Here is a 63,778-nt window from a genome sequence, read left to right as displayed (position 1 = left end):
AAGTTGCTTGTGTTTACCTTGAATTCTATTCTATTCTATTCTAGATTAATGAGGATTATTTCATATGCAAACACTCTAGTGCTTGCATATGAAATAATCCTTAGAGGTGCTTAGAGGTTCTTAGAGTTCTTAGAGGTGCTTTTATTCCTATTTTCCAGGAACTCTCTGAGCCAGGCAGCCAAAATTTTAATTTAAAATCCTACTGTCGCAGTTAATAATTCCCTAAAGAAAAATTTGCTTTTCCCGAAATTGTATATTTCAAAGTGCCCCTAAAATAGCTGTGACGACATCTCTCTTTCGTCAATCAGTGAATGGGGATCTATGAATATGCTAATCTGGCGCTGTTCACATCTTCACTGAGCTGCAGAACGGCACCAGCAGATGACCCCGTCTCCATTATGATATACAATGGTCAAGACTGATACTGGGGTAATTCAGCTTTTCTTGTTTGAATCTGAGAGCAATTCATAAGAAGATGAAACTAAATTATACAAGTTTGCATTCAAGTGAAAGTAACAGAATGGTAATGTATTCAATCTCTTTTACTTTCTTTCATTTTTAACAATATGTAGATATGAACTCCTTGCCAGTCAGTCAACCCAGAACTGCAGCCCCTCTCGTTTCATTTAATTTATCTCCTTTCCTAGAGGGAATAGGACTTAGCTGCTAAATTCCATCCAACAAGTGACGGTTGGTCCGGCATTCCTCAACATAGAATATACGAGCTGCCTGACCTCATTTTAAAGAGAACATAGGCAGGGCTTTGCAGATTCAAAGCTGAAATTTTCAGGTATAGTGTCGATGGCTGATTTTTACACATAATATGTCTTGTAACTGGGCGTGTTTATCACTCCCTTATAAAACAATTGATACATATCTAGATACTTGGGGTAATATGTTATCACTTCAATCTTTTATTTTATTACAAGACTAGCACACAATTATCATTGAAATACCAGAATTTCACCTACCAATGCATCCTTTAATGTTAAATTCGGATTCCAAATCACATCAGTTCATCTTTGCACTCCTACCACATAAAAAAATTTAATGGACATGTGGATAATGTTAAAAACTTGAGTTCTATGGGAGTTTTTTAACATATCTATTGAGCATACTGAATTACTGACCTTTAATGTATTTGTGATATATTTCAAATGTTGTCTAAGACAGAATAAAATCTCCAAAATAGAAAATAAAGGAAAGAGACATTGCAGTGAAAATTCATGAACGCGTATAAGTAAGCTACACTCGGGAAAGCCTCTAAGCGCAAAATATGAGCATGTCAAAACAATATGTTCAAAAAGCCATCTGTCTGACCTGATATCACCCTCGTGTAGCACGGCTTGCCCTTGCTGCCCCGGCAGAAGCTATGTGATTATTAAATGGTTTCCCGTTTCATCATGAAGAAGCATTACATCACAGAATGAATATGTACAGATGTGGTATAAAGTGGCCAACCAGATGCTCATAATCAGCCGGAAGTAATCATGTGGTAGGCACACTTACTGGCCATGTGGCTGTTACGCAGTCCATCAAACCACATCAGCAAAGTCGAGTCATGAATGCAAATTTTAAATACATATAAGTAGAAGCTCAAAGGTGCTTTAGCTAATACACAAAGCTACACTCGCGGTGTATTTTCACTATATTTCTATTCTGGGAAACATCTATATATTTGTTTGCTCCATTTAACCATAAAGATACATAAAAAATGATGTCTCTGATAAGACATGTTTGGCACTTGATGTCGTTGAAACTGATGGATCTCCTGATTATTGTCTGGAGCCTGCAGGTCAGAGATTTTCAAATCCAGTAAAAAGCTGCATTGAAATCTATTTGAATCTATTACAGTTAGGGTTTGTGAGTTTTTACGGTCACTGGGTTTTAATTTATGGGTTTTGGTATTCAAGTTTATTCTTTCCCTTTTTTCCTGGTTTTTCATGTTATGTACACCTAAGTTAGGTAACTTAAGTGTTACCTAACTTAAGTTAGGTAACACTTAACTTAGCACTTAATGATATTTATTATCATAAATGATGATCATCACTGCTTTGGTTTTTGTTCTTTCCTCCAGTCTAGTTATTCTTGTTGCCTTGGTTCAGTCTCTGTTCTGTGTTTTGCTTCAGTTCTGTTTGAGTTTTGGTATTTTGTTTGGGTTTTGTTATTTGTATATCTCTTCCAGTATGCTGTCCTCTGTTTTAGATTGTATTCTTGTTTCTGTCATGAGAGCTTGTATTCTGTCTGGTTCTTGTTTTGTTTCTTGCTTTTGTTTCACAAGTTGTTTCCTTAGTTTAGTGTCATCATGTGTTGGTATTCATGTTAATGTCTTACTTGAGATTGTATGTTCTGTTTAGTCTCTAGTTACCTATAGTCCTCGGTTTAGTTTTGATAACTCTATTCTTGTCATTACCCCTAGATGTCCTCAGTTGTCTTGGTCTCATTCCTTGGGCTGTATTCACACCTGTTTCACCTTAATAACTTACCTGTTACTTTACATAACAAACTTGCCAGTATTTAGCTCTCCGGCTTCCATCATCTGCCATTCTGTCTTTGTCTCTTCCCTCTGGTTTTATTGTCCTGGTGCCTCGTTGTGTTTGCTTTTTGTTAAGTTTAGGACTTCAACTTAGTTTGTTTATTTTGGAACTGTTTTTATTTTGCTTCGCTCAACTCCTGGAACTTTAGCAAAACAGGTATATTTGCATGGCCAGGCTAGGTGGTAAAAGAACTGCAATAAATTCCCTCCCATGCTGATGGATCGAATCAGTTGATGTGCAAATGAAGCCAGAGGTGGTTTGTGATGAGTTCACCATTCAGATATCAGTGTAACGTAGTTACACTAATTCTTAGTTTGTATTTATTTTTATCTCATGTCACTTCACTAACTCTCCTGTCATTTCAGATCCTGCCATGCAATTTACTCATTTCCCTCACCTAGGTTTCCTGCCCATCTCCTCCTCACCTGCAGTCTATTTGCTCATTAGTTCCTCAGTGTATATATACTAATTACTTTCACTTGTTACCTGCCAGATTGTCTTGTGTTATTCTTTGCCAAGCTCTCCAGCATTTTCCAGTCCTGCCTACCTGTTCTGACTTAGTTTTGCCTTTCCTGGATTCCTGATACCTGCCTGTCCCTTGTCGGATTTGTTTGCCTTACTCGGATCGTTTGGTTGTGACCCGGACTGTTTTTGGACTGAATAAACCGATCTTCCCTTACTAATTGCCTGCCTCATTGTCGTGCTTTTGGGTTCTCCTTTGCTAACAAACTTCTGTAGCCGACAAACAGAAATTCTTAAAAGAAAAAACTATTGCACATTTATTAGTAGGGATTTTGCTCTGGAGCTTTTGTAGGTTCAGAGGTTTCAGCTCTGACCTCAGCTCTGTGTACCACTATCTAATTTACACCATACATTATGCATCCAAACATGCCATGATGAATTATGGACCTGACACATGGTAATCATTGATCAGCTTTGTGCTCGTGGTTGGTGGGAAGACCAATTGTTGAGGATGAATGATGGCGCATACGAGAGAGCATTGTTGTTCATGTATCATATGTATCATGTCCATGTCCATGGATTTACTTAATGTCAAAGTGAGCTCTTTAATCTCTCCTGGTTTGAGTGTCTTGTGTCCATTCTGTTCCCAGAGGTTGTTCCAGAAAGTTTCTCTCAACATCCAGACATTCAAGGAGGAGATGTATTTCATGATCAGCGTTCCACCATCTAATTTTTACCCTGTAGCATCGCATTGGTTTATAATTCTTCTTTTTACATATATCAAGTCAAGTTATTCCATTATATTGCAGATACTTTCTCAACCTATCTATGAACTACATCAAATAAATGTTTTTGTCATATCAATAAAGCCCCAACGATGCTGGTTTTTCACTTTGTCAGCTCTTTGGTCTTGAGAGTTTAATGGTGATTGTTAGTTGTCAGTTGACATTATCCCAGTGACACAGACAGATGTCTGTCTAGTTTTTCTCTGAGCTGACTCTACTGCAGGATGACCTTTCTGTGGATTCTGCACATTTCAAAACTAAACCCCTCCAGTCATTAACATTGAGACATTCGTCTTTCTCTGCTTTAACTCTTTCTCGGTTTCAGATCTTTATTTTGCACAAAAAATTCTACTTGCAGTAATGCAGCAATCATACAAATTAGATTAAATTCTAACTATAATTAAAAACAAGGCAACACAATAGCAGTGAGGTAGTAAGATAAGAGGAAGTCAAAAATTCTAACTAAATGAACATGTACAAACCTGATTTCCACTCTTATTCCTGGACATGGATACAGCCACTCCCTTATTTGTCCTTAGTATATTTGGTTTGCACCAGAACTAAATAAATATAACAGTCAGGAAGACATTCATCAGTGAAATGGAGAAAAAGAGGTCTGTTTTATTTGAAGGTCTAAAAGGTTGCTCAATGAGAAAAAAGTAACAAAAGAGATCAACTGTGTAAACATGTAATGACATTCAAAGGGCCCATATGTGACAGAGTAATTACAATGCAAGTTTTTAATTGTGCTGCATTTTGGGGGTGCATGTTTTAAAACAACTCGGGTGAATAGCTGAACACATAACATCTAATGAGGCTGTGTCTAAAAAGGGGGATTTGTAGTATCCCAGCCGTACATGGTCAAACTGCAGAAAAGAGAAATGTAATTATTTTCTAATAAAATTGCCAGTCAAATACCAGTTTAGTGTATGAGCTCTCAGACTATTTAAGGCACACTCTCTGGTAGTGTAATAAAGTGCTACATGGGTTATTGAGTACTACAGATCTCACCGCAGACCCTGAGGAGAAGAGGGGTGGAATGGAATTGAGAGGGTCACTGCATGCCCTAAAATGTTTAGTTTGAGTTGAGGTGGAAGTTAATGGATGAAAAAGAAGATGTTATGCTTTGTCTGTGTTATTTTGACCAAAGCAGGTCAGATATTGTCATTAAGATTGTAGGAAATTGTGTCAGCTTGTGCATAACATGTGCATAAATTCAGTTTATTTCGTCAATCAATGTATTTCTTGTCAGAATCTGACTGTTGCACCACACACAGTGCAACCCAAACACCAACAGTCTGGTGAAGGAGTCAGGACGTCGTGCTTGAAGTGGGTACTGTTGCTTCCTGCTGCTGCCTCATGCAGAAATGAAGACGAAGCTGCAGAGAGCAGTAAGCTTCTTGACTTTCAAACTTGTGGCATCTTCTGTAGCAGGTCTTCAGAAACCACACTCTTACTGTCAAACAATTCCATTAGATGTATAATGCGACTGTGTAAAATCTTTTGATGACAGTCTTTACAGAAATTATGTTCTTTACTGTTTGTTTAAGTCAAATCTCTCAGAATCCTCTAACCCAATGATTTGAACTAAAGCAAGTAAACCTTTTATAGATTGTATAATTAATCTTACAATGTGTTTTTTTATCTTGATACATTTTTTTTGCACATTGGGTAAAGATAATCCTTTTAATAATCCACAGATCATAATATAGAAGATAATGCTGTAAGAGAAACATCCTTGCACCCTTACTCCATCTGTGTCACAAGTCAAGCTATAATTGAATTTTGATAAAGGGAAGATTTTTTTGCTGACCCACAGAAAGTCATTCATGCGTTATTCTCCTGGCTACTGATTTACTGCAACTTTCTCTCTGCCGCTCTCATACTTGCCCTTTCAACAATATGCTGCATCTAGACTTTGTGAGGTTCAGGATGCAGAATGAAAGTAAATCACCTCTATAGTTTTCTTAGACTGGTCAATATTTGCTGTTGTATTATCTATCCTGTATTAGTTGTGCTTTAGCAAATGCTGTGAAGGACTGTGAGCAACTAATTTCTCATCCTGTCACCTCCTGGTATGCTCCACTCCCCTCTCTTTCTTCTCTCTGTCTCTTTCTATCACGTTCTGAATTTCAAGTTTATCACCACCATCCCCTGTCCTTGAGACTGTCTCCCATGTAAATTAAACAAGCTGAATGACATGTGCAAGTAAGCTACTTCAACCACTTCATATAATTCAAATGGTATCAGTCCTGTGGTTGACCGACACTATTTGCTAATCAACTTTTCTGTGTCATAGCTACTGAAGAGTGCATTAAGAACAAGACAGTACAGTGAGATATTAATCAACTGATCTTATTTCACTTTATATTGACGCTGTTGTGTTATGAAATGCTGCCTTTGCTAATTAGAGACGGAAGGAAACCCCTTCCAGAAATCAGTCAGATATATAATTACATGATAAAGAAAGTACATGCTTCAGTTCATGGTTTTACAGATATCACTACATTAAAAAGATAAATAAACATCAGTTACAAACCAGATCTTAAAATTAGGTAAATGCAACCTCTGATGAGCAACAGCACATGACATTTTACACTACGTCATTGTTTATTTGACAAAAACTATAAGAAAATGCAGAAGCAGTGTGGGAAAAACTAAGTGCATCCATAAGGATTAAGGGGATAGGTAGCAGTCAGATGTTCCTAATTGAATGCACTGGATCAAAAGTATCATAAGTAAGTCTGAGCACCTCTATCTATATAAACAGTTTTGGCAGCTTGCTTCACTTGAGCATTCAGGAGTCTGTTAACACAATGCCAAGGAGGAGAAACATCAGCAAGGATCTTAGAGAAGCAATTATTGCTGTCTATCAGTCTGGGAAGGGTTACAAGACCAAACTATTTGAAGTCCATCATTCTACCGTGAGAAGGGTTATTCACATGTGGAAGACATTTAAAAAAGTAAGAAAGTCTTCCCAGGAGTGGTCATCCCAGTAAGTTCATCCCAAGGTCAGACAATGCTCAGAAATTACAAAAGAGCCTAGACTATCTCAGACTTTACAGGATTCAGTTAGCATGGTAAATGTTAAAGTTCATGACAGTACAGTTGGAAAAAGCACGAACAAGAGTGGCTTTTTGAAAGGGCTACCAGAAGAAAGGCATTTCTCTCTAAAAAGAACATGGAAGCACAGTTTGGGTTTGCAAAGTTCCATCTAAAAAAACTGAAAGATTTCTGGAACAGTGCCTTATGAGCAGATAAGACTAGAGTAGAGATGTTTGGCCACAATGCACAGCACCACCTTTGGTGAAAACTAAACACAGCATATCAGATTGAGATACCTCTGAGGCTGGAGAGGGAGAGAAAGAGCAAAGTGGCCACTACTACAGTTATGAGGCTGGATAAAACTCATCCATATTGATGCGATATTTACCATCTCCGCCTGCCAGAATGACCTGAAAGTTAATGTTTAATGCATCTTTAAAAAGGCTTGAGGTCCTCAAGTGCTCTGAACAGTACAAGGAGTATGAGAAGAGTTTGATATTCAATGCTTCAATTCAGTGCCAGGAAATACATATTTTACATACATAACACTGGTACTTTTGAGCATTCTCAAACAGCAAAAAGGAAGAATGTGAGGGAAACACAAAACCAAAAAACAGCATGTACTGCATAAAACATTGATGGAAAACCATGTGTGAAGTGTGAAAATTGTTGTTTGAGTGTTGTTTATGAGCATCAAGTAAGCAGCGGGTTAGTTGTGTCTTGCTGTGTGCCTTTTTCATGATTAAAGTAATGATTACCTTTGTGGCCTGCAGTACAATGAGTGCATTTGTTGTTGGAATGGTAAAAGCCACATGAGATGTAAGTGTTTGCCTATTGCAGAGGAAGAACTGACAAATACTGTGTGTAATCTAGAGGATTTTTACAATGGCTATACACAGTAGAACCAGATTAATTTGCCTCCAACTGATTTTGCTCCAAATTGCTTCTTATCATTACACCACAAAAAAATTAAAAAAAATAATTCAATAGCCAGACGTTTGTCAAAAACAAAAGCTAATTTGAAAGCGACATACATCATTACATATACTATTTGTGTGTTTTGGACTCTGGTGCTTTAGTCAACCTTTTAAAATGTACATAATGCATGTTAACTTGATGGTACATTAGGATGAGTTAATGCTCCCTTCATCAGATCTCATCATCTGATCTCATCAAATGTAATGTAATATAAATGATTTAGGTAGGAGTAGGAAAACGAAAAAGAGGCTGTGTGTCATAACATTTGGGACTTCTTTAGCACAAAATCCAATTATGTTGTGCTGTCTTCTTCAGTCAAAGGGAAAATCTTGGTATTAAATTGTATAAAGGTTACTATGGCAAACACCAACACTGTGGCTGGGAATATGGCAAGAGAGAATTGACAAATACATCCAGATCATTTAAGATTTTTTGATCAAATCCAATTAATTTCATGGAGTGAATAGTCTCTGTGATAACTACTTTCAGACTAATCATTTTTCCTTGTCTGTGTCCTGTTAGATTCAGTGCCATATGTGTAAAACTTGGATGCAAATCAGGACCCAGCATAAAAATATACTTAACCCATAACTTACTGCACACATACGGGAATGCAACAAAGTTTTTGCTATTGCAATTGCACACCTTTGTTCTTTGTCAAAACACTAACAAACAACTGACTGACATACAGCTAACATGTATACATAACTATTCCCTCAGATGAGAATCTGTAACATTCACACAAGCCTGACTTGACATTAACCACAAACATTGTTTTTGATTTTCAGTTGCTATAGCAGTGAATTTTGGTCAGTACAGACTATTCATTTCTATTATTTTCACAGGCAAAAAGAGACGGTTAAATAGACTTTTTTTTCTTTCTTTTGAAAAAACAGAACATCTTTGATATCACAACAGAAAATGGCCTTTCAGTGATAACATCTTGTCTTTGAACTTTGAACTGGTACTAAAATATCAGTTTGGTTTGTGGATAAAATGAGGTACAGTTTAGGCTACCTGAAGGTTGCCCTCAAAATTTTTGGTCCTACACATAAGTGAGCCCTTTGGCCCCAGGAAACCGTGTCAGCAGTTTTCAAAGGCAGGCTTCTATGTATTAGGGTAATGTAAGGAGAGCAGATCAAACATTTCCATTGGAGCAAATATATCTGGACGCTACATAAAGGCCTATTTATATATCATACAGAATACACGTAATTGTATTTGGTAAAAATCCGAGGTTGTGCACTTGAAAAGTGGTCCCTACTTCAACCCATGCTGCATCTGTCCTGATTATGAGCAGCTGAAGGCTGTAACACAGCTGGATAGAACCATTCACTGTAAGATCCACAGCAAGTCTGAGCTATGGCCACCACCTACACAGTCAACATAACTCTCTGTTTACTGCTCCACCAACTGTTGCCACCATGCTGACATTTAAAATGTATGACTAACCAATCAGTGACATTTCTCAAGGCCAAATCAATAAAAGCAAGAAAACTGTGAAGGTTTTGGCTGGCTGTGGTCTATGATTGACAACTTGGCAGATGCCCGTGAAATACAATCAGCGAACAATCTCTCAGGCGGGTCAGCTGAACAGGGTAATAGTGATCTGCATGAGATGTCGGACTGAGTGGTGAATTATTAGGCTGCTGCCAAATACCTGATAAGGCTAGATATAATTCAGTAGATGCTGTTAAGTGCAGCCCTGTCAAAAGATTTTGTAGGTAATTATATTATCGAGTGTTTGTGAGTGTTATTGATGAAAGCTGTCAGTCACTGTGCTGTAGCTGCCAAGATTTCCACAAGCTCCAGGCTTTCAGCAGTTCAGTGAGGTCTTTTTCTTTTATGAATGTTTCTCCCACAAACATTTGATGACAGAAGAAGAAAGAACGAGCCAAAATAGTTTTATGTTTCATGAGCTAATAGCCTAAAGGGAAAGCTAGAATAGACATGCACTCCCATCAGCGCGCCGTTTGAAGCAAGGAAAGCTTGGCACTTAGAAAATGCAGACTAATGGAAAGTTGCTGTGATATTTGTTTGACTTGTTTACACCCAAAAGAGTTTGCAAACATGAATTGTGTCCTTACTATTGCAGGCAAACAGACGACTGACTATATCACACCATCCAAAAAGTAGGCAAATAAACTGAAACAAAGTAAAAGTAAGACCTGCTGAGATAAAGTTATGTTTAACTCATGCCATCTCAGATAGGATTGCATTGATTCCTAAATACATTTCTTTCACTCAGTCAGATTTAAAATGGTTATGCATTTATTGTACAAAATAAAGTTTGTTTTGAGGTGCAGCTCTGCATGTAAAAAAAAATGCTATCCTTTTGTGGCTCCAGAGTGCTAAAGACTATGAGTCTGCAAATTTGGAAAAAGTGAGCTTTCTAGACTCTCAAATTAGTAGTTTTGGATAATGTTAAAGCAAGATTTTGACAACAAATAAGATGCTTGTAAAAAAAAAAAAAAAAATTCCCTGTCAATAATGTTATGCAATGTTGGTCTAAATTACTGGTAGATCGTTTTAAATATGTAAAAGGTGGATTTCGTTTTGATATTTGCAGTTGAATTTTTTTATATTTTAGACGTGGGTTTTTTTTCTACAAAAAACGCTGTTAAAATGTATGTTAAATAAATCTCAACTGGAAAAACCCTCTCACTTTACAAAAAAATGAATTTGTTTTTTTAACCTTTTCAACAGTGGTGTGCTCTAAATCTTCCTGATAGTTCTTTCGAGGCTTCTTGCACCTGTGCCCTGGTAGGGTCCTTTATTATTCCACTGTTATGCATTCAAACTGTTTTTAGTTTGCTGAAAGCTACAAATATTTGCTACGGCAGATTTCAACTTTTTCCTAATGGGGCATTTTCAGTGTATTTTAATTCAGGACTCATTGCCAACAAGTTGAAAACAGTCTTTTTTTTCTTTTCAGCTATCATCTTGTGCAGTTCGGCATGTGGGTCATGTTGTTTTACCTCAAACCTAATGGGTAATGTAGGTCACTCTAAAAAATGGGAGCCTTATTTGTAAGTAGGCTGGGGTTGTGGACGACTCAAACAAGTGTCTGTCAGCTGAAAGTTCTTGTTAGACTCCAACAGGAGACTGTTCCTCTCCACAGGTTTTTTCACCTTGGACATCTCCTTGGTATGTTTGCAGTTTTTCCCTCTTTAATACCAGCCAAGTTGCTATAGCAAACAAGAAATGTAGACAATGTGCAAATGCCTTTGAAGTGGCAACGCATTTTCCTTGACACTGGTGAGGGGGCAATCCTTTCAACAGAGACTCAAGGTGTGCATCACAAAATTGATATTAATTCATCAGTTCCCATTATCGTAATTCGATGTGTTACTGCGTACAGCAAACTATTGACTCAACTGACTGTGCTTGATAATTCTTCACAATTTCACACAAATCACCCAAGACTCAGAACACCAAAACAGCCCAATCATACAACATGCTATGGAATAGAATTTGCCTGCAAACATAAAGAAAATATGAACATATAACAATCCGTCTAATAGTATAGTTAGCAAGAGAATTAATGATTTTCTACAAAATCCCCATCTCCTAAAAACAGCCTCTGCTTTTACTTGACATAGACTGGACAAGACAGAGGGGGAAGTAACCCATCCGGAGGCAACATCCTCGCCTTTGTGTTTACAGCTTGCCAAGAATAATCACTGTGAGAGGTGCACCTCTGCATTGTGTTGATACCAAACTGTACATGCAGGTCAACCTTAAAGCGCCCCCCTCCTCACAAATTAAAACAAGTTCTGACCGTTCAGAAAAAATACCCGACTTTCTTAAAGGAACAACTGGTGGGGTATAAAAATCGATGACTGTTACAGCTCTGGAAATTCATATATCCCAAGGCAATGACAAGGAAATTACAGGGGATGTTGATAGCTTCACCGCAAAACAGCATTGCTCTGTGTACTGGTGCATGTTGCCAAAACTGGGGCATAAATTCACTGCAGGAATGATGTCTCGTTACAGAACTCATTTAAATGATAAGTCATATTATGAGACCTGTGTTGGTCCTGATCACCACAGTCCCCAGGAGATTTTGTAATAATTTGCTTGCATGAAATGACATTTATAGCTAATAGACTTTAATACAATATTTGTATTCATAAGAATTTTTTTATATTTACTTTTTTTCTGATTCTTGGGCTAATTAATCAACTTGATTTGTTAATCAATTAAACAAATTTCACTGATTAATCCATCTTCTCCACTGTCTGTAATGTACTCACTTTTGAGTGTAAATGTATTTTCTTTCTGTTTTTGTGATTTCACTATCTTTTGGCACCTAATTTTCAAATGAAAGGGGCAATGTATCCAATAGGTAGGCCTTCACCTTCCAAAGTAAAAGCTCAAGTGGCTTGTACTACAAGCCCATTTCCAAAAGAGTTGGGATGCCGAGTTAAATGGAAATGAAAACACAATCCAATGATTTGTAAATTTCATTAACCTTTTTTATTATTATTATTCATAATATAGCATAGAAAACACATCAAATGTTCAAAGCGAGACATTTTACTATTTTTATTGAAAAATATTTGCCAATCTTGAATTTGATGGCAGCAACACATCTCAGATTTTGTGACAGCACCATGTTTGCAACTGTGTGGCATCCCTTCTTATAACCATGAATCATATCTTGTGTTTCATGTTGCGCCAAATAGTTTCAATTACCTTGGACTCTTCTATGATGCCATGAGATGGCCATTACATGGTTTCACAATATAAGATGCAGCAGTAAATGCAGTTCAGCATTGTCTGGCTTAAGTATGCAAGGTCTTCTCTGAAGAAGACATCATCTGGATGGGAGCATATGCTGCTCTAAAACCTGTAGATATCTTTCAGCATTGATGGTGCCATTCCAGTTCCAGGCACTACTGCAACTATAAGAGATTCAGACTTTTGAACCGAGCATTCATGACATGCTGGATTGTCCCTGCCCTCTTTAGTCTGGGGGATGTGGTGTCAATAATTATTTATAAAAAAAAAAAAAGGAATTTCACATTTAATTTTTTGTTAACTTTGCTTCAGTATATTTTAAAGAGAAGATGGTGGCGTTTCTGGATTGTTATGACTTCTTTGCATGGAAGAGCTTTAAGCTGCATTTGTGGAGATGTCAAGGTGAACCATGTTCAGACAATGATTTCTGGAAGTGGATGCCCATCCAGTATTGATTTTCACTCATATCCCTTTGACACAGAAATGTCACCAAATTCCCTGAATCTTTTTATTATATTATATACTGTAGATGATGTAACATTCAAAGTCTTTTTAATTTCATTGTTGTGCAACAATATTCTGAAATTGCTCCAGAATGTGTAGATGTAGTTTTTTGCAGAGTACTGCACGTCATCCGTCTTTCCCGGTGAGAGACTCTCTAAATGGCTTTCTCATGTTATTGACCTTTTGCCATACCATCTACTTTCTGCAACGTGTTCCTGCAGCTGTTTCTTTTTAGTAACACTTACATTTCCAGCCTTTTTGCCCCAACTTTTTCATGACGTGTTGCTGCCATCAAATTCAAGATAATGCCAATGTTTTTCATGGTATAATCAAATGTCTGACATTCACCATCTGATATGTTATTTATTATCTACAGTCAATACAGAGTTGGTCAAATGAGAAATGCAAATCGTTGCATTCAGTTTTTAATTACATTTTACATAGCATCTAAACTTTTATAATCTATTTATTCAATTTTTAATGAGGGTTGTAAAATGTTTGTTTTTCTTAATTCAGCCTGTCATATAAGAAATGTTTGGATCAGATGCCTTAGAACAGTATGCATAACAGCACAATTTGCTCAAAATGATTATCTAGTAGAAAAATTATTTTTTTCTTATTGTTATAAGTATTGAGTGCGTGCCGAAGAAAACTAATCCTTATTATTCTTATTTTCCTGCATGGGTTGAAACAGTCTGACCATCTGTTCATCCCTCCACATTTTAGTGCATATTTAAAGCTGCAACTGCCAATAATCCTGTCAGTATTTCCTCGAAGGTTAAGTAAATCAACTTTGCCAGCTTCGCTTATAATTAAAATGACAATTTGAGTTTACTGTTTTTTAAATTTCACCTCTCTCTCTCTCTCTCTCTCTCTCTGTCTATTCATCTATCTATATATCTCACACAAACACACACACATACTAGTTTGTTACAGAGGCATATACGATGATCTATCTACAAGTGATTGAATCTGATAGGAGGATAAAAATGAAATATTAAAGGAGGGATGTGGACTGTACATGTGTTTGTGTGCATGCGTGTCTGGGTGGTAAAATTGAGCCAGGAGAACCAGAGGAGTGGGTTGAGGCCATAATAGCAGGGAGAGTCAGTGAAATGTAGACATTTCAAGGACACTATACTGAGGTTATATTTACTGATTGCAGCTCCATCTAGGGGACATGTGCAGTGATATGGACTGGGCTTGAAGTAAATTCTACTCTTTGTGTAAATGTGAGTTGATGTTTGGTATGCTTTTTACAGGCTTTAAATCTGTTTATGGCAACCCAGATTTTGATTGTTTTCACAAAGAGTCTGTAAGACTGAACACATGGGACTTTGGCAAATCAAAATATATATAATGCTGTTTACCTATAAAACTTTGGTTTTGAGGTGTTTTTTATTAAGTTATGCCCTGGCAGCTTAGGATAACCAACCCATTTCTCTTTGCATCCATCATGACATTGCTTTTCCCGAATTCTCTCTGTGAATGTTTGCAGCAACTAAAAACCAAGAATTACTTGCATAGCACGTCTCTTTCACCTAATGTGACTCACCAGTGAACAGCTGGTGCAAGCAGAGAGCTGAAGTCACAATAACATGTTGGGGGGGGGGGGGTTGTTCTCATGAGCTGGCAGGAAGAAAATCATATAAACCTGCTGCCACAACAGTGGATAGCACAACTATGACTGCTGTGCACCAATGAGCCACTTTGCCTCCCCTCAGGTAGTGTGGTTGCACTTCTCCACACAAGAGCATCCTCCGAAAAGGAACAAATGCAGGACATAAATGAGACCATATGCTGGTAATAAATAGATGCTTTTGTTTCATGGATGTCCTTTTTTCATTGTACAGATTACTGACGAAAAAGCCCATGTGCCACTAGAAAAGTTTCAATGTATTAAGAATTATGAGAGTGATGGATCACCATTTAATGCTCCATAATTTGGTGGTGAGTGCTGTCCAGCATGTTGGTCTAATATCTCCAATAGGTGTTCCACTAGGTTATGATTTAAGAACTCTGAGGGCCATGGCTTTAGATTCACATTATCTTTATACTCATCAAACCATTCAGTGATCCCCTACTGCCTTCTGGAGGGGGCCATGGACATCAAGAAAACACGTACCTTGATTTTTATTTTTTTTTCTCACAAAACAAATTTGTATCGATTTCCAGTACTATAAGTGGAGGCAAACCATGTCAACAAAACACTCCCCAAAACATTCCAGAGCCACCGGATCCTCGGTTAAAGGCTTAAGCTTTTCCTTTAATTTGTCATCCAGCTGATGCATCCCTTACTTTGGGTGTGATAATGCATCTAAATAGATATATATATCTACATATTAATTTATGTGTTGTAATTACTTGACTCAGACTGCTCGAGTAGTGTATCAGCAAGCTGAATGCCAGAGTACAATTTTGAGGGACCAAGAGGGACCATGTCTTCGTATTTACTGAAGCATTATGAAAGGGAGAAAACTCTTACCACAGCAGTTTTTTGCAGCACCCTTTTCAACCATGTAAAACCTTAGAAAAAGTTCTGAAGAGAAACACTCTTCAGCAGTAGGGCTGTCATAGCAAGCAACATGGTATCCTTTTGTAAAATGTAGCCAAAAAAATACATATTCTCAGTACAAAGAAGTAAGACAATTAACTTAAGAGTATTAAGTTACATGGGGTGTTAAATACAGCTAAAACTGTGTGCTGTGTCACTATACCTGACACTGTGTCATTCTGTGCTGAACAGTTTGAGAATGTGAGAGGCAAAGTGACCTTGAGACAACAATCATTCCTGTGAAAAGAGGGTTTTATATCAAAGATGTAGGCTATATATGTGTCTGTGTCAACAGCATTTTAGCATTTTCATTTTAAGTTAGACATTTGTTGCTAATGCAAAGCGTGTCTGCATGACGACATGCATGTGTCTGTGTGATGCAGGCTGTTAATATTTTTAGTGAGCTCAAACTTGCTGTGGCTCTCCCTCAGTCTCTCTGGGCATGTGCAGAGAAGCACTGCAGTGCTGCACTCTGAAGGCAGAGAAAGACAAGAGAGAGAGGAGTTTTGACAGTGGGGCGCTCATTTCCTGCAACATTCTCATTGTAATCCCATGTGTGCCAAAGCATTTAAGGGATAAAGGACTACATTTGTGCATAGTCCACTGCTGCAGCATTGCAAAGTGAAAAATCCATTAATCATGGAAAGGTTCGTGTCAATGTCAGCAACTCACAAGACACTGAATCACTTTTCATGGAACATGTTTGATTACACAGCGTGCCAATGTGTGGTTTTAAGATTATTTTTGGCCAATGAACTGGGTCTATTTGGTGTCATGCAACCCCTGAATCGCCACATCTGATGAAATCATTTCCACCTTTTGCCAGTCCATCTCTTGCAGAGATCTCAGTGGTAGCACCTTAATCAAGAGAAACAAGTCAAGTCTAGTCATTGACAGTATTAGTCTTTCTAACGGCCCTGGTTTCTTCCCACTGGAAAACTCTGCCTACTGCATCTCTTCCCCTTTAATTGTTTTTCTGTCTTATTTAATTTGGGATCCATTCGCTCTAAAATCGTGTAGATTCTTTCCCTTGCAAAGACATTAAAGGACTTTTCCTTTTTAAGCCAGGGAATAATGGTCTTAACAGTCCATTAAGGTCAAGAAAAAGCTGGCTCAGATCAACAACACCATCTGAATTAGTCGTAAATTGACAACAGGAAATAAATAGTAGGGGCACTGATAGTTAGTCCACCTGTTAGTCAGTTCAGAGTTTGGCAGCCCGATTGACACGCAGTCAAATAGAGTTTGGAATCATTAAATAAATCATAACAGCAATGGTAAACAGGTTTTTTTTTTTTATCAACAACGGGAAACCACAAGATAAAACACCTGCTCAAAAGCAAGAGTAAACAACAGTAACAATGATAACTTATAAGTAGTGCAGAGTAAAGGCCTCCTTTGTTGTTCTGTGATGGGTTTTTTTGTTTTTTTAAACTCATGACATGGCCAATGAGTCACAGATAATTAATTCATTCTCTGAGGTAGAAGATGTAAGTTAGTTTGTTAGCCCTGTGGCTTTGATGCAGTATCAGGCTGCAACATTAATTGGCTACTTGTGCCGTTGCAGGCAGGATCTTTCTCTCCCTCTCGGGCTGCTGAGGCATCAAAACAGGTGGAACGTAAATGGCACAGCATGTGCACCTCAGAGTCGTGACGCACCCTGGTATTTCTAAAAGCTGTCATCCATTTTGTGGGCAATGATGACGATAGTGGCTAAAGGGGGAGGTGGGGGTGCGATCTCTTGGCTAAAAGGGCCATCAAGTGGTCAGAAATTGAACTGCACCCTCAAACCAGTACAGGAGCAGGTCGTAGAAGTCCTGTCGTAATGAAGGCAGCAGACCGGTGAAACACTGCTTTCCCTTGAACTGAAATGGTCACACTTGAGTAGGCTTTTTTGAGGCAGGCTCAAGGTATCATTTTCTGCTAAATGATACAAGAAAAAGTTCAATTCCCAGCCTTCAATAAGAAGGGGAAAAAAATCATTATTGTAATTTGAAATATTCTATTACCTTTCTCCTGAATAGACAGTCTGGTTAATGTAGTGTCAGTAATGTCCTGAATTTAATCTAATCATACGTCACCAGAGAGAAAAGCGGCCACGGCAGATGATGTAAGTGATACCACAGTCTTCTTGTTTCATGTGATATCCTTTACAGACTCCAGTGCTATCCAACACTCTGTAATGACACACTGGTTCCCTGAGAAACCAAAGAACTCTGGAGTTCTGCTGGTGAACAGTGCTGGTGTTTTAATCAGAACTGCAGGCCACAATGAGGTCAAGGTAATTCCGAAATAAGGTCAGTAGTATTTTCGTGTAGGGTTTCTCAGCCACACTCTGAGACCACTTGACCCAAAGAATAGAGTAGAAAGGTGAGTTAGCAGAGCATGAAAGCTACAACTTGGCTCCTGCCTATCATTGTGTTCCTCGATGCCTTATAATGACCTGTCCAAATGAGTGAGGCTATTCTACCAGGCAGCCCTTAGATACATTTATTACTGAGCAGTGCTTTAATTCACAAGCTGGCCAAATAATCAGTTACATTTGGACATTTTATAATGAAATGCATGGTGTGCTTCTAGGATTCAGGCTATAAATAGATTGTGTTTGTCCTGCAGTGCTGTTGTTGATTTTAATTTTTTTATTTTTTGTCCTAGATACTCAGTTAATTCACAAACTCTGCCATTCTCTTTCAACATGCTGCTTGGCTTTGTTTGTGATGGCTTAGCTGATGAAAATCCCTGGTGGCATGACACGGTAAATTAAGGCAATAATTTGCTTCATACTTCCAAACATTTCAAAAACTGCCTCCATTTAAATGGCTGCCTCCCGGTTTCTGCAATTACTGCATCTGATAATGTTGATTGACGTTTTAGTTTGAGATTTAGTTGATCTAATCAAATGATATCATGTTGTTTCACTAAATAGTCCACCGGTGTACTAAAATGCTCTTTTAGGTTTGTTTAGTTGACATAAACCTGATCAGACATCACAAGCTGAATACAAATGTAAAGAATATTATTCTGTAATGTTTATGGTTTAAACAAATCACAACATACATCATTTTTATTACTTAACCTCGAAAGGTTTTTGGAAATCAAATCAAATCAGTGCATGAATAATGAATATATACACAACTTCAAATGTTCTTTCTAAAAACATTCACTGAAAATATCACATTTCTTTTAAAGAGCCTGAAAATGCGGCTTTAAATCTTCTCTTGCACTATCTCTTTTTAATCAAGTGTGAGCAGGATTTGATTGATTGCATTCAATGGACTGCCGCAGAGCCCCACTCTTCAAAACAATGACAAGAACATGTGCAAAAGACACAAACAGGTTACAAGAACATCAGAAAAAGTTACATAAAGTTTGACAAAAAATGTTCACTGATTCTGGAGGCTGTTTGCGCTATGTCATAAAATGGGAGAATTTTGGCTTGTTGTTGTAAATCATAACATCCTTTGAAGTTGTCAGTGTAGCCCACATTTACCAGTTCCCCTCTTAAAACAAATGAAGTCTAATGCAATAGTTCTGTGGATGGTTAAAAAAAAAATGATGGGCCCTTGGAAAAAAATGTCACCCATGCCTTATTCAAGACCATTTTGCTCTTTTTTTTTAATCCTATTTCTATCATCTCGCATCTAATTCTGTCATCAATTTGCATACATTTTGTCTCTTATCAAGGGTGTTCTGTGTGTCATTGTGGTCATATCCATCTTATTAAGCTTGTTTTGTGTGTCTTTATGGTAATGTTGTAACTCAGTGTTCATTCTGTGTCCAATACTTTTCACTTTGTACCAAATAGTCATTGTTTTGTGTCACAACTCGGTCACTTTATGTCTCATGTGGGCTATTGTAGGTCTCTTCATTTCACATCCATTTTACATTTTACGGCCCATGGTTGCTTTGTGTTTCTCTGTGGTTTCTTTGCATCTCTTTCTTGTTGCTTTTTGCAAATCATCTTACATCATTTACATGTCTTTTGCAATTTTTTTTATATCCTTTTTGGATAAAACTTAGGGCCTCCCGGCTCCCTGGCCCCCTGGGCTTGTGCTCAATAAGTCTATTCAGTAAACTGTCCATGAATGGCTGTGCAACAAGTCCCGTCTTAAAGGGGGATATACTGTTGATTCACGTTATTGGCCGTTTTTGAGTGCTGCTGATTTGAACAGAGATAGGGACGTGTTTTAGTTACTGAGCTTCATAAATATAAATTATTAAAATTCTAGCTACACCTATTAAATTGCAGTTTATTAGCTCCACAAATAGCAGGTTCTTGTTTTTCTCCTCCATTAATCTGCATTCGTTTTAGAGTCTTTTAGGTAATGTACTTACTATAAGCACACATATCCTAGGTGTAATTTTATTGAAAGTCGCGCGGCGGCAGCAAAGCTTATAACGCCAATAGCGCGCTACCACGACGAGCGCGTTTGTGCACGCGTGCATGTGGTAGTATTTCCTATTAATTTTTAACATCTCAACGAGAATCGATCGTAAAGCTGGAGGTTTGTTTGGGTGTTTGCAAAATTTTCACCTCATAAATCCATTTAATGATAGGTTGGGGTGGTGGGAGGGTTAAAGGCAGCTTGTAAGTGAATGTTAAGCAAGTTTCATGGTGACAGCACAAGAATGAAGCAACATACGTTGTTTGTCGGTTGTTAGTCACCAGAAGTTGGTGAATGGGAGGGTCTGTCTGTGCGCTGCACCACTTTACGCACTGAGGCTGGAGCAGAGAGGAGGTATTCGCTTCAAGTGTGGACTGTCGACAGGAGCCAGGTGACTGGACCGACGTCATGCTGCTGAAACCCAACAGGAGTCCGCTTCTGCTCACCGTCACCTGCATGTGCTTCTCAGGAGGTTTGCTGTGGTCCTACCAGGAGGAGGATGCCAGTGAAGGGTAACATTTTAACACGTGAGAACACTGCTAACAATTGAATTGAGCGTTGATCAAATACTGAACATGCTTCAAAAAAATCTGCCTTTCTGCAGTGAGAAGTGCTCTGAGAGTAACATTTCCACCACAAAGTACCCCTGCGTGAAGTCGACCGGAGAAGTTACGACGTGTTACAGGTACAGCAGAGGGGTTTATGTGCGTAGATGATGTGCGTAGATGATAGATCATATTTCTGCTTTAAGAGGCACATACATTGATTTAAAAACAAACAAACAAACAAAAAAAACTCAGTGGACGACTATATTCCTTTTTTCTTCTGTTATTATTTTAATGAATGTACATTGTTTACATAAAATGGGAAATCTCATCCTTCCTCATTGCAAATACTGAAAAATATTCACACCATTTAAAGTTATTTTGAAGTAAGCTATGTATAGAAAATAAATTATTTCTTTAAATAGATAAGACCCAACGGCGATCATCTCAATCTAGACTGTGATCAAGATTCACCTTTGATGCGCTGATAATGGCTTTAATAAGTTCCCTGATTTACAAATAAGAAACATTTGACAGAAATTATAGACTTTGTAAACATGGACAAAGTTAAACAAATGAATCAAGTCTACATGGCTGGAAATAAACCTTCTAGAAAGTGGAATCTTTTAACTAAAACAAGAGCTACTGCAACATGTCCATTCCTTGCAGTGCTCTTTGATTGTATGCCCTTGAGAATAATTTGTCTAATTTTGTTTTGGGCAGCTGATAAACTGTTCTAGAATGCACTGCTTCATTTACAGGAATGTTGTGTTTCATACTGACATCATTTGTGCTGTAGCTTTGGAAAGTTAAATCATACAACTTATTTAGGGAACTTATTTCAAACAAGTTGTCAGAGATTTCAATTTATACCGAATCTTTTTCTTTATGTTCTATTGAGGGGAAAATAGATATTATTGAGATCTCAATAAATGACAGATTGTTGGAAATCTCCTCTGAGAATTCTTCCAAGTGTAGACTTTGATAAGTTTTGTTTTTGCATTGCCTAACAAACTTCTGGCCATGGTTCAGTGACATCCTTTTTGATCTTCAAATCTCAAACACTCTCTTAACATAATGATGTTGGTTTATGATTTTTGGCCGCAGCCGCAGTCTTTTTTCTTTTTTCTTTTTTTTCCCCCACAATGTTTACTTAAAGAAGAAAAATTGCTTCAGCTAAGAGCCAAGATAATGTGCCCTGGGTGCATTTCAGTTCACCTGCACAGTGTAAGCTGCTGGTGACAACCCATCAGTCCTGACTGATCAGCAGAGGCACCAAACACCGTAAAAGATGCCTTGACTTTGATAGTATGACTGTGAATTTTGCACCCTGCATTTTTCTCTAAAAGCATACACCACTGCTATTTTGCCTTGGCATGGCTAAAAAGTTCTTCAAAGGGAACCAAGCGCGATTTAAGTTGGCAAGATTCAGCTGCCAGAGTAAAATATAGGCTTATGGCATTCATTAGTTGCTCTGGGAAATATCAGTGCACATCTTGGAACATGTTGTTGTTACAGTAGTAAACAGATTTTTTTTTTTTTTTTTTTTGTCGCAGGAACAATTTTTAAAAAAGAAAAAGGAAAAAAAAGTTGCTTAATAGGCAGTAGTTTACTATGAACATGGTGTGAGAAGTTCCTCCAAAGAATGAAAACAGGACAATGGGTCGGTATTGGCTTTTAGTGAAGCTATCAATGAGCAGTTTATTTAATGAGATTATCTCCCAGAATATTTGTGTCTGGTGCTTTGGTAAATTTTCCCATGCAGTTTTTACCAGACAGTACAACGGCCACACTGCGTGTGTTGTGTTGTGCATCTATATGCACGGCTCAATACTCATTCTGGAAGTATTTATCATGCTGTGAAGGGAAGCAGAGGAGGTACAAGAGACCTGGAGAGCATTTGTCATATGCCCATATATCTCTCAGTGCCAACACACGCACTGTCTTGTCTCACTTTCTGTCTGTGTTGTTTTTTACGCAGAGACTGTCATGTGTTGTTTCTTCTGTTTTAAAGGCCTGTTGTACCGAGATTCTGCATTTTTAGGCTTCAGGCTTTTCCCCTATATTTGCAGTTTTGCAGGCTATACAGTTAAATGTGCTTGGCTCTTAAGAGGATGTGAAAAACTATGCACTTTTTTTTGTTGTCGTTCCAAAACTTTTACTTAAGTCACAAACGCCTGGGATTGCAACATAAGGCTTTGCTTAAACCAGAGACGGGTTTGATTAAAATGATAAGCTGTGCCACTTTGGCAATCGCTTCAGTGCTGAGGACCGCCGTGTTTTTGCAATGAATCGTCTAGAGATCAGGTTGCCAGGATTACAGCCTATCTGTGTAAAGATTTTTATTTTTATTTTGGTCTGCTGGTAATTGCTGGCCATGGTAGCTATATCATTTTTCCTTATAGAATAATTTCTCCCAAACCATGCTCCTGCTCCATTAACCTGTCACCTATGTTCAGACTTTTCTCTTCTGTGGATTACTGAGCGAGCTGGATGAATGAGTAAAACTCAGATTTTAGGGCCATCTGCAATTAGCTTAGCATTTATCCACTTAACTTGATAACCGTTTTTTGTTTTTTTTTTGTAGAAAAGACCCCTTGAGGAAAATATATCTCATAGTAGCTGTTGGAAAACAGCAAATCTTTTGTATTTCATGCTCTATTTTGGGCTGAATCACAGGTCTCTGAAATTTCCAAGATGAGAGCCAGATCCAATGTGTTAACCATCATAGGATCGAGACACATTAATAATCTTTGTTTATAACTTCTCTTGGGTGAAACAGCGATTACATTTGGCTTGATTTATTGTGTATACTATGTTGCCCTTACCTACCCTGTAAAGGAAATGCTTTTCTGGAGAAGAACCAGAACACAGGCAACGCTGAGTCTTGCCGCACTGCAGCTGTAACAGTTACAGATAATTGATGTGTGGCATGTGTAATTGTTTCTTTGTTATTTTTCCACACAATTCTGGAGGTACTGAGCTGTTTTGTTTTGCCCTCCACCCTCTCTTCTTCTTTGCACTCTTCCACTCAGAGGAAAGAGTGGTTTACACAGTAAACACTTAGGATAACATTTCATCGGCCCCCAGTGAGACATGATAGTCATGACACATGTTCTCTGCTGATTGAACCAGTGTTGTTTGTACCAATTAATTTTAATAAAATGCCATGGAATGTTTTCAGCACTGTTTCCTACAAGTCTCCTTTTTTTACTTTTTCTATTGACACGATGTACTTTAGAAATATTTCATATTTACTGCAGAAATAGTAGTAGATTTATGTTTTGGCTCCCTCGTCCATTCAAACAGTCAACTTGTTGCACAGTGTTAAAGTGAGTCACTCCAGTCTGATTTTTCAACTTGTCTATGAGGACTAATGGCTCCCTTGCTTCTTGTGTTTTCAAATCTGTTTTTCACATTAGATTTAAATTTATTCTGCACCTCGAAGTAATCCTGTCAGACTTCTGTTTGTTGCCCCAATTCAAATATCTTTCAGCACAAAGAAATACACATGGGAGTTCTTTGTTGCCATTTTGTCATCCCTCCAGTGATCACAACTCCATGAAAGATATACTGTGACCCTTTTTAGGGAGTTTAGCAGACTCCACTTCGATCGTGTTTTTGCTCTTTTGGGCTACTACATTTCTGATGCTACCATAAATGTTCTGGACTGAGAACTAGAACGGGTCAAATTTATGGACATCGTGTGTGGTACCTTACAGGAGAATTTCTTGTTGGCAAAAAAATTGCAGTTCATGCCATGCCTTGCCCTGTCAGTCCAGTCTGACCAGAAAACATGCAATAAGTGTCCTTAAAGTGCAGTAGTGTCAAAATCCAGTGTTAAAAATGGGGATATGGTAATGTACGCTATGGCCGCATCAACATCATACGGTTCTCATACGTTTTTTGTGTTAGACTGCTACATGTTGCGCTATGGACCAATGTAGCTCTTTTATATGGTGAGATCAGGCTGGCCGTACACAAAGATTCCACTGTTGTGAGCTATTTATTCAAAAGGTTGAGTCCTTTAAGTGGATTGCACTTTTTTTTTGTCATTGTTTTTAATGTTGTTTCATGCCGAGGTTCTATTTGAACTGACAACCAAAATGGGCTACTACTCTCAGGCTAATGTTCCCAAAATACAACTTTTTTTATTACTTACAAACTCAGTCATTAAATACCAGGAGAGCAAGTTTGTAGGCTTGATCAGTGTACTTGTTAAGTCTTAAGTCCACCCCCTCCTCTAAGTAATGGAGCACTACAGCACACTGATGCATGTGCGTGTGCTGCTGTTCGATTGGTTCCACTCAGGATTTCCAAAAATTACAGGCAGGATTTGAGAATAAGCATTCACATTTGCTCAAAACACCATTTGTGTTCAGGAATGACAGCATTATAAGCTGTTGCGGTGTAGTATTCGAAAGGCAAGAATGCATCATGATAAAGTAAATAAGTTGTCTGGGGAAAGAGCATGAAATAAGTCCAAGCTGTTTCTCAACAGCCCTTCAAGTGAAACCGAGTTTACTGGAATTAATCTAATAGATGCAGAATGAGATAACTGCTGATAACCACGCCAATCAAAAATGCCTTCAATCATTTACAACACCTGTTGCAGTTTCCCAGCACTGTGATGGTAAAAAGAGTCGCTGGTATTATTTGCATAACCATACCAACAACTTTGATGTTAAAATGCAGTAAACTTTAACCTTCGCTGAGTGTGCAGTTCATGTGTTCAGGGAGAGGCACAACTCTATCACCATGGTCAGATATATCTAATAATCACAGACCACATCCATGAAGTGATGCAGTGTCCTGTCAAGAAATGGACATCGACATCTGCTTTCCATCAGTTCCATCAGAGAGGATATGAAGCCTGTTAACTGAAGTAGACTGTGGCTGCGGAGAGCGTACTGTGGATTCAAGGAGTTGACATGAACATTTGGTTTTGTTTTTCAGTGACAGCTCCCACGCAGTTAAACATTAAAAGGATGTAAAGGCTGAGAGGCAGAGGTCAACTGCCATGCTAAGCGATCCTAGTCTGTCTGATTTAAATCCTGCTGTGTAGTGGGAAGAAATGAATGAAGATGCCCCGTGAAATGCTGTATCATTTTTTATCCGATTTGGTTTTCTTCTTTGATTGACTAAATTTTCCATCAACTTTACTCTTGGCATTGATATGATGCGTTTACCTACTTGTATTCTATTTTGTGATCACTTCCTCCAAATGGATCATGATGATTGTTTGTCAATGTTGTTTGTGACAACACGCCGGTTTGAATCGTGCATAAGATCTGAGTCCTTTATCAACAGGACAAAACCATTTGTGAGTGCCATCGAAATATTTAACAAATCAGTGTGGGAAAATGACAGTTTTAGCTTTTAAAACGGTTGAGCACAGTTTGGGTTAGTGTGAGTATGTAGAGAGGCATCTAGGTTTGGGTTTGAAATGATTACTTTCATTAGCAGTGACAAAGTAGCCATTTCAAAGGTCCTTGACTTTAACCACATGGGTTATCAGCTTGGTTAAAGGCAGGGACTGATCACGGTTATAGTTAAAAGAAACCACTGTTGACTCGCAATGGTAACCTGAGATGGCAAACTGTTGTTTTCTGTGGCAAAGATACATTTTCAAAAGTTTTATCACTCCAACATCCACCGAAACAACTGATACTGTTGTATTTGTTGAAAGGTCTCCCCAACCTGCGAATTCCTCTCAGTGCATTCCTCAGACTGTATGAGACTGGCCCTGATTATTGCCAGCTTTATTTCTGTAGCTTCTTCCACAAAGATCAAATGCTCCTGCAATTTTTCTACTTTGAATCATTTCATAGAAAACATTCATCTTCCTCTGTGCAAGGGATTAAAGAAGAGAGCTTGATGCTTTCACTTTCTGTATATGTGGAATCTTGTACACTTTAAAACAATGTTATATTTATTATATTCTATCACCTACATGTGCCACTAATGGTAGGTCAGTTGTAGACCTTGTTGGGAGTTGGGCTATGGATTGGTCTCATTCTTCCCAATGTTTCCTTTTGTTGTATATAAAATGTGACTTTTTAAAAAGATTTCTTGATGCCATTGAAGACTTGTTCTCTTAGAAATAACTGTGCCAGTTTTCCTCTAAAGAGCAAATAGTGACATTCATGCTATTAATGAATGCTATTAGGTGCTTTGCTCTCTTTTCTGGTTACTTTTGACAGTTTTGGTGATTTATCTCTTTGTCTGCCCATGTGCATGTCCCACTTTTAGAAATCCACTCGCACCTGCATGTGCAGTTTATACATCATCTCTTTGAAAAGTCTGTGCTCAGTATGCTCATTATTTTCATCTATTTTTTTTTCTAAGAATAACTTAGCAAGACAATTTTGTTGTTGTTGTTAGCTTCCAGTCTCATTAATATTTAACGAATGATTAAGCAAACAATGAACTTCCTGTGTGTTGTTTTTTTTTTTTTGGTCTTAAATGATGCTGTAATGATGCTGCTGCTTCCAAAGTACTTTAATAAGTAAAATAAAAGTGCACAGGCCTCAAGAACGCTTGTATTGTTTAATATACCCCAAACACCATATATGGAGATTTGAGTTATTCAATAGAGCAGAATTCATAGCTCATACATCATGTGCCACATTATTGTTACGGCAGTCAAGCCAACTGGTCCAGAATGTCCTGTCTTTTCTTATCAACATTATAAAAGTAAAAGTAGTGATGGGAGTATGTTGTTAATGGGAGGTGGAGGCTGTTCTCTAGTTTGATTTACACCCATTGTTTATTTTCTTTCCAAAGGGGGTTATTTTACAAAACACGGTGCAACCTATTTTTATCTTTATGTACTTGATTGTATTTCCGATTAGATGGGAACAAACTGTTTAGATAGCACTGAGTTGGATAAAGTGGAGTATAAATTATCATGATCAAAGCAGGGGAGGACATGTTAGCGTTAAGGAACATTCTTGTGTGGCACATGTGGAGCACAAGCAAACATCCTCTCTCTTCTATTTCCTATCTCTTTGATTCATTGCATTTCATGAATTCAAGTGTTATGCCAGAAACATAGGTGCTAATAACTTTACCATGTCATATATTTCATTCTTAATGTCCTGCAGTAGAACATCAATTGAACTCACATAATGGTCCACTAAGTGCTCCCATAAAATGTGGCATGACAAGCTTCTTTTTTTCTTTCCTTGCCATTGTTCTTTCTTTTATTTTTTTTGCTGAATAATTTGAAACATATTTTTTTTTCTTCTTAGACTTCCAGATTCTGATCAGACTGATTTCAGCGGTACTACGCAGAGTGTAATCTGATTTTATTCTTTATTTTACATTTGGGTTCTTTTTCCATTTAAAGGAAGGCTGTGATATAAAACATGCCTTCACCACAGACACTATGACCTTAAAAGTTCTCTTGCTTTATTTTGTCTCCTAAAACCTGGAGTTGTTCTATTGCTAGGCCAATTTTGACATGCCTGTTGTAAAATGCACACGTACTTCAACATTATAATGTCCAACATTGGGTTTAAAGCAGAGGTCTTCAACAGGGGGGTCCGCGGAGGTACTGCAGTGGGGTCGCGAAATCTTTGGTTGATTAGACGATTTAACTTTTTTTTTTTTAAACAGTTTTTTCTCACAAATTGTGTGCAAACGTGTGCCATCCACAGATGGTTTGAGGATTCATTGTCCCATCTACATGCATGTTTAAAGTTAAAATCTGTGGATTATTTGAATAGCTCAGTGTTGTATGCAAGATGTTTGTTTATAAATGGCAGTGGCACGGCCACCCTGTACCTTGCACATGTTTAAAATAAAAACATGAATATATTAACCTGTGTATTATTTGAATAGCTTAGTATTGAATGTACAATAACAGAGTAGCTATGTTTATACACGGCACTAGGCCCCGTTAAATATAAAACACAATTGTATGCCATATAAATAGTAGGGGGGTCCCTGCTCCAACTCTCCATCAGTTTGGGGGTCCCTGGCCTGAAAAACTTTGAAGACCCATGGTTTAAAGCATGTAGAGGACATGTTTAAAATACTCTACATGTTATCCAGCTGCTGAGGCACAAAGATCTTCATAGTCTTGTGCTCTATGTACAGTTTATGAGTTATAGTGTCAGCTAATATCTTTTTCAGGATATGCCCTCAATTGCTTTTCACATTTCTATATAGTAACATTAGTGAGACAATTTGTCACTGTTTTCATTGACGAATGATCCGGCTTTAATATGTTATAAAAACATCATATGGTAGTATATCTTACATTAAATGATTTGTAAGATATGTCTGATCATTTTAAGGCCATATGTGGCCTGTTTCCCATTCAACTTAACTGTTTAATGTCACAGGCACTTTTCCTTCTGTAAACCATGACTCAACAAGTTTTTTCTTTTCTTTTTCTATTCTTTGGTTTCTTGAAAGACCGCTTTTGTTTCTGTTGGCAGATGTTCATTCATCCATCTAGTTCTTTCCGTGGAGAACTGTTGTGTGGTCACGTTTTGGTCATGCTGTGGTTTTGCAGTGGTTAAGCGATGCAGTGATAAGTGTTCTACAGGCTGTGTTTTTTTTGTTTTTTTTCCACTTCATGCCTCTTCTCAGTTTATCCAAGACTGTGCTCTAGTTACATTGAAGATGTTTTTTCTTTTTTTTTGTATCTACCTAGAAAAAAAGGTGTATTGATATAAGGATTAAAGTATAGCAATACTTGGGTTAAAACAATATTTCTGCACCCATTTCAGCGTTTCAACAGGAACTTCATGATAAGTTCATTACCTAATCGTTTTTACACTGCTAACGTCGAGCCACTTAAAGCCTTAATTTATTGTCCCATTAGCGAAAATAATTAGCAGCTGATTTATAAGTTCTGAAGGACAGCAGTTATAGCCAAAGGAGAAGTTCTGCCTGCACCACTGAACGCTCATTTATATACCAGTTATTAGAAATTGTAAACAGATGTAGCATTCAATGGTAATAGCACATTGTGGAAGAGGGATTCATGTTCGGTGGCTTTCCTGCCGAGCAGATGTTTTCCCCCTCCTTTGAGAATTTTGCTCATTGGCCGCTGAATTTCAATGTTTGTGAGTGAGTTAAAATTCAGCTTAATGATATTCACCTTTACCATCAGTATGTTAGTCCATCTGTCAAGTCTATTATATTGCAGTCATGGAGCTACATTGTGCCAGTCTGCTTAAAGCAGTCTGGCATATATCTTCCCCCTCCTGTCTGCATTCAAGAAAACTTGCACAATATATTTGAAAGGAAATGTGCAAATTAAGAAGGGTTACTCTAAATTATAAAGAGTTAACCATTGTTGACAAAATTTTTATGCGCAGGCCCCTGGACACAATATAAGATTTCCCAGCTGCATTTAAGTAAACCGCAAAGCCTCAAGTGTACAAAGATACCGCACAGTTAGATCACTCACTTACACGTCATGAGAACATATGAAATAGATGAAAGCAGAAACTCTGCATGTAATGGTAGATTACACGACCTGAAGACAAAGCGTGTATTACATAAACCTCATTTAAACCATATTTTATCACTCGGTGACAGTTTAGCAACACTTTGCATAATGAGTAACTAACAAAAGAGCCATCGTGTTTTCTTAAAACGCAAACCAAGGCAAAACAGTGAGAAGCGCCAAGATTGTTTTCAGTCACGGCAGTTCTCCGTTAAATTCAGCACCAACTTGATGATGTGTGATCCAAAAAATGCCAATATGATGATATGTTGCTAGTATCATGTGTGTCATATTGGTTCGGCATCCTGAAATACTGACACACCAATTATGATCAAAATTTGATGACAAAACAAAATAGATGTCATTATTTGTACAGGTTTTAGGTCAAAATATGCTGCTCAAATTCATAATGCTGCTCAGATTTAGCTTAGGAAAACAATGGCCCAAAGGTTTGTAACCATTCAATTTTTGCATTTTACCATAGAACAGAATGATGGTGGACAAAACAAGATATTTGGAACAATGCCACATGCATGGCTGAAAGCAGGGAATGTAGGCAGGATTCCATCCCTTACAGCTTCTTATATAAATTTGAAGAAGGGTGTAATTATGAAAGATTTTTAAATCAAATCAAATCAAATCAAATTTATTTATAGCACATTTCATGTACAAACAATTCAAAGTGCTTTACATAAAATAAAAGCATTGCAGCAGGGAGTGTAAGAAGCATTAAAAATACATAAAAGAATATAAAGAGAAACAAATAAAATCATTTAAATTAATTTAAAAACAAGCAACAGTCTAGATAAGTTAAAAGATACCCTGCAGATAGACACATGAGAACAGAAATGTCTTTAACCTGGATTTATAAATGTCTACATTTGGTGAAAGTTTAATCTCCACTGGCAGTTTGTTCCACTTGTTGGCAGCATAACAGCTAAATGCTGCTTCTCCATGTTTAGTCTGGACTCTGGACTGGACCAGCTGACCTGAGTCCTTGGATCTAAGAGCTCTGCTGGGTTTATATTCTCTGAACATATCACAGATGTATTTTGGGCCTAAACCTTTCTGGGATTTGTAAACTATCAGCAGGCTTTTAAAATCTATTCTGTGACTGACTGGAAGCCAGTGTAAAGATTTTAAAACTGGTTTGATGTGTTCAGATCTCTTAGTCCGGGTTAAAACTCTAGCAGCAGCGTTCTGGATGAGCTGCAGATGTTTAATGCTCTTTTTGGGAAGTCCAGTTAAAAGAGCGTTACAGTAATCGAGTCTACTGGAGATGAATGCATGGATGAATTTCTCCTGGTCTTTTTGGGAGAGGAAACCGTTAATTCTGTTGATGTTTCTGAGATGATTTTAATGTGCACATCTCTTTTTTCTCAAATGATATTTAGCTGAACAACAAAATTACAAATATATTGTTCATACTTTCTGATGCTCTGCTGCAGCTGCCTTGAGGCGATTGTTTGATCAGTGTTGAGATCAAGGATTTTCTCACCTATTACAGAATATTCTACTATTCTAACAACTTTTGTAATTATTTCCCATAAGGGAAAATAATTAATAAAGAGTGATAAATTCACTCTGTGTGAATGTGTGTTGGTGGTCCCCTCAGAAAAATGATCTTTTTATTCAATAAAAATTCATCCTCATAGAAATATACTTTTGTCCAATCATCAGCTTTTTAAATATCCCACTCCAGTTCTCCCCTTTTGTCCAAATGTGGTCACCTGTAGCTCCAAAAAATGCCAACATACTGGCAGCCAAATGCCGAAGTTGGAGCTTTAAAATGCCAATCCACAAATCAGTAGGAGACGTCACAGAGGCTCTATTCACCTTCTGCTCACAGGCTGTGATACCAACTTGATTATATGGCCACTCTTAATGATTTTCGCTGTACTGAGGTGCATTTGTTTTGTTTTGTTTTTACTGTCTCCAGATGATGCTTGTGTTGAGCACTCCTTTGATACTAATGACCTTCTATAATATACCATATATTTCCGGACCTAGATGGTTGAGGTTGCAGTTCTAAAATGATCATCGGAAAATCATCGAATACTGTAGATCAAACTGATGCGCTTCCAGTTTTTCTCACCTTTATGAAGCACCAGTCTCCACTCCTACCTTTCTAACACTTTATTTGATTATCCAAAGTGAGATTACTTACAAGGCTATTCTAGTCCTGGTGTAAAATAACAATACTGAGTCCTGGCTTGACCTTTAAAATATAGAGTCATTGGGGACTCCTCAATTTAGATCACTTTTTAGTTTTTTCTCTTTATAGTTTTTTGTCAAATTTGTGACACATTTGACCAACTGTGCTAAGAAGAAAAGCACATCTGCTTTTTACATCAAAATCTTTAAAGGAGTATTGTCAACCGAGTGAGTTGAAAGATATTCCCTTTTAGTGGCAAATAATCTATCATAAACTTGTTGATTTTAGCTCACATTTCATGAGGCCAGTTCTTCAGGGAGATCTTTTTTTTATGTATGTTTTTCATCTTGATTTTTTTTGCATAATTTACTTTTTTTTCCCCCTGCAGATTTTTCCACACCATTACCGTGATTAACTGTAAAACCTGTGAATAATAGCAAAGGAATCTAATTACTGATAATCCCCTCAAGATTCTTTGAAGTGGAAGTTGCGTGCTTTTACAGTAACCTCCTTATTGGACAGGGAATGGTAATACCTGGCCTTTGTCCAGAAGAATGGTTTGAATTAGAAGCACATGGAAGTGCAGATGAGGGCTTACTGTAACAGCCCACTGACATCGTTGTTCTGAATAATTTCCTGAGGTGTCAGTTTCAGAGACATCTGACACAGCTGGCACTTGTCCTTAGCTTTTAAAGTACGCATCTATATAAATGACGATGAGAGTTTCTCAACTTAGAATGTGACATAAAAGAAGGTCAATTTGAATACGACAAGATTTAGGATATTCAATATTTTAGTAGATGGGATCAGAGTCAAATCAGATTTGTTTGAAATGGGGACCCCGACTGTGGAAAAGAAACACAGACGGTTAAAGGCTTCTGTTTTAGACTTCTTGTAGTATTTTGGCTCTGGAGTCCCACTAAAAAAAACAATTTGGATACTGTTGCAGATGCCAGCACAGCAGGAGTGCTGCACATAACCAGTGTAGCTACTGACAGCAGATAGATTTCAGAGCTTATATGGAGAAAATGTGTTGTTTTTTTTTTCAAGCTATGCTTTCTAGTCACACAAACAGCAGCCATTGTTCATTTGCCATGTTATCTCATTCCCTGTGGCTGAATACGGTTAAGGCAGGCTAAACTCTACTTTTAATTTGGTCTGTTAATATAAGCCTACTGCTGTAAACTTGCTGGTACATTCAGTCATTATTAAAGACGGAGGAGAGGAACGTAGATTCTGGGAATGTTTTTTGGGGGGGTTGTTTTAAAGGAGTTAAGCTCCAGCTTTAGGAAAATGTGCATTTTGCTTTATTGCTGAGAGTCAGACAAGAAGATCAGTTTGCATTTATATTGCTTGGTATGAACACTGAAAATATTGGCAAACAGTCTGGCTGTGTGCATGTATGGTTTTTTTTTATGTTTTGTCTGTGTGTTGACTAAACATGTCATGCAAGTTGTTTCCATTTTACTTTCCACCTCTGTAAACTAAAAAGTTGAAGATTGATACCCCTTTCATAAATGTATAAAAGTGGTACCAATCTTCTCACTGTACTTCCAGTCAGAAAGCAAATGAGAGTACTTCTCAGAGTGTTGAACTTTAGCTCTAACAGATGAGTAACCACAATGACAGGGTTTCGTAGAGCTAGCAGCAGTAAATTGTGTTGCTCCACAGTCAGACAGCACATTTTTTCTACTTTTGTTTCCATTTGCCAGGCCTTTCTGTTTCCATTGTGTCACAAGAGACAAAATGAAAACAAAAGGGCAAGAATAAAATGCAGAGTTTTAAATTAGTGACATTAAATTGAGCGACAAATTCACACAACTTAAAACCAGACTGCTATTTTTGTTTTAAATGAAGTGCCTTGCTATGGGTTTTTCTTCCAGATCTGTGCATCTGTCACAGGCTATGCGTACTGAGTTCAAAAGGCCATTATCCAATAGTTTAATGTACCATGTTTGTAATCAAACGGGACACCATTATTTTTGAGAACTGTAGCGTATGTAGTCACCTTGATGCAGATAGGAACAGCATCAGAAAGAACAGTTTATTTTTAATTGAAGAGCAAGGACTTTACTCAAAAAGTAGTGATACTGATGTCCCAGTCTGACCTGACTTTTTCTTTAAGTTTCTCTCTTTTTTTAATTTATTTGCTGACTATCATCTCAATGAGGATTTTTCTGAATTATTGCTTTTTGATGCTTTAGTTTTAACTCCAATCACCTGAATTCAGTAATTCAGTAATTGGTGGATTAACAATCATCTGGATCGCCATAACATGTTAAGCAGTGCTTAGAAAACTGACTGTTTCTGTCATTTATTTACCTATTTACTTTTGGTCTGTGAAATACAACCCCATTTCCAAATAATTTGTGTCTTTGATGTAAAATGTGAATGAAAAGAGAATCTCATAGTCTGATCTATTTTAATGCTGTAGAGCATAGAAACGTATAAAATGATAAAACTGAAATATTTGACTATTTCATGAAAGATATTACTTCATCGGGAATTTGATGGCAAATGTTAATTAAATGTTAGGACAGGGGCAACAAAGTGCTAGAAGAGAATGTGATACTAAAAAGTCAGTACCATGACTGGGTATAAAAGAGCACCTTATAGAGGTAGAGTCTCTCTGAAGTAAAGATGGGCAGAGGTTCAGCAGTTTGCAAAAGACTGCATCTACAAACTGTGAGGCACTTCCAGAATAATGTGCCCATAAACATAAAATTGTGAGGACTTTGATTATTCCTAACAACATAATATCAAAAGAAAAGACGATCTAGAGACATGTTGCAAACATGTAGGATGTCCTACAAATCTGTAGGATACTTTGGTTCTAGGACAGCACTGCATTAAAAACGGGCATGATTCTATCATGGAAACAACTGCATGGGCTCAGGAACACTTCCAGAAATCTTCTGTTCACCGTTCACTCATTGTACACTGTTCCATCCACACATGTAGGTTGAAGCTAATGCAAATTAAAAGCTATATGTGAACATGATTCAAAAGCACTGCTGTCTTCTCTGGGCCAAAGCCAATTTAAAAAAAAAAGATTAGGTCAATTTAAAAACTGTTCTGTGGTCAGATAAATCAAAACCAGAGTTTTTTTTGTTTGTTTTTTAAACCACGCACACCGTTTCGTCTGGATTAACGTGGCGAGGGATCATTTAGTTACCAGCACCATGTTCAAAAGCCTGTGTCTCTGATGGTATGAGGGTGCATTAGTGTTCATGAAACTGCTCATTTTCACATCTGGAAAGTCAACATCAATGCTTAAATGTGTTAGAGCAACATGTGTTCCCTTCCAGATGTAGTCTTAAACCAGTGGAGTGAAGGCAATGTCAGACTGATGCTGGAGGCAGAGTGTTGACTTTCTGGCTGTCATCAGGCAGTTCAAGCAGTTTTTAGCAAATTTTCAATCGGATGGCTACATGTAATTTAAAAGAGTCTATTTGCAGGAAAGAGGCCAAAGATAATTGCTGCAGCTCTAATGGATCTTTCAGCTTTATAAACGCACTGTTTCTGTGTTCTGGATTCCAGTGGGTTTAGATCTAAATTAAATCAATGCAAGCTTTTCAATACATGAACTGTATAAGTACATAAACTTTAGAGGTTATATTGATCTATGTAAGATAAACTGAATTGCAGTAATCTTTTTTGCACTTCTGTAAACTTAGAATCGTATTACAATTAATTTATTTAGTTTATTTACTGGTCGGAAGTTGTCAAAGAGCAGAGTTATTTTTGGGTGCCGCTCTCCATTAAATGTTCCTTTGGTCTCCAGATTTGTTTGACCTTATAATGTAACAACCATTGTCTTTAATGGTGAGCCTCCTCCAAAATATCAATTCTTTAACTTTTTTGCCATCTACAAAAAATTGTCTGGAATTACTGACAATAATGAAACAAAATATGGAATAGCTGAAGTAACAGCAACACATTTAATAGAGTGTATTCAATAAAAGTCTGCCACTGAACAAAAATAATGGCTCCAGCTATCGCATTTGTTCGTCTTCAATGTTCTATATTTAGCTGAATTGATTACCTTTTCCAAAACTGCTTTGACTCCGAAGGTTTGGAAAAACACATAAGTATCCAGGCATTCAGATACTCACTGTACTTTTTTTTTTTTTTAATGTCAGGAGATTGTTTCTTTGGAAGCAGCACCAGCAGACATCCAGCAGACATAACTTTCCCTCTTCATGCACTGTAGTTATGTCTAACTTTGGAATCACTAATGCGTTGCTTAACATTGTCTCTTGTTTGTCTTGACAACCAATGTGTGCTAACAGAAATGGGAGTCATTCGGACATGCTGGAATTTATTTCTAAATGACATTATATGAATCCCTTGAACAAACCACAGGGCCTTACAAACTGCGGTGCAATGCTGGTCATCTGTTTATATTACACCATCGTGACCCCAAAGCTGCAGAGGGGGCCTGATGTTTTTATCTGTGTCTGTGTGTTAGCATGGCTTACAAAGTTTGCCTGCATTCGTTTCTTTGCATTCGAGTCAAGAATCTGTGATGATTATAGACAGGAGAGATACTTCTCTTCTTATTTTAGTCTGCAATCTCACGTCCTGTTTTCAAAATTGGCTTCCTTGTGCCCTTCGCATTTATTTGCAGTAATGGTATTCGAAGGTATACGAAGGGGTTAAATTGTGAGCTTTAAACAGCATTTGGGATACATAATACTCCTTTGGAATGCAAGACATAATAAACCACTGCAATCATTGATTATTGTGGGTTTTTTTTTATTAAATCTGCTGATTGTTTTAATGGTTATTCAATTACTTGTTTGGGCCTTTAAAAACATTTTAAATGTCTCATTTAGTTTGACCAACCCCCCATGAAGGTTTTGTTTAGGAGAAAGAGATATTCCCTCCTCTGGGTGAGTGACCACAGTTTGCAGATGAGTACATATTTCCATTCTCTCTAACTGTGTTCTTTGATATTCTACCCAGAAAGTATCAGCAGTACAGAAAGGCCAGAGCAGCCGCTAAACTGTTACTTTGCCATCAAAATAGAGCTCAAGTGAAAAGGTCAATCACTCTGTGTCTCCAGTCTAGAATATAAGCAGTAAAAAATAAAACAAGAAATAACTCTCTTTAGATCTGTCAAAACAGAGCAGTTACTTGAAGGATTTTTATACTGGCACAACCAAAAATATCTAAGAATTATTTCTGATGTCTGTAATGATCATGTAGCTTATTAGAGAAAGTTCAATGTAGTAACAATGTGGCGCAAAGAAAGTCCAAAAACTGACACTAAGGCATTCCTTAGGACCACAGTCTGCAATAGTTTGCATTAGCAACATTGATATTCACAATGCCTGCTGTAATCTTTCTGGATGAAAGATTACAGATAAATGTCTTTTCTTTTTTACCTGACCACCAACGTGCCAGAATTATTACTCTCCTCGTGACACAGCAGGAAATATCTCTTTTGCTCTGGTTTTCGTCAAGATAAGTGTTGCACGCGTTGATGGCTCATCAGTGTCAGCTGCACGACCTCATAAATCTATCCGTGTATCCGTGAAACCAGTTCTTTATTATTAAGTTCAATTTATCATAGAAACACTCGGAACGCATTGCTTTTAAACAGCAGGGTGAGCTTTGATACATTTCTGGTGATATTTGAAGGTGGCGCTTGAAAATTGGAGCCTGCAGCTGAGGAGGTTCAGGGTCAGACTGAGTTGGAGCATTTTTCCTGCAAGTAGAAAGTAAGCTGTATTAACAGATAAGTTTGAGCTGCGTTGTGTAGTTTTATGAATTAATGTTTTGTTTTGGATATCAGCTTTAGGGTTTTGGATTTAAAATTGGAAGGAGAGCACATCTGGACAAGCTGAAGGAACTGGAGAGGGCTACGGTCCAGAAAAGAGACTGAACATTTAAGGGGAAAAAAAACATTTTTTGGGCAGAGTTGCTTCTGATGAGAAAACGTCTGATTTAACAGATGGTCTTGTGCAAACATACTTTACAGGTTGTGACGACCTTTCAGGTTTTGCTCAATAGTTATCTAGAGATCATACCAGAATCTTGTGTAAATGTAAATAGGAGTCTATGTTGTCTTTACAATAGTAACATCCAGGGAATTCATGGAAATCTTTTAAGTACAATTTTGTGGAATGTAGCTAGAAGTGAAAAGTGAGTATGAACTGTTGAATGTCTTTGTAAAGAAGATGTGGAATGCAATGAAAGGCCCAAAACGGTGATGACGCAACATAAAAACCTACATTAGTGCCCAGCCCTAAACGTTAGTTTCTTTATAAAGTCTCAAAAATTGTACAATAGCTATGTTTTCTTTACACTTTTGATCAGTCAGTATGTCGACAAGCTACATACGTCTTATTTTGTGTTCCTATGTGATGGCTTCCACTTTCCACATCCCATCTCATGTTCATTTGGCCACAAACACTTTGTGGATGGTTGAATAATCCGCAGACCATGCAACTGATTATTTTTTCTGGACTGAATGTTTCAGTTGTCATTGGGCTTTTCTACTTCCCTTGAACTGTTTTCAAATGTGCTGTCACCCATGATTGGTTGGGGTTAAAAGTACATGGATAAATCTACATGCTAAACAGCTACATGGCTAGATATTTACAAAAGAAAAGACTTGTGGCTTACACATTTTCTCATATACTATAGGTCTCAATTCCTGTCATTTCTGAGGAACACTTTCTGATAGAAAACTACAGCCTCCTACATTTTGAACATGTGGACAAATATATCTATTTCATGCTTTCTGGTGAGACTAGACTGATTTTAAAGGAGAGAAAAGGTCCATAATCTGAGCTCTTCAACGATGATTTCCTACCATTTTTCCTGGAAGCTTCCACTGGTATCAACTTGCTGCCAAGCCTGTAGAGGTACTAACACACCCACGCACACCGAAAGAAGAATCTCAAAAATTATTGGTATACCTTTCCAGAACAATAAGTCACACTTTCAATTTCATAATAAAACACAAAAAAAACTAACACCTTAACATCTTTAGCTGGAATACCAATGGCCAGTGGTGAGATTTAAGGTCAAAATTCTCATAATGTCTTTTCTTTTCCATTGTTTATGGCACTGAAAACTGTCTCCGACAGGTACACGATGCTGAATGTGAGAAAAACTTGGTTATACTTGATACTTGATTCAGGACCATGACTCAGCTTGTTTGTCTTATTAATAGAGTAAATGTATCTTTTAGGAATTCAGACTCAATCAAAATACATCAGTCAGCTGTTAGTACAGTGTTTTAGATGCTCTTGTTCGAGAATTATTTTATTTCCTGTAACTCAATAAAACACACGACCAATGCACATTCTTGTGTAAGAGCAGCGCTTCATCTTTATACAGGCTTTTGATGATCCACTGAATGCATTGTGATTTTTTTTACATGTGAAAATCTAATTTTCACAACCTCTGGAGTAAAAGCCTTGGGAACTCCATGTGATCTTTGGTACCCTTCCTTAGGGAGGGAGGCGTGGATTCCAGATTGGGAGCCACCACTCTAGAGGATAGTGATTTTTTTCAGCAGTTAGATGTGCATCATATGCAAGTTGACATTGTTTAATGGCTTTGGAGTCAAAACTCGGGAGAAATGAATGTTGTTAGTCAGAGGTTTTGACATAGAACTTCTATAAATGAATGGGTAGATGTTTCCAAACTTTTGACTGGTACTGAACTGGATATTACCACTTGACCACTGCACTTGCCATCGTGTTTCCACATACTCGAAATATAAGGGAGGGAAAGACCAACAAACCCCCAAATATACGATGAGCTTTTCCAAACTAATCCTAATTTCTGATGTTTTTTGGTTTTTTGATGTTCACAAACTTGAAACTGTCTTTCTTTATCAGATTAGATGTCATGTTGCTTCTCTGTATGTATTGAATCAGGTAAAATGGCCTACTTTTAAACCTATCTAAGCATTCTAGCAGTGTGAATGTATATTGATTTTTAATGGTAAGTCATTTGTATCCAAAAATATGAAGTGAGCAGATCCCATTGAACTCCACAGATTGCTTAATTTGTTCAGCCAGCTCTGCAGTACACAAATATACTTGTTAATTTGAACACAAAACATAGAATTCCAGCATTACAAACTTAAATGTTTCTTTTATGTCCCACTCTTTTCAGTGTAACAAAGCTAATCGGAGTTGAGAAGTTGTGTCCTCTCCACTTTGAAAACCATGTGCTCGTGTGGAATGCAGACGTGTTATTGTATATCACTGGCAGCAATGCTAGACAAATAAGCCTCCACGCAGACTGCATGTTTTGTCTCACAGCTGCGTGTTTGTGTGTTATACTCTAAGTTTTGTATTTGTTAGAGAGCGGAGCATTCTTGATTGTGATGAAGAGCATGGCCAGAGTGAAGGTGCTTGCACAGAATGTGGGTCTTCTTCATCCTTGTGTATTTTTTGCTTTAAATGAATTCTGTGCATTTTTCAGCTTGAACTCGCGTGTCAGTGTGAATTAGTGTATTTTAATACAAGACTAAGCTGGAGCACCATGTTGGTTCAGAGGAGAGCCTCTGTTTATAAGGTGATTAGAGTGCTTATGCTTCAACCCGGGTGACTAAGGTCAGACTAGTTTATGTCTAGATTTCAAGGGGCCCTTGTAAAATGATACGTGTCACTGGCTAAATGAAATAACCTTTAGGTGAAAAAAGGCACAGGTGGCAAAACAAACAGATTGTCTGTGATGTCTTGATCACTGAACAAGTGCAGTGCTCTGTGTCTGAAAGTAGATGTCAATCACAACATGCCGGTGTTTTGTGTGCGGGTATGTGACCCGGCAAACTCTGCTCATTGGTATTCCTGTTGAATAGTGTCATGAATGCATTTGGGAAATCTTTCCCCCTTGTTTTTTTTACTCATGAATATGAATGAAATCCACATGTGTTTTGAATTTGTTTTCTGATTTGCATTAAGTACATGAGCAAACAACCCGCTTGCAGAGGATTGTATTCCGAGCTGTTCTTGTGTAAGGTTTTTTGAGCATCTCTGTGCATCATATCTCAGTGGGATTTTGTTTTGTATACTATCATGAAGTAATTTTTTTCTGTGATTGCCCAAGCGTAATCTTTGACTGTATCTGAGTGGGTCGCTACGAAGAGTGATGTCGATCTGAGCAGTTTCTGCTGTTCGAATACTGAGAGGAGCTGATTTGGTCTGTTGAATAGCTTTTCTAGAATCAATAGCAGATATTGATTTAGACAGCTGTTTAAATGTAAACGAAGTTGTTTGAAGAGAAGTACACTCTTCGATTTAAGCATTAGTGAGTCCATGCACATTCATAATATACACTTGATGGAAGTTCTTAAACCGTCATTATTGCTATTGTTATATACAATTTTATCCCAGGTGACTTCAACAGTTCCAATTCCATATGTTTTTGTACTGCAAACACTAATGTGCTATTTGTTTAGCATTTTAATATATTGATAGCTCCAAATCACTCTATTACACATTATACTGTCAACCCAGTAATGTTATTTTCATATATCAACAGTTAATCTCTCTGACCTTTAATAGACCGATTTTCCACCTCCAGAACATAAATCATGAAAGAAATTAAGTAATTTAATTGCTTTAATGCACTGACCTTCACTCGGTTATTCATCACCAGCTGATGTAATTTCCATCTAATTTCTCCCTTAATCTTTCATTTACATGTATGTCAAAATATAAAAGGTTGATAAAGGGACAATAAAAGAAATCATCTATTTGCAATTTAAATCAATTACTATAAATGGAAAATCCAAGATAATAATGTTATTGTATTTAAAAACTCCTTTAATCTGCAATGTAACAGATACATTTAGACTTGTTTGAGTAATGATATAATGTGGAATAGCACAGTAAGGCAGAATGTCATAGAGCTAATGAGCATTTCCCAGAGTGCTAATTTAATAAAGACATAGTCCAGCGAAAGCGAAGAGATTTGGATCCGATTTCCATGGGATGCTCTTGCCTCTTTCATGATCTTTTGGAGATGGAGAAAGATGTTTGTTTTCTCTTCATCTCTCAACCAACCCTGTTTATTTAGCTAAGAGGTTATTTGCTATAAGTGCATTCTGTCCTCTTTGGGATGTTTTTGTGAAATGAAGTATTGTGTCACACAGGAAACCATCTCAAATCAACTCGCTTTCTTGGTGTTCAAGCCTATTCCAGCCACAACCAGAACATTATTACTGTTTACTGAAATGTATTAAGCCAGACATGCATTATTTCTGCATGTGAAATTTCTTCTGTATCAGTTATCATAACGGTCCAGTGTGTAGAATGCAGTCTATTGGTACCACCTAACTCGCGCTCCACTTTTCCTTGGCCATGGAAAAGCACAAAGCCCGTGCTTTTCTCCCTTGCAATAATTCTTATTTTCATTTGCTTCCAAGTCATTGAAAAGTTACGGATGCTTTAATGTATGTCTGCTAAATTTAAATGAAATTTTGTAATAATTCACGCGTGATAAACAATATAGCTTTTACAAACTACCAGTGTAAACAAACCACTTTCTTCAGTCAGCATATAAAGCATTGTTGGATATAAATAGCCCAGCAGTCCAACTCTCTTAGTATAGATTTCACAAACAATACAAAATTCAACTAAACACTGTCCACAGTGTCAATAAGAATCATTGAAAGGAGGTGCAAATTTGTTTACAATAATGTTAGATGTTAGGTTTCTGACAACAGTCTACTGATGATCCACAAAACCAGTCAACAGACACGACTGCTTCCTGCTACTTGCTACCATTGCAGCACCTTCTGTGTGGCAGCGGGAGCTCTATTACCGTATCTTATACAACTCTTGTGCTGATACTAGTAGATGTGTATTGCTGGTGTTGAAGTTTCGCACACCAGTCTAAAATCCACTTAGTTGAGCTATTTCTTGTTCACCAACTTTCAGACATAGACTGGATAAGTAAAAGCAATGCAGAGGTAACAAAGCACAAATCCAATAAGTATAGCTACGGTATATGCTGGCTTCAAAAAGTTTTTTTTGGCTCCAGTAGACTTTTATGCAAAATTAGTTCAAATCAAGTCAGTAAATGTTTCCTACCCACAGTAGTGTCAAGTCATAATGGTGTCCTTGGCTAAATTTGCTTCTGGTGATCAGTGCACAGGTGGTTATACTGAAAATAATTCCAGTTTTAGGTGAATATTAGGCAACTTTAGCAGGAAGTTAAATGGATACATTGTACCCAAAAAGTGAACAAATTGAGGTAAGACAACCAGCCCTCACAGTTGACATGAATTACACATGCATTATGCTAACTAAGTGTAGGCTAGAGTTAGTAAATTAAATAGCCCTCCTCCCTCTTGTCAAAATATGGAAGCTTCCAGGTGCAGGAACTCTAGCCTGACTACGTCATACTCACGATTCTAGTCAGAATGTGAGTCTGATACCGCTCAATAGAGATTTGGGTATGGGGCGTGTTTCAACCGAACCAGGAGAAAAAATGCCTCTTCGCTCAATTGGATAGACCTACAACCAATCAGAGCAACGTAGTATGTGACGTAGATTAAGCAACACACACTTGTTGTAGGAAGGACGGCAAAAACATCTTTTCTATCGATAAAAGCCTTTATCGCGTTCCTCTGTTCGTCTTTCAAAATTAATGCAATGTGGAGATCCTGTAGAACAGACTCGATGGCAGAATCTACACACCCTAGCTCTCCAGCGGCAGCCATGTTTGTTTCAAACGAAGTCAAACCAAGCGCTCTTTAGTGACGTAGTCGATAATGTCCCTGTTGATCATCTGTCCATCATCGTATAAAGCCCGCCCTGGCAATCTGATTGGGTCGACCGATTCTTGGTCGGGCATAATGATTTCCCAACTGAGCAGAGCCAGACCGAACTTCCCGACCAAAACTTTTAGGGGCGGGGCTAAGTTCGGCTGGCACCCAGGCTACAGGAACTCAAGATGTTGATGGCGAAATGCCAAACTCAGATTTGTCCAGTGCAGTTGTCCATAAACGAACAGATGACATTATGGTGGCTGTTTCAAACCCTGTTTGCCACTTGAGACCAAATCCAATCTGAAGTCTCTGTTTGATAAATATTATACTCATTTCCTACTTATAGTGAGACATAATTGTCAGTTTAGTCTTTAGATAACTTTCGTTCATTTCGGTTGATGACTTGAAATAAGAGAATAATTAAATTAGGTCTCCTTTAAAGTTGCTTGTAGTCATACTCAAAGAGCTTGTGGACACACAGGCACTTAATGTAAACATGCAATGTGGTCTTACACATTATTAGAGTTAATCATTGTAAGTCAGCAATGGCAGACAGGTTGCCTATTTTAATACCTGAAAACTATTTGCTAAAATGCTTTCTTAATGTGTTGAGTTACTCAAATGAAATCACACAACATCCCAACATATTCGCTCAGAAATAACGTGATGGCGCAAACATCGAAACTCATTGTAGGTCTCTTGAGAGGTGATTTTTCTTTTTATATAACCACTCCTGTTGTGATGTCAGCAAAACGTTGAAATGTGATTGTTGGATGTTAGTTGCCTTCTGTGGAAACCTCAAGAGCCCTGAGGAAAGTCCTTGTGGCTCCGCTTTAGGTAGTAAATATTCTGCAGTGTGTGTGAATAAGTACGTGGTTTCGGTGTATCCTGTACCCATCAAAATGACTGTACAGTTGACTGTAAGAGGTAGACACTATGGAATTGCAGAGTATGTGATTTACTTTGTTTTATTGGGATTATATATATATATATATATATATATATATATATGATTGTGAAACCCATTTCCATTTTTGAATGGGTCATTTGCTTCATAAATAAGATTGGGAATTACAAGTGGAAAATCTCTCTGTAATGAGATGAAAAGCAGAAGTGAAGACATTCCTCTTGACAAAATTGCTGTAATATTGAGTCATTCTGTTCCAACTCTTTAATGGTCTTTTAAAGGACAGATCTTAGAGATCTATCTGTGGTTTGTCAGCTTAAGTGCCTACAGATAACATATATTGCTTCTCTTATTTTTCCTGACACATTCACAGTCATTCCATTCAACTACGCTCATTATCCAATTATTTCCTTGTGTAAATCCTCATGCCCATCTGTCTCTACAGAGATGTAGACCCACCATGTGGCTTACATGTGTGGCTTTGAGTGAAATACTGATTTTTTATTTTTTTTATTTCTTTTTTTCCAGCATCATGCATAATCAAACACTGACGTTCCCATTAGCCCTGTGGTATGTTCAGGGCTAATGCACAAATGTAAACAAGCTAATACAATAAACCTATGAGGTCACTTACACTTTCTGAAAATCAGCATGTTGACATTGTTGGCGTTTAGACTCACAATTCCATTAGCATGCCGAAGACGTTTGTGTATAAAGTGGTAGTTGAGAGTCATTTTACATGCAATGTGCCAGTAGATATATTTCACCATAGTTTCTGAATGCCAGTAAGCAGGGCAGATAAAACAACACATTAAAAAGGTCCCGTCATTGTAACTGCTGCTGAATAAAAGCTGTATAGCATTAAAGTGTAATCGAAGGGCGTGTGTCTGAACTGCCATGACTTCATGGTGGATTGTGTTGTCATCTCCTGTTTGAAATCAACACCTGGTAGCACTTTTCCCTAGAAAAGAGCTAAATGTGAGTTAGTAATGAAGATCTCATGATGACATGACTCATGGAAATATTTCCATTGGGTTGGAATACAGTAAATGAAATATGGAATGAAATAATGAATGTAAGATACATGAGGAGTCATTATGTTGCTTCAGTTTTTATCATAAAGTTGTTTTTAATTATTCACTCGCATAAAAACACTGAAATGTGCAATTAAAAAAAAAAAAAAAAAGGAATTTGAAAATGAATTCAAAGCATTCAAGTGAGAAATAAGGCTTTTGGTACAGGGAGTAGATGACAAATTAAGTTAAATGATGGATCAGAACAGATGGATTCTGGAGGGAGATTTTTAGACAAAATGCAATACACCACAGAGTCGGGCTCAGAGATTCAGCTCAGTGGGGGTTCTAACTGTAATTCATTGTGTCATCAGACATGAATGAACAGGTAGACGCAGCAAAAACTCTGACAGACAGGTTTGTATCTGTGCATTTGCAGTCTGGTCTTCCAGTCACAACTTTAAAAATAGTAAGAATGCAACACACTTTTTCTAATGTGTCTAACATCAGCTTGTGAATGTTAAAAGTATTGTGAACTTGTCTTCTCGTGTTTTACAGAAAGAAATGTTGCAATGGCTTCAAGTTTGTGTTGGGCCAGTGCATTCCTGAAGGTAGGAGAAACTAGTTTTGGATGTGACTTATTCTAATTGTTTGTGATTGTTTTGGATGTCATGCCCCTAAGTATTTCAAAAGTGTCTATTTCAATCATTTCAGATCAAATTGAACTTTCTTTTGTTGTTTTTAAAAATGAAAACGCAAAGGCATGCTTGACGATAGCCTCTTGTGTTTTCTTTTTACTCACTGACATATATATTTTTTTCTTTTGCAGACTATGATGTGTGCACTGGCGCCCCCTGTGAGCAGCAGTGTACGGACCATTTTGGTCGAGTGGTATGCACCTGTTACCCTGGCTATCGCTACGACCGTGAGCGTCACAGAAACCGAGAGAAGCCCTACTGTCTGGGTGAGACCTGGTACAACACAAAAATAATAATTGAAATAAGGACATACCTAACAATCCAAGATTTGTATTGGGTTATAATGTCAATCTGAGTTGTACCAGATTGTAGTTTTGTATTTCCTTTTTTAAAAGAGACCTCTTCTGGTTGTTTTATTTAGGATAAAAAGGTAGAAATTGCACTCGATCAGCAATCTGCAAACTATTTTACACAGTCTCTACATTGGCTTGGTTTTTTTTTTTTATTCCAACAACAGAATTTGTCAAAAAGCCATTAACTACTGCAGTCTAAAAGTCTAACTTTTAATGCATGTTCACAATTACTGCGGTTAATTTGAGGTTGGATTAGCTTTTACCTTTATTTTAATTCTGTTTTGCTGTGTGAGTTCTCTGACTGTTTTTACTCTTTGAACGTTCATCAGTGACTTTTTCTATCCAACAGTATCCACTCTTTATTTTTGCAGTATGGACCTACATTTGTGTTGCAAAGTGAAATTTCCTACAGCCACTGAAACTATGACAGTATGTTTTTAAAAAAAAAAAACTTTTTCGTGATAGGAAAGCTTATTGACAGGAATTTTCTCAAGTCAGTCACTAGGCTTGGAAATTGTTTATTTACCTAAATAATCAAGATGATTTTTTTCATCTCTTAAAGATCCACTTATTTTCTAGATTTAGAAAAGAAATGTAAACTACAATTTCAAAAAATTTTAAGATGATCTCTATTTTCCATTCGTTTTAAATGCAATTAAGTAAACAGTGTGCATGTTTTGTGTGCCTCACATATTTTGATCTTGAACTTCATTTTTTTTTTTATTTGTTTGTTATCTACTTTTTTTCTCTGCAACATAAAGACATTGATGAATGTGCAGACAAAAACAGGAGTGCATGCTCTCAGATATGCATAAACTCTGTGGGGAGCTACAGGTGTGAATGTGAGAAAGGCTATTTCCTGGAAGAAGATGGGAAAACATGCACCAAGGGAGAGAGAGGTGAGCGTTGACATTTTCTCTTTATTCAAGAGAACATCTTAAAGTGATGTGGACCTGACTGCACATTGTTATTGTTGTGTGTGTGTGTGTGTGTGTGTGTGTGTGCGTGTGTGTGTGTGTGTGTGTGTGTGTGTGTGTGTGTGTGTGTGTGTTGGAGACAAAGAGATTGAAAAAGAAGGGGATGGGGGGGTAAGCTGCACTACAAACACAGGCACCTGGAAGTCATTAGACATCCCTGCCTGTTGTGTATGTCAGAACAGTTCAGGCACCCAAACGTACTGCTGTCCCTATGACTCCTGGTCTTCTCTGATTTGCTGGTTACATGTGAAGAAAACATAAATGGTCGAGCCGATAAAAACATCTTTTCTTTTGCCCCAGATTCAGTTGCCAGTGAAGCAGTGAGGGGCTGCCGATTTGCTACTTCCTCCCATGAGGATTTCTTCCGTTACCTACTATAACATTTCAGTAGAGGCAGGAGAGTGAAAGACTGTGGTTCATATGATCACGCTTCTCCCCTATGGCCTGCTGCTTTGTAATATAGAAAGGAAAATAGTGTCCAGACATTTTCACCCATCCATTAAAACTATGTACATGTAGAGCAGGGCCCACTCTCCTACAGACAGGCCTGTTTTAAAAAAACAAAACAAAAAAAAACATTAGAGCTAGCCTAAGTTTATTGACTAAATGACACTGTTTTTTTAACTGGTTTGTGTTGTGATAAAAGACCAGTGAAGTGAAAAAGGGTTAAAATAATCTGAAAAAAAGTTGCATGTTCTAGCTAACTGGGCTGGTGGGTTGCTTTTAGTTCTTAAATTCCACAAAGACTGATTCATTTCTGAGACCACCCGCTTACTAAGTCCTGCTTAGTAAGTCCCCAACCACGGACCCTGCAAATTACAGTTGAAGGTTATCCATTTTTGTTTTTCATTCGAATTTAGAGGATATGCATAAGAAAAGGTGAATGGAAACTGTAAAAAGATGCACTCTGGAAAAAGAAAACTTCCACTAATGTGCAAACAAAATTTGTTTCATAGAAATCTTGACGCTCATATCTGAGAATTTAAACTTTGCACATCGCAGTTAGGACAGCTATTTCTTCTACGGACTACCCAAGCACTAGCACAGAGCCTACAGCAGCAACGCTATGCAGCCTTTATTCATTTTGGCTGATTAAAATGTGTCAGCCCTCTTTTTTTTTTTAAGCTTTTTTTTTTCTTGCAAGTAAATGGAAACCTAGTTAGTGTTGCTGAATTCCTCGAACTTGATGAGTCACTTGTCTCTCTTTATTGTCTTTTTGCCCACACATTTGCCACAAGCTCATCAACATTTGAATTTTGAGAAAAAGTAGTGAAAAATTTAGTTTTCTGAACATTTCCCAGTAACTCACGTGATGTTAATATTTTCCCATTTCCCAGCAGTTCATCTCTTTGAAAAGTGTGATAATGTCATGAATGCTGGAACTTGCTCAGCGACTTGTGAGGATTTCCTTCAGATCAAGATGTCTGTCCTGCAGCTTAAACAGAAGGTAAGGGTCTTCTAGTCTACTTCAAATGGGCCGAGCAGGAAAATCCTGTTGCGTATTAAATCCACTTTATTCAGCTAAATGTCAATATTCACAGAACTATTCTGTTCCTTCATGACTGCCTGTTACCCTTGCTTTATCTCTAAGGAGTCTATACCTGACTAAATTTCAGAATCAACAGCAGATACATTTTTTTTACAACTCTCATAAGATACATTAATGCGTTTTATTTCCCTAATAAAAAAGAAAAGAATGAAAATGTTTCCTGTGTAAAGCAGGTCGATTTCTTTCCCCATACATATGAATTAGTTTGAAATTTGTGTAAAATTCTGCAGTTGAGCTCCATTGCCCTTTGTGAAAATTGCAGGAACACGAGTCCATTGGCAGTGGTGCTCATCGCCCCTCCACTGCAACACATGATGTTTAACTTCAAGCTGTGTCGTCTAGGTGCTCCCAGACCTATACTCTATATATACAATATAATGGAGCATATATTAGGATAACTACCTGAAAACATTTTTCTTGCTCCCTCTTAAGTCACAGTTTTAATGAAAGAATGTATTCTCATATATTTCTATCATAGGAATGTTAAAACATGTTTTTTTTTAGACCCTCCAGTTCAAACACCTGTTCCCAAGGTCGCAGGCTGCAGTCTTGAATAATTCTTACTAATCAGCAGGTGAACCACAGCCTCGTTTAGTGTGTTTGTGTGTGTGGAAATATGCTTCTACATCTTGCATGAATGCTGAATCACGAATTAGGTTCTTGAAGCACAGCAAGCCAAATCCACATGTTTCCCACTGGGATTGCTAAAACCACGTGAAGTTACACAGATCAAAGATAACTTTTCCCAAGGATGCCACACACCATACAGAGCAGGAACTCTCTTGGTCATGCTGAATAACGCAGTGAGGCTGCCTGGCCTCCATTTGGTTTGGTTACAGTTTATGTGGTGCAGACTAAATATCAGCTTTCATCTTTGGAAGGGTATATGATTTTAAGAATCATTTTTCTTGATATTGGCTCTCTGGTGTGTAATTTTCTTGTCCTGTCCTACAGTGCCTACTTCATGAATGATTTTATGTAAAAACATTTAGGAACCATACTGATGATGAAATTATGTGGCTTTTGTATTGTTTTTGTATGGTATTTGCTAAAAAAAAACAAAAAACAAAAAAACAACTCATTCTGTTTGTTTGATTTAGTTTCTTATTTATCTGTCTATTCATTCTATAATTTTTTTTCAGCAGTCTTCTTTCTGTTTTTTGTGTTTTTTTCCACACTTTTCCTAAGATGGCCTTGCTGTCAAATAGTGCTGATGTCCCTATGCAGATGACAAGCGAGAAAATCCTGACATCTCCTATATATTTACCAGGGCCCCCAGGTTCTCCTGGACCTTCAGGTAAGACACAAAAAGTAAGAAATGATACTAAAGGGACCTGCATTTATCTTAATGCTGTACACAGCTGTCCTTATTCACAGCTATTCACAGTTAAGCTAACATAGTAATGTTCAGCAAACACAATGTTCACCTTCTTAGTTTAGCATTTTATTGTGCTGATAGTCTGCAGTAAAGTATAGCCGAGGCTGCTAGTTTTTCTGATATGTATTTGATCGTAAATCAAAGTTTTAGGCAATCATTATAACTCCTGATATGATGATGGCACAAGGTGGAAGTTTTAAGTTTTGTAGTTTTACTACAAAGGTCATGACACGAGTATCTGAACTGCGTTTGTAATGTGTTGATCATGCTGCTACCCCTTGAGAAGTTGATGAGATTGTGCCACCATTTTGACAAGGAAATTCTTGGAAAGATTTTTTTAAATTTTTTTTATCAAAGGAAGAGTGGGACTATGGGTCAATGCATAAACAATGTTTTTTTTGTGTGTTTTGTTTCTATGTTTACTTTGGTTTTTTCTAATATCAGGCAATCATTATTTTAGGAGATGCAGGTCCAGAGGGCCCTCCTGGACTATTAGGGCCCCCTGGTCCACCTGGTCCCAGGGGCTTGATGGGACCCATTGGACCCACACCAGACCTATACCACATAAAACATGGCCCTCGAGGACCTGTGGTCAGTTAAGTTAAATCTGTTTTACTTGGCTACAGTAAATCACTGCGTTTTAAACCCACCTTTTGAACATTATTACTCTGTTCATATGTTCACCTTAAATGAAACAAATATCTTTCCTGAGCTTTTATAAAGAATGCTATTTGATATTTTCCTCTCTTACTCTATTTGCATAGCTTTTTTACAGTGGTGTCAGAAAAATGCATATACTCATCATGGGCATGATTGTCATGGCAATATCTCGCTCCTATTGGGTTCTTTTTCTGAGGCAGAAGGATTGTAGAACATGAGTCTATGAAGGCCCGATTTACAGTACAGAACACATGAGACAAAACATTATCTGCTGCTGCATTAAGCTTTGACATATCATACATTAAATCTTTAATAGACAAAAGCCCATGAATACGACATACAAGTTGTAGCTTCTGATAGATTTTGTAGCTTCTCGCAGAACTCTGATTGGATAGTTGATATTTTTGCTGAAGAACTCCCTGCTGCTTCTTATTTACTCCATCCACTTTGGCAATCTGCCATTTCCACTGGCAGCAAAACTGGCCCAGATGATGCTACCACCAGTTGGTAGAGTCTTATTGGTTCTGACCGCATTCGGACAGAGCAGTTCTAAGAACGGCGTTCTAAGAACGGTCCTCCTCGAATTTCGTTCTAACAACTGCCCTTCCCCAGCGGAACTGTTTCAGTTTGCATTCGCGCATGAGTCGGGACCAGGTCTGGACTGATGCGACGCAACCGCCTGCGACAGTGACGTGTTACTTTAGCGCCACATTCAACAACAAAACAAAACAAAACAAAACAAAACAAAACAAAACAAAACAAAACAAAACAAAACAAAACAAAACAAAACAAAACAAAACAAAACAAAACAAAACCCTTGAAAAGTAAGGAGAGAAGAAAAAAACACCACAAAGAAGCTAATATGGAGAGCGGGAAGGCCACCGTGTTCATGGTCTGCATGATGGTGATATTAATCATGGACGATCACATCGGGCGTCTATCATCGAGGCTGGAAGAGCTCACAGAGAGAGTCATGAGATGATGGATCAAGCGCAGGCGATACTTCTTCATTTCATGAAGGAAGGAGAGCAGAGCGCCACAAACAAAGGAGACAACGTGTAAGTTTAACTTATTAAACAAGCGCCGGTTGTGTCCGTGTCGTATGAGTAAACATTTCAGCCGTGACAACATGACATGGGGCGTAGCTACCGACCACCAAACACCTCCGTCAGATGTGTTCCTATAGAACCCTGAAAAGACCCAGCCTCGGAGAAGGAGCTGAAATGATTATAGGAACTGAGGGCCATGGTCCCGAGTTCCTGTATGTGCGAATGCGGGAAAAAACGGGCCTGTTCCTTAAAAGGTTGTAGGAACTGCCAAAGGTTCCTACAGTGCGAATGTGGCTATTGTTTGTCTGCTCTGACAACAAAACATCACTTGATGTGCTCAGCTAGAAACTTTAGTCAAGCTTGAAGGTGTTTCGGACCAGGAGATTCTTTCTTGGATGGCAACTCTCCAGTTACTATGAAAAATCAGTTGTACAATACTATAATAAAAACCTAACATTTCCATGACCTTCATGTCGATGATGAGTTTAGAACTGTAAAAAAAGCATGATTATGTGAATTGTACTGTGATCTTTAAATACTTTTCTCTATCTTAGCCTCTGTTTCTGGTTGGTTAAGCTGCACAGTTCTGATTTGAGTCCCTGGGCAGATTGGCTCAATTGAATAAGAAAAGAAGCAAGACCTGGAAATTCTTCTTTTACTTAAGTCCATGTGACAGATTTTGTGAGGTTCTGGGATTTGCTCACCAAAATAATTCAAATAATTTAGTATTGCTGCATCGTAAGACAGGTCCCAGGAGAGAAAGAAAATACACGCTCTTAAAGCCCCTCATTTTGGTAGGTGAAAAAGGATGACACATGGTAATAGTAAAAACAGCGGAGAGGACTGAATCCATTCACAGCTTTAGTTGTTTTCTTTGGCTTGTTGGGGTTTTATGCAATACTCAGTCTTGCCTGCGAGTGTAAACCCCCTGTGTTGAGGTATGGGATCTGAATCAAGAATGTGCGAGATGTGGCCATTGAGACAAAGATCTGCTTTTTAAAGCTCTTCTGTTTATGCAGTCTCATTGTTGATTAATCAGACCATCAACACCTGCAATCAGTCATATCACATGCTGCAGGAAGCCAAACCATAAAGTCAGGAACAATGTAACAGTGTTTTCACTGAAGAAGGGCATCTGTTGTTTTGTAAGTTCGAATGCATGTTTGCTTTCATGCCCACAGTTAGTTAATACAGTTAATCAATGCATATGCATATGTGGTTGAACTAATGATGTAAGGAGCGAATCTTGTCCTCTTTTCACATAAAAAAAATCTAGGTTCACAGTTTGGTTATCGGGTCACGTGTTTGACTGCTTGTCTGTGTTTTAGAAATCATGGATCTGTGACTCAGAGGCTTTGTACTGATCTGAATATTGGCACTACTCCCTGTGCAATGTGTTTACACGTCTTTGAAGATGATTATCCCATGACTGAGATCAAAGCAGCCTCTGCCATTGATCTAAAGTCCCCCAGGAAAGACCTAGAGCCCGGCACATCTTACTTAATCTCTTGATGGAACATGATTAAGATAACAATTTTGTATTTAGAAAGAGTTTGAGTAATTTTTTGTGGAAAATTGACAACATACTCAAGAACGTATTATTCATTGTGCATTGGCAAGCTACATGTCTGAGCCACAGTAACAACTAGATATTAAACAGAAAATGCTTGAGAAATTAAACATATATGAACCACATGTTTTTTTTTTGTTTTTTTTTTACTGAACAGGGACCTCCTGGATCACCAGGAAAGGATGGTCTGAAGGTGAGATCAGATGTTATTTTGACATCTGATATTGTCATTTCTGTGTATTTCAAAATCTAACTTTCCTGTAACAAGTAGCTATTCTCCACAAGAGTAAAGCTGTCCAACAACCCCCCCCCCCTTAGGCAGCAGATTATTTACTCTTGGTGCATCATATTTCAATGTCAACTAAGACACTGACCATGTCAGTCAAAAAAATAAAAATATCTGTAGCTTCATTGTTTCTCAACTTCTCCAAAATGCTACAGGGTGTAAAACACAAGGCAGGTGCCAGTATGAATGAATGCTCATTAGATTGCTGCACAAGCAGACTTTATTCCCGGTGAAAGGATTACTTAAGGGCAAGATGCAACAAGATAATGGAGCAAAACTGCTGTCCAAAACAGTAGCTTGTAGAGTTTCATGTACAATATAAGCAGAGGCACTACAATGTCATGTATAAGTGGGAATTCTTAAATGCTGGAGGCATATAGGGATTACTGTTCTCAGTACTGTGGGCCTTGAGTGAGGTCTTTTAACTGTGTTTCTCACCTGCAAAGAGGTCTTCAACAACATGAGTTAGCACTGGCCAACTTTGATAGATCGGCTTCTTGTCAGTTGCAAAAATATGACAGAAATATGGCAAATAGTCATAAGTGGCAAGTCATTAACTTCTTCCTGACCTCCAGATTGAAGACTGAAGTCTCACATGTATTTTGTTAACAGCACTTTTAGCTTTAGCTGAAAGAAGGCAGCAACAATTTTTCAAAGAGTTTCCAAGAATACATTTTCTCTGCTTTTCCTCCTAGAAAAAGCCTAAGGCAAAGTTTTGGGGGGAAAAAGTTCCAGCAGATCATTGATTCTAAGATTATGGAGACACACTGGTGATTCAATTCCTGTTACAATGACAATTGTTCTTAAATTTTTCAAATTTTTTTCATTTAACCAAATTTGTTGGTACCTTCTCTTTCATTCTTTTGATATCCATAGAAAGAAAATCACAAAGCAGCGAAGGTTAAATTTTTTATTTTTATTTTTTTAAAGATTAGGAATCTCTGTGGCTTGCAGATGGTTATTTTGGCCTTGTCAGGCTCCTGCATTGTGTTTGTCACAGTTGCTGCTGAGTTTGACGATGATCTGCTCCCATTCAGATGGGGAGTAAAGACTTTAACCAAATGAACAAGGTGTTAAGGTTTAAATTAAGCAAACGTATGAACGTCATTTGTGTCTATGACAGTCGATAGTTGATAGAGTCTACGTCTTGTCAGTTTCTTTGTTTGACCTTTTTTTGTGTTAAGTATAGCAGGTCGGTGGTGCAGTGAGTGAGGTTTGGTTTCGTTACTTTGAATGGAAAGCTGAAGCTTCCCGATCCTGCAGCATGTCAGAATCAATTTAGACTGAGAGCAGCCAGTTCAGACAGCTAATCCACAGCAAACTTTCAAACATAATCAGACCTGAAAGTGACCTGGAAAAGAAGGAGTGTGGTTTGGATGGTAAGTACTGAACTTGAAATCACGAAGACACTAATTTTTAGACTTCTTATATGATACATGAGGTGTAAAAGCTCAAAAGATTCTCATCTTGTATTGACTGTTGAATCTCGTGCTCATAACATTGTGTGCATAGTTTTTTAATTGAACGTATGGAAAGACTTAGGTGCATCTTCCTTATTGACTTTTTGTTCAAGTGGGATGTTTGTGTGGATAGATCGGAGGGTGATGGTAATCTCTCTTACTGAGTAACAAATCCAAACCATCTGCCAAAACACTCACAGCCTCAATGTGACCTTGAGCAGCCAGATTGGTTGGTGCTACTGTACATTACCAACCTAATCTTATACAAAAGAAGTGTCAAATACGGGATGTGCTTACTCAAGGACATATTTCTACTCTTTAGGATACAAACCTATTCTCTGCCTCTTTGGAATCACATAAGAAGATCAATACAAAGTAAACTATCCAATGAAACTACTGCTCCAATTTGAGGTTTTCATACACTCACCATTGGCATGAATAGAATTGTTTTTCTTGAATTTGAAAACAGTGTTATGGACCTTCTGAAATGAACGCATATACACCCACACCTGCATACATCATTAACTCAGTCACCCTGACAATTCCAAAATGTCCTTTGCCAGTTTGGTCTCAAAAATGACCTCAGTTCAGATGATCAGAAACCACTCAGGGACCACCAAGGCAAATGCCTGCCATAAACTTGAAGCTGTTATAACCACGGCTTACTAGCTAAGGAATTAAGTTTTTCTCGTCATGGACTGAGAGGCTGCCATCCAAGATAGAATCGGCACCTTCAAGCGCTGCTAAAGTTTACAGCAGAGCATGTAAAAGGCAGTTAAGACACAGACTGAGTAGGTATGGACGGTTGGTTTGGATGAGTAAAAGGTACCATTAAGTAGGTACATTTAACACCACGGTCAATGTCCTGTACTGAATTCTTAATCGTGGTGGTGGTAACATCATGCTTTGTGGCTGTTTTGGTGCCAATGGAACTTGTAGACTGAATAATAAAGAGAGAAGACTTCCTCAGGACTCATAACATTCAGCTTAATCTTAAACACTCAGAAGGATGGTTAAAGGTGCTCCTTTTAGAAAAAAAGAAGCCATATAAATGAATCAAATAATCTTAAATAGGAATGGAAATGTACACTTCATCTGGTCAAACTCTGCCCCCTTGTGGAGAAAATATTTAGAACTGCTCAAAGTCTTAACATTAAAGCTGCAGTCTGCAGGATTTGTTGTTGTCATACGTAAAGTCCTAATTTTTGGCATTTCAAGAGTTTACATGATCTATCAGAACGCTTGAAGTTGAAAACTGTGATCTCCGTAGTCGCAAAATGCAAGAAATGCTTATTTTTTAACCGAAAAATAAAAAGTTATTCAACTTCCTGTCCCGCCCCATCAAAACACATGAGAACTTGTGCATGTCTACGTGCACGCCAGATGCGCGTACACGACTCCTCATTCATCAACTCACCTGTCATTTGCGATCATGGAAGACACAGTAAGTAGACTAGCCCGTAATGAAGTTCAATAGTCTAGATAAATAAGCGTGGGGGCGAGCCTACCTTGTATCGCGCGTGCACAATCGGTGATTGACAGGCAGCAGAGCCCAGCTCGTAACCTGATTGGTTACCTTTTACCGGTCCGGTCTGCAATTTTGTAAACAAACCTGCTGGCTTTGGAGGGACCTAGCGGGACATATAGGGGACCTAGAGAACTCGTTTTTTTTTGTATTGGGGTATTTAATGTACTACTTTCAGAATCCCCGGACAGTTCCAGGCATTATGCTTGAAAAAGAATTGCAGACTGCAGCTTTAACTCTATCAAAAATATGTGGACAGTGCTTGAAAGTCAGTTCTGTGTCGAGATAGTTGCAAATTGAACCAATGCTGCTGAGGAGAGTGGTCCCATATCAGGCCAGAATTCTGCCAAGTTTTGTTTGTTGAAAATATCATTTAGTCAACGTGTAATTTGCTAATTCAACGTATGTGTTGTATGTTTAATGTTTAGCCTGTTTCGATTTGTTTGTCTCGATTTTAGAAAATCCACAATATAGATTAAAATGTCTGCATCAATTTCTTAATGTTTTTTTTTTCTGTTATTGAAGATTAATGCTGTAAAACCATTCTTCCCCAGAAAATTGAGGCACACTTCAAAATGATGTGCTTGCTTTCTCCTATTTTTAATCCTTGAGGCTTTGGTGGTTGGGTACATCCTGAACTTCCCTCTCTCTCGCTGTTGCTCTGGCTCCATGAAACGTTCCCTGAGCAGATTATTATGAATTCTTCTCATGTCTTTCCCCTCCACTGTAATTCATCTTAACTAAATATTTGCTTTGTTTCCTCAGGGGGACAGAGGAGCTCCTGGGCCTGTCGGACCACCAGTAAGACTAAGGCTATCCATACTGATGCCACACAATTGTTATATGTTACTATTATCCAGAACAGTACAGTTAAACTAAAGCAGGACTTAAAACAAGCTACAGAGAACTGTGAAAATTAAACAAGTCAGCAGATGATATGCACTCTTACAGAGTAAAACTCCTAAATAAACACTAATGGTGTTAACATTAACAAATCATGAGAAAATTCTCAGTAGTCAGAGGCCAGTCTTGATCAGCCTGAATTTTGTTGTGATAAAGTAAATACAGAGATGTGGGGGAAACGTAACCTTACTGTTAGGTGTAGGGATTTATTTCTTTAAAGGGAGAGTAAAATTCTGTAAATGATCATTTTCAAATTTTTTTTTTTTACTTGACCCCTAGGGCCCCCCAGGCTCCTTTGATTTCCTGCTACTTCTGATGGCAGACATTCGCAACGACATCGCTGACCTGCAAAGCAAAGTGTACGGTCGAGCGGTGAACTCTCCAGAGGAGGACTTTCCTGTGGCTCCAGACAGCTGGAAAGACACCCAGGACAGCTTGGACACAGGCTCGGGGGAGGACTTCAAGGAGCCTCCACCTCAAACGGGCAGAGGGTCCAAGAGGGGCAGGAAGAGGAAACCAGCAAGAGAGAGAACAGACTGAGTGTGAGGGCTGGTTTTACATACTTTATATCAGGTGTAAATATTGGAGTGTTTTGCCATTTTCTATTTAACTGATATTTGAAAATAATGAATTGTTTGCTGGTTTTATCATAGATGTTTATTTTTGTATGATAGACAAGGAATAGTGTGTATGTATTTGAAGAAATGTGAGTAGAATTTCAAAGTGCATGTTTTTTTTTAATTGTATATATTCAGAAACACATTGTTCCTCCTCGGCACATTAAATATGTTTCTTGAGTTTTCTTTTCCTCTTTTCTTTTTATGACACTTTATTATTTATTTCAAATGAATTGTAAAATAAAGTGAGCCACTCAATATCTCGGCGTGGCATCAGTTGACATTTATAATTCACAAGAGTTATTAACGCAGCACGACTGTTGCATCGTTGTGACTCTGTGCAGTCTTCATCTATAAAGCACCTTATTGCAGTTTTCATTGTCATGGCAGCAGAGAAATAATTCAAAGAAAGAGAGTTTTTGTCCAGAGTTATTGCTCCCTATATATTTTCTAATCTTTTTTGTAATTACTGATGCACATATATTGATCATTAACATTAGTTGGCAGAGCTGTAAATTAGAATTATCTCATTTTGGATTATGTAAAGTGCTTTTGTTTATTGATTAACTGTCTGAAATGCCAGAAAAAATAATGAAAAATGCAGTATACATTAGTTTTCTGCAACGTGATGTCTGAGCAGATGTCCAAACCCCCCAAAAAGATGCTGGGTTTACCAACATATGCATATTTATGTGTGACAAACTGAAAATGAAAATTGGAACCACAGAATGGACAGCTTTTTTGATTATGTTTGCGAATCTATAATCGGTTTATTCTTTTAATTCCGCAACTAATGCCAGCTAATGTGAGCAGTTGACGTACTTCATGAAGATACAGCACTTAGTTTGAATTATGTCAAATGAAGCACTCAAAGAACATTGACAACTTTTCTGCTCACTCGAGACAAGTTACTTGTGTACAAGAGCTACTGCTTTTCTGCTAAAGTGTCTGCTGTTCTTGTGAAACCAGTAGTCTTTTATGGATCTAAATCTGTCATTTTGAAAAATTGGCGAGTATTTAAAAAGTAACAGAGGCTTTGAATGTATATTGCATGTTTGATTTAACATCCAATTAGACATTCAATACTTTGGTTCTGCATGCAGGGAACTCCAAGAGGAGTCGGCCGGTAGACTTTTCCACCAGAGGGAGACCTCATCATAGACAAAAACCTGAGATTTACACATTGTGGTGTCACATGTTAAATGCTGGATTGATTAGATATCAAAGAAAAAATTATTTGGTACCATTTTTTTTCTCAGCAGAGAACATGACAGCATGATGGAAGCTTTATGATTATTGCAAAATGTAGGAGATAATTTAGGGACAAAATATACATTTAAAAGTGAAATCATAAGCCATGAAGATACTAGGATTTTTTTTACATGTATGCAGTACAGTTTTTAAAGGCTGGAGATTCAATTTATGACAGTCACCATATTCATAATATGAGAAAATTTGACATCGTCGTAAAGAATTTAGCCACTGAGTGCGAGAATAACCTTTATATGATAGAAACACGCAGAGAAAAACTTTGGGGTAAAGTAAACATCAGTAAAACTTTACATTGTGCTATTATTCTTATACACATTGATTTTTGCTTTAGTCTCGCCCCTCTTGTACCAAAATAGTTTATGAAGTCACTGCTGGAACTGACTGAGCTTGCTTGGCCTGCATGTAGTGAGTAAAAGATTTTGGCATTGGGATTCCAGCAGGGTTTTGAATGTGGTTTAGCTTTTACTCAACTCGTAAACTTTGTTGTTTTAGCCTTTTTCATTGGCCTTTGTGTCATACTCATAACTTATGTGTACCTCACTGTCTTTATTTGGAAGAAAAGAGGTGTTAGATAAAAATCTTTGGAGCTCATTCAGAACAAGGTGATCTCATCTTTATTTTCACGAATAACACGATTCATCAGCAACCACAGCAGAGGAAAGTTCTCATCGCATCTGTGTGTATGGGAACTTGATCATTTATCATTTCAAAGTAAGAAGCTTGTTTATTATTAGACTGTGAGTGGTTGTTTTTTCTAGGTTTGTTGTTTAAAAAGGAAAAAAAAGCCAACCTGTTTCACATTGACAGCGACAGACTGCCATTTAGGCTTTGACTAACTTAATGTGTCTGCATAGATTTCTGAGATTTTGTATTCAACATCATAAACATTAACTTTACCAAACAACACAGCCGTAGTTTAACATAGTCTAATGAAAGGCTTCCTCAGTTAATGCCATCAATATACTTTTGTTTGTTTACTTGTTTCTGTATTTTTTTTTTACATGAATGTTTATCCTTTGATATACTTACTTTCATTTTTTAAGCGGGGCAACACTGAACCTGCAGGTTGATAGGCGTTCCAATTTATGGGAACTCAAAAAAGTTAATGCTGTCTGGGTTTTAAGATTTTATTATACGATTTTAAAAAAGATGAGCTAATCTTGCTTTTAAATAAAAAAGAAATGAAAGAAAGCTTGCAGCTGCAGTAAATAGCTAGTACCCCACTAAGTCCACTAGGAGGCAGGAGACTCTCAGTCACAAAGTTTCCACTGAGTAATTGCGGCCCTATGAGTGATGCACATGGTGCTCAGTGAACCCATTAAACAGTATGTGAAGTTCACAGAGGCGCAATATGTTAATCACAATGAGTCAAGTTTTATGGGAATGTTCATTCAGCCTGTGTAATGTGTGTTTTCTTGTTTATTTTAGGACTCTTTCACATTAGATGTTCTTGTACAACAACAGCTCATCAATACCTTTCACTATGGGGCTGACTTGTCTCTGTTGGAGTGATTTTGTTTCTGAAAGCAAATCTTATTGTTAAACCCAAGTTTGACATCCCGTTAAATAATATCCACAATCCTTAGTATATGTAATAGTAAACCTATTGTAACAGGGACACAACTCAAAAACAGATATGTGATTTTTACTTTAGCTTCACTTCATCACGTCATCCGTTTGAAAATTCTCTTTGTGTGAAGTGTGAATACCAGCTTCCACACAGACGGGCACTTAGCTACAGAGTGTTCCCCAACAATCATGAACTCAGTGCGACAAAATGTAATTTTTTTTTCCTTTTTCAAACACATGCACAGAGTTACATTTTAAACAAAAAAAAAGTTTATATGTTTAAATGTTGCACACTTGGCTCTCAATGGTTCCAATATGTGCCATTATTGTCTTTTGTTTAAAGAAAGATTGATAGTAAAGGCCTGTTCACATCTTTTAAACAAGCCATGTTCATCGTGTCTCTGATAAAGAGTGGAAAAACAAAAAGTTAGCCATATGTTTCTCCAAAATCCCCTCTGGAAGTAATTAATCACCATCAAACAAAGACAAGCCTTAAAAGAATTCAAATATTTGCTGAAGTGCCCCCTTGTCTCGAATTATATCTCCCTGCTTGTCCCCTTCATTATTTAGAACTACCCACAAAAAGATGCAGCACTGAATGGGAACACACTCACTCACACACATACACAGCCGTCCACAGAAAATGTTTAATAGCAAATGAATGAGTGAGTTACTGTGCTGTGATAAAGGCCTTAATGAGGTAATTTTATTAGAAGCGGCTGCCCAGAACTGTTGGAAACAGATGGAGGAAACAAAACAGCGAGAGTCAGATAGAGAAAATTAGTGTTACCAATTCATTAATTAATGCATTGGTGTGCACAGCAAATTAACTGCCCCAAAAAATCTTCTATTCAGGGAAGATTATGATGAAGAAATACATTGTTGCCCTTCAGCGTAATTACATGACAGTGCAAATTCAATTCTAATGAGGCGAAAGGCACCCCCTTAACATACATCCCCTATTTCCCCCCTCTGAAAGGACCTGCTCTTGTTGAGGCCTAAGTTTAAGGAAGTATTGAGAGTGAAGGAGACAATAATGAAAGATCGGCCCAGGCCTAAGTGCTTTACATGCTGCAAACAGGTAGAGAGGATTGAATGGCTCTCTTTCTGGGACTCCTGGGGGGCCTGTCTTCCCAGCACAACAACACTTGGCCCTGAGAAAAGGGTCCGCTGAGGAGCCTGGAGAGTGAATGGACCTGTGCCGCAGTGGGTAACACTGAATGACCACAAGTTCTTCAATGATTAAAAACTATGTTGTGCCGGCCGGGGCACCACACATGTACACAAACACGCACTTATGCATGGACACACACACAAAACACACAGAGACAGCTCTCACCCCTTCAACTGTCCCTCTCATTGAGTTATCTTTACCCAGGCTTTGTCTCCTCTAATTGGAGCTGATGAGTGACTAATTGGTAGCTTTTTTACAACACCCAGTACTTAAGTGATGGCAAGCCGAGGGAGGCAGCATGAGCAGAGTTAATGAGAGGCTTTGCACAAATAAAAGCTTTAAAATGGGCCTGTCTCTCAGAATGGGAGAAAAGGAAAGTTGAGGATATCTTTTGTGTCCACCACATCTTTCACTTATGTGCAGGTATCTAAAAAGAAGACGGAGTGGTGGAGGGCACACAGTGGCTGCTGAAACGTTGAGCACTTGTTCGCATAAAGGGATCTGTTTTGCATTGTTTGGGGCCCATCGTTTAGTGTGTCTGTTAATAATGAGAAAGGGCTGCTCCTCAAATGAATGTGGCAAAGTCCTTAGTGGACAGCAAGTGCCCTCTCTTGCCTGGACCACACTGGACTGTGTTGAAGCAATCCGAAAAAAAAGGTTTAGCCCTTCTGCATTGTTCAGGGTGAGTATGTGGCCTATGTGCACAGAACTGAGCCAACAAATAATATACACCAGCAAAGGTCTATGCAGCTCCTATGTGGAATGGTCATTAATCTTTATAGATTATTGGCTAGAATAACCATGAATCAAACTCAAATCTGTTTTAAATATATGACCATAGGCATACTGTAGGAAAATGAGGCTCACTCCATGGTAATTTAATCATAAGAATCATGCACTGAACTCTGAT

At 37.8% G+C, this 63,778-nt stretch overlaps 1 protein-coding gene across 3 annotated transcripts; it reads left to right on the top strand.

The window, feature by feature from the left end:
* Window positions 1-20,308: 20,308 nt before the first annotated feature.
* ccbe1 (collagen and calcium binding EGF domains 1) lies at window positions 20,309-59,034 on the top strand. Of its 3 annotated transcripts, none has more exons than XM_075456188.1 (11): window positions 20,309-20,508; window positions 20,601-20,681; window positions 46,387-46,439; window positions 46,658-46,792; window positions 47,641-47,778; window positions 49,197-49,303; window positions 50,594-50,702; window positions 51,244-51,374; window positions 54,220-54,255; window positions 58,099-58,134; window positions 58,516-59,034. In XM_075456188.1, the coding sequence occupies exons 1-11, from the start codon at window positions 20,405-20,407 to the stop codon at window positions 58,774-58,776; spliced, it is 1,191 nt and encodes a 396-aa protein (XP_075312303.1). In that variant the 5' UTR covers window positions 20,309-20,404; the 3' UTR covers window positions 58,777-59,034. The 3 variants fall into 3 exon arrangements, with proteins under 3 accessions (XP_075312303.1, XP_075312302.1, XP_075312304.1); XM_075456187.1 differs by having other exon boundaries at window positions 49,194-49,303; XM_075456189.1 differs by lacking the exon at window positions 54,220-54,255 and having other exon boundaries at window positions 49,194-49,303.
* The last annotated feature ends 4,744 nt before the right edge of the window (window positions 59,035-63,778 follow it).

This window comes from Odontesthes bonariensis, chromosome 22 (assembly GCF_027942865.1).
Source record: "Odontesthes bonariensis isolate fOdoBon6 chromosome 22, fOdoBon6.hap1, whole genome shotgun sequence".
NCBI classification, from domain to species: Eukaryota; Metazoa; Chordata; class Actinopteri; order Atheriniformes; family Atherinopsidae; genus Odontesthes; species Odontesthes bonariensis.
This window is presented reverse-complemented; position numbering and strand designations above follow the sequence as displayed.

Bases quoted from the DNA above. Each gene is read 5' to 3' on its own strand.
- ccbe1 (XM_075456187.1), top strand. From the start codon at position 20,405: ATGCTGCTGAAACCCAACAGGAGTCCGCTTCTGCTCACCGTCACCTGC. The intron at 47,779-49,193 runs GTGAGCGTTGAC...CCCATTTCCCAG, and splicing joins ATGCACCAAGGGAGAGAGAG to CAGTTCATCTCTTTGAAAAG. The intron at 54,256-58,098 runs GTGAGATCAGAT...TTGTTTCCTCAG, and splicing joins CAGGAAAGGATGGTCTGAAG to GGGGACAGAGGAGCTCCTGG.